Source organism: Poecile atricapillus, unplaced genomic scaffold (assembly GCF_030490865.1).
Source record: "Poecile atricapillus isolate bPoeAtr1 unplaced genomic scaffold, bPoeAtr1.hap1 scaffold_242, whole genome shotgun sequence".
NCBI lineage: Eukaryota > Metazoa > Chordata > Aves > Passeriformes > Paridae > Poecile > Poecile atricapillus.
Genome location: NW_026709051.1, coordinates 1 through 53,837, shown reverse-complemented (window position 1 = coordinate 53,837; position 53,837 = coordinate 1). Strand labels below are relative to the sequence as shown.

The 53,837-nt window shown below is 41.9% G+C and overlaps 1 protein-coding gene across 1 annotated transcript; it reads right to left on the bottom strand.

The window, feature by feature from the left end:
- Nucleotides 1-3,832: 3,832 nt before the first annotated feature.
- Nucleotides 3,833-40,691, bottom strand: LOC131574315 (contactin-3-like; the record flags this gene model as incomplete). The annotated part of the gene is made up of 5 exons (XM_058828753.1): nt 40,555-40,691; nt 17,615-17,710; nt 5,681-5,884; nt 4,986-5,088; nt 3,833-4,017 (listed from the first exon to the last, which is right to left on the bottom strand). Coding segments are annotated over exons 1-5 (643 nt in total), but the record flags the coding sequence as incomplete, so codon positions are not given.
- Nucleotides 40,692-53,837: the final 13,146 nt, after the last annotated feature.

Genomic DNA, 53,837 nt, shown 5'->3' with positions numbered 1-53,837 from the left:
TACTCACACTGATGCCTGCAGCAGGGATGAACCCTCATTTCATCTCAAAACTCCACGGGACTTCAAGCACGAGTCACTTTTGTTCTGCTCAAACAGCTGGGCCTAGAGAAGCAGCTGACACTTCACTGAAAATTCCATTTTTTTTACTCCCATTCAAGAATAAGAGTGCCCTCAAGCAACAGGTAATTCCAAATCACTGCAAAAAGCTTCAGTATGTAAGAGAAGACAAACTGTTTGTCTGGGCAGCAAGAAAATTCTATTTTTAGACAACATTAAAGATTAAACTCTACGCTGATCAAACTCAGCAACTCATTGATGTTATTTACTCATTTGTAGCTTTGTTGTCGAAGTTTTGAAGACATCTCCAAGCACAAGACAGAGTCAGGCTATCAGATAAAACATTTAAACAGAGATATTCTTCTACCTACACAAATAGCACAGCTTCAGTTCAATTCTGCTGGTAGATTATTAAAAAATAAATAACAAAATACACCAGTGTTTTTTAATACACGAAAAAAAAGTAGATTCCTGGGGGATTTTGTCTTTGTTATCACAGCAGAGCAAAAGGAGAACAGCAGCAGAATTTCTTTCTCCCTGTCAAACATTTTATCTTGGTACTGCCAAGCAAGACTTCTGTATATCAGCATGGGCTAATTAAGAATATATTTTCTTCAATTATACCTTAAATTAATTGCTTTACATATCTTTACCATGCTTCATGTTTAATTGCATCCTAAAACACAAAAATGTAATTGTTTCATCTCCTCTCATTTTTCTCTGCCACGAAAACATCTCTGTGGATTCTTTTTTTTCCTGTTATCTCTTCATGGGAAGCTAAAAGTGATGACAAATGAACATGCTAATAAAGGGAAAGCAAATTATTTATATATTCAGGTTCTACATTCAATCATAGTTGGATAATCTTGTCCTATTTTTAGCACAATCTGAATTCCCCTGAGTAGAAAAACTGGCGTTTAACAAATGTTAGAACTGTAGAAAGGACAAAAAATTGAACATTTGATGTCAGGCTTTTCTTGATAAAATCCTTCAGGAGCAAAAAGGAAGATTAATAGTCTGTGAGTATTGTAATGGAGCCAGAATATCTGGTTTAGAATATTGATTTTAATTATCAACACCAACTATGGGTTGAGAGCTATATTTAAAACTCACCATAATTTTAATAAAACAGACTAACTTCATTTATTTCAGGACCAGAGTTCCAGAGGTGACAGATTTATAGGAATTCTTGAGAAAATGACCATGGACAGGAGTAAAGTTGAGCCTGTCCTCAAGGGCTTTGTGGCTTCAAGGCTGTAATTCATTACTGGATGAAAAAGTAAGGCTTTTAACCAAATTATTTATGCACTGGACAACCTGATTTCCAGATTTGAAAATTTCCAGTTTCAGCTCACAAAACAAACCACAACAGGAGTGTTTCACTTCATAGCAGAGCAATGAATATTTCAAGCTTTTCTTCAAAACCAGCTTTATGTTATATTTACAAAGAATCCTTCAAGTTTGCAAAGAGAGAAAAAACTATTTTTCAGGAATGATTTTTATCAATATTTTTTTTCCTTCTAAAGATTTCTTTTTCACATTATTTCGCTATGACATCTTGCAAAACATTAACCCAATCCTTCTCACACTGTTTTTTTTTTTTTTTGGGTCAGGCAGAATCATGCTTTCTTCTGCCAAGAGGAAAATGAATGTCACTACTGAAATAAAAAGATATTTGTACTTGTGTAATGTTTACATTTTTCTATGTTTGATAAGCAGACACGCCTTCAACTTCCACTAGTAAAGTGTTTTAACAGCAGCCACCATTCCCTAAAAACACCAGATTTGTGGATTTTTGACAGCATTGGTACTTTCTGGCAGATGGATATTTTTTTACTCTGTGTCTTCAGTTTATTGCATTAATTTCCCCCAAATCCTCATCTGCTTTTAGAAAAACTTCCTTAAATATTGATCTTTTATTGGAAGGCTGAGTGGGATTGGATTTCTTCACCAGACAGATTTCTGGGCTTTGGCACCAGATGAGGTGGCAATCCATCAGAAGATATTATCTTCACTTATAAAACTTTGAACTATCAAATAGAGTTAAATGCTCTTATCCTGAATCTGGGCTTGTTGGCATTCTAACTGCAACAACAAAGCAAGTACCAAAATAAGAAAGATTACTTAAATCTATTTAATTCTGCAGAATGGGTTCCATGAAGCAGAACAAATGAAATGAAACAGTTGGAGTGCCATTACTGCCATTACAGCTCTCATTATTCTTTGTAAGATAAACATCCATATCAGGGATGACTCTTAACACGGGCAGCCATTCCTGCTGGAATATGAGCTCCATCTGAGGGCTCAAATCCCTGTCTAGGTCTGCAATGAAAGCCTTCACACTGATTCAGTTTCACAGAACTGCAGCTGGGTGGCTTTTGCTCATTAGCAACATCCTTTATTTCAGCTCTGTGGACTTTTAATGAGCAGAGCAGAGCTTGGGCAGCAGGGCAGGTACCCCAGAAATGGCCACTGCTGAGGACTGATGAACAAATCTACTTTATATTGAATATTTGTAATTTATTCTGATGTATCTCACAACTGCCATAGCAATGTTGAGCCAAAATGATGCACAAACCACAACTCTGGAACTTTCAAGCAGCAAATATGGTCACTTAATAGAACCAAATGCACAGTGCCAAGGCTGGAATGGCAGAGGACACTGGCAGGTGAAGCAGCTTGGATTTACTGCGCTATGTTAATCACAGGATTTCCCAAAAAGTCATAATGACAATCAGTGCATGGAAATTTTGTGTTGCTTCAAGTCCCCTGTCCAAGCTGACCTTGAACATTTCCAACAACGGGGCATTCATCCAGTATCAAAATTAACTTGCAAGTTGGCAAGGAGAGAAATCCCTTTTCCTTCTTCCTTATAAAATCTATTGTGCCTTAAACTAAAATCTTCATGGCCTAAAATCTTTGTGTTCTACCAAGCAGCAGCTCCCCATGGAGAGGCAGTGAAGAACTTGCTCCCAGTTGCAGAGGAGCTGTGCTCTGTGCCTTTATCCAACTAAAAACCCATCTCTCTGCTCAAATACTCCTCCATGAGGGAAACATTCCAAGGCAGGATCAGAACCACTGTTTAAATTGCCACTGAAGTAAAGAAAATTATATTTGCTGAGATCTGGCTTTAACAAAAATTGTCAATTACCACTTTGTTGCAAATCACTCTCGCTTTACACCACCACCAATGTGCTTTGCTGATACTCATTTCACTCTATAGCCCTAAATGCACAAGAGACTGCCTTTTTTCCAGCTATAAAATTTCATATTATTTCATTTCCTATACTGGATTATATCCTCCCATTTATTTACTCATTGTAAAATAAAATTGGCTGTTTTGAAAGCACAGGATTGAGAATATCCATCAGTAATCTCTTCACAAAGCAAGACAAAATTTGTACTTCCCATAAACGGGAGGCCTAAATGATCCCCCAAATAAATCCAATTGACTTAAAATTGAAGGTTTCACCAATGGACCAAGTAGAAATGTTTTAAAAAAGGAGTCTTTCCATCCCAGAAAAAAAAAATTAAGCACAAGCACACTCTGCCTTAGTCTCAGCAATCCTTGTGAGTTTTTAAGCCATTTCTTAGAGATCTTAGCAAGAAACTGCTGCAGAAGTTCTCATTTTCTGAGAGCACTTCAAATGCTGTGTATTTTTAAGCCCAAATGCCTGATGGAGCTGCAGAAACTGGAAATTTCAGAGAAGCCCAGAGCAGTTTGTGTTTCATGAGTCAAGAAAGGTGGGAGGGAGGCAGAACAGAGATTCCCTACCATAGTAAGTGAGACGTCCTCTTGCAATGTTTTTGCCTCTGGAGTTTTCGGTAATGCATTCATAGAGCCCTGCATCCTCCTGCTGGAAATTAGGGATTTCAATCATGCCATTGGATTTCCTCAGCTTTATTTTACTTGGAAATGGCAGCCCGTCAGTTCTTCTCCAGTTAATCTGAGGCACAGGGCTAAAGAGAGAGTAATGAGATTTTAAACAGTTTTGCTTAAAGTCCTTGATTGTCATAATGAGATACTTAAAGCAAACTAAATTCAGCAGTGACTTACAGGCTGTGTTAAAAGCAGTAACCACACTGTACATGACAGATGGTCAGACACTCTGGCACCTGATTTGCATTCACTGCTGATTCCTACGCTGCATTTGTGGCACCAAATTTGTCAGGAGTAACTCTGTGAATGCCCAATAATTGCAAAATTTCCTGTAAATCACCACTGGCCTCCCCTGAGGACGAGTGAGATTTACCAGTGGTTTCCAAGAAGGAAGGATCCAGGCAAATCTCTTGGAATTGCCATCCTCCAGCAGCCTTTCATTCTGTGATTTGCAAACCTCCCCTGACTGGGGAGCCAAGGCAATAGCGTGTGATCAAGTCATCAATCTGATATGGGCACCCAAGAAACTCCTGCAAACAAACCCCACACTGATAAATAAATACATTTACAGAAACACAAATGCATTTTCAGATCATCTGTGAAAGAGAAAAGGCATCAGCTGCGAGTGAAGCATCATTCGGAGGAGAAATGCATTTCAATCTTTATTTTGGCTATAAAGAAAGAACAATATTATGAAAGCACCAAGGACATTTAAGAGGAAAATTCAGACAACACTCTCACAGACTTCAGCACCCTTTCCTTGCACAGAGAAAACAGACTTAGTTCAAAGGCTGTATGCAAAACCACACTGAATCTGCTCAGGTTAATTTGAACAGAAACACAAATTCCCGTGTGGCCAACACACACATCTTAATCCTAAACAAAATCAAAACACACTCCAAGAGTCTTTGCCCTCTTATTTCAGGGCAGGAGCTGTGATGACCAAAATCAGGTGCTGGGAAAACACCAGAACAACTGCCAGAACCCCACAGCTCTTGTGCAGGTGAACCCTGAGGTGCTCCACTTTTCAGTGAAGATGAAAACTTACTTTCCTAGAGCAAAGCACTCCAGCTTCACAGTGGAGCCTTTGGCTGCTGCGAGCGTCTCAGGGAACTGAACTTCTATTTTGGGCTCGTATTCTCCCATCACACCTGGGGGGAGACAATTGAGAAGGTCAAACTTTGAAGGTAATTTTTGAAGGCAATTCAAAATCAAGCTCATTTCTCTCACACTCCGCTTATAAAGGGACACACAATGAAATCAGGGGCAGAGCGAGGATGCAAGAGTTAATCTTTGTAGAAAGCAGCCAATGTTTGTGTGGCAGTGGCCTCAGGGATGACAAAGAGTTACACTGTCCCACCCCAAACCCCTTGTGAAGGGTGGCCCAGGGGCTCTGATTGGGTTTGAGTCCCTGGGGGGTTCTCCCTTGGTGTGCTTCTACTGGTCCCTGACCCTGAACTCCACCCTCAAAGGTGGAAACCCTTAAGAGTTCTGTCCCTCAAAAACCCCTGCTGTGCCTCTGTTGGGGCTCTCTGTTCTGGACCTGAGTTTGTTCCCATGCTGAATAAATGGTTTCATGAACTGGGAGCCCGTCCTGTTGGTGTTTGATGCTGGTCCCCAGAATCCTCCTGCTTCCCTGCACGAGATCCTGAGCTTGCTGACTGCAACATGTTTGGACATCAGGTGAGGATTTATGGCTGGAGAGGCAGAATCTCTGGGGGATGATCCCTGGTGACCCCATACCGTCTGTACGCAGCACCAGGGGCGTGGGGGAGCCCAGCACAGGGCTGCTGCTGGCCGTGCTGGTCACCACACAGCTGTAGTTGCCCACGTCTGAGGGCTCCACCTTGGCGATGTACAGGTGTCCTGTCTCCTGCGACACGAAGCGCCGGCTGTCCTCCTGCACAAACGAGGGGTACTCGTTGAAGATCCAGGCAAATGACAAGTCTGGGAGGGGAAAAAACACAAGCAAAGATGTTTGATAGGGTTTTTCCACCTTTTTTCCCCCCTTCTAAGATCACTTTATTACTATATTGGACAGCATTGCATTGAGGCCTTAAGTTTTAGCTTTCATATTTTTCCCTAGCTGTGTAGTTTTGAGCTTCATATTCAGTGTCAGTGATCTCTCTTCACAGAACAAGCAGACAAAACAATTCCTTCTCTAGCTCGGTACCCAGGACAAGAACAAAAGCAGAAACAAGGGAGGGCTGAAGAGACAAAACAAGAAGGATGGCACTTCATAACCTGAAGCTGTAATTGGACAATTAACCCTGATACACAGATGGACCAAAACCGATAAAAATGTGAGACCTCGTGGCCAGTCATGCATTTTGTGACCATTTTTGGGTCCATCTTGGGTGCAGCCCTGGCCAGGCTCTTGTGCTGCCCAAGCTGTGTCCTTTAAGGCCTTTCAGTAAATCCCTGCTTTATCCTGAACTCTGCCCAGCCTCTGTTCCAGGCCAGCCTTCTCCAGGTTCTGGGGAACACAAAGGGACAGAAGGCATCACGTTATTTAAAATACTTTACTGTGTAACAAACAGAGCCAAAGACTGAGAAAACCAGATTTGAAAAAGTACCAGAAACTAGAAAACCCCCCCACTTCTTTCCCCAAATCCCCAACTCCTCCAGCAGAAGAAAAAAGGCAAAAGAAATCCAGTGTTAGGGGGTTTTGTTTAAATTTCCCCCCTTTTTTTTTTTTAAATTTAATATGCATGGAAAGAGGAGAAGACAGCAAATTTGAGAGCAAACTTTGCTGAAATGGAAAGATTATTCATTCAGTAGCTACTGAACTCCTCAGCCAGATGCTTAGCCAGTAGAAACAGGACAGGAGTATCCACGTGCTAAGAATGTCAAAAGAAGCCTAAATTCCCAGTAGGGCTCATCACACAGCAAAACTATTTTTTCATACAAAAATCCATAAAAACTTCATTAAAAACATTTCTGTATGATGTGGCAAAGTAGCCCTCGCTACCATTCATTATGATTATTTGAAAGGAAGGAAAAAAAACAAACCCCACACCTCAAAAGATAAACTAAAGAGATCTGGCAAAAAATTTGTTTTGTTTTCTGAGCATCACTCTGAGTTTTCTGTGCCCAATTTTAATTGGCAAAAGCCTCTTCCTGTGCGAGGCCACGTGTCTGTCTCATTCATTTCCTACAGCATCAAAGGAAAATAAATTTTTAATGGTGTTCTAGGCAAGGAATAATTTTTCACCCACGTGCCACTTATACAAAGATTACAGCTTCTGGAAGTGCTAATTAGCAATGATTACAGCTTGACTGGCCTCTCTTTGTGTCTGCAGCATCGGCACTGCCCCCACGAAATGGAGATCAGCCCTCCCTGCACAGGTTTAATTCGAGGGTGCACAAATTTGGGTGCATCATGAAATGAAAAGGTGACACATCCTGAGCCCTCAACACCTCCCCAGGCTGCCAGAGCCAACAGGACAATTTAACACAAGGCAAGACTGTACAGGTGGAAAAAAAACACTCAGTAAATGAAATTAAGATATTTATGGGCTGCCTAACGCCAAAAAGGCATCAAATGAAACGGTTGGTCATTAAACTGCATTTAATTTTGTTCTATCAATATTTAAACCTCTTCCACTGTGATGATTTTGCAGCAGCAGCAAGTGCCAACCAGTAACAGGCCCAGGAGTTAAAATTCTGCCATATTTAGGAATATTTAATGTCAAACACATTCCATAAGGAGGAAGAGACCTGCAAGATCATCACCCCTGTGGGCCTGCAGCATCTCCTCAGGAGCAACAATGGCCTTCAGCACAATTCCTTCCTCCAGAACTCCAGAGGTGCCACTTTTCATGGAAAGGCAGCCAGGATTTGTCAGGAAATAATGGGGGAAGTAGGGCAGTGGGAAGCATGGAATTATTTCAAAAAAAGAAAAAAAGAGAGCACACCTGAGGAGTTTGAAGGGGACTACGTGGTCTTGGGGAGCAAGGAATGGGTGGTCTTCCTAAATGGTGTGAAAAATGTATTTTCATGTATTTTTTTATAGAATTTAACAAGGTTCACATATTTTTTTATAGAATTTAAAAGTTTAATAAAAAGACAATTAGGAGATAAAAATAAAGTATATAGATATGGCTGGGTGTCTCTGCATTCAGCCAAGAGAGCTCACCTTACTAACAAATGATTGTCCCTTAAAAACAGAACCCTACTACATATCCATAAATTCTCACACATATTCAGACATTCTTCTGAGGATCTTTGGTGTTCTTCTGTTTAGTTTTCTCTTGCCCCCTTCCCAATAGATCAATCTTCTTGGTGCCATTGAGATTTACATTCCCTGATACCAGAAATGCAATAAATTCCTCCCCCCAGAGCTCTGGTCACTGCTGTCTTCATCTGGATAAAACAGTTTACAAATGCAGGAGTTCTCTGGCTATTTTTTCTCAGTCTTGGGTTATACAAACAAAAGCAGTTTTTATTTTAATACTATGCCATAGCCTAACATATATAACATATATTATATTATATTATATATGTATTATGCCACTATTTCTAAGTTTCATCAATAACAGAAATAAAGGAAACTATATTAATACAACAAAATTTTCCATTCTTATACACATGACATTCATTTTAATATTTGCAAAAAGCCAACAATATAATCTGTATCTATAACAATGGGAAAGGCAAAAAACAGAGAAGAACTTGTTCTACAGAAGAGCTGGGTGGAGACAGTGATCACTGCCCTGAGGAGGGGCTGACACCAAGTTAGGGACCAAAAAAACCCATTTTCAGCTCTACACCAAACTCAGCCACCCCCAACTGGTGACACCAGGCTTTACTGGCTCTGGTATTTATTGAACCACTTGTGTTTCCTTGCTCAAAAATATTATTTCATGCTTAAAAAAAAAAAAAGGAGGAAATAAAAAGAAAAAAAAAGATGTCCAGAGCAGTGTGAGGGGGTGGAGAGATCTGGAGATGCAGGAGGAAGAGGAGCAGCTTCATTTCATTCCTGTGATATTGGGTTAAGTCAAGAGTAAACCCACTGAAATCAGTCACTGATTATGGCAGCCATGCAAAGAGGATTCCAGTTTAATTGGATCCCCCAACCTATGAAAAAACACTCCTGGAAACCTAATTCCCCATTCAACACATATTTTAATTGACTCTCTTAAAAAAAGTCTGTGGTATTTCCATCCCTGTGCCCCACCATCACCACCTCCTTTTATATTTATTGCCCTTTACAAAACTGTATTCTTATTTAAAAAAAAATAAAAATAAATAAATAACAAATAAAAAAAAAATCATATTAAACAACTTGTGGTGTGATTTATTATGTTTACACCATTTGCCTGTTGCTGATCTTAGGGCACCTCCAGGGACCCAAACTCACTCCCTTTCTGTCAATTACAAGTTTTCAGTTGATTTTCTGTTATAAATGGAAGTAATATGTCTCTCCTGGGCTTCCTCTGAGTTCTAAGCCTTTGCTTTCCAATGCATTTTTTTCCTTATTTGGTGACCATACATGGATAAGGTATTGGAAATTACAGTTATTACTCAATTTTTATTTGTTTACTACATCTTGGTTGGCGGCTTCTCTTTATTTTGCATTATTTGATTATTATTTACTCTGCAGTCTCCAACACACTCAGCATGTTCACATTGTTCCTTTTGTGCACCTAAGTGCCCAATTAAAAAATGCTTATAAAATTACCTGTCATTTTTAAACCTGAATTCTTTATGAAATTCAACAATTAAATCACCATGGCCTTTGAGGTTTACCAGGGTCATTTCCTGCTATTTATGAACCTTAAAAAAATCCCCAAATTACTGTTGCTAAAGGAACATAATGGGGTAAAATCCACACATTTATTGCTTTTTAACTATGTTCAAGGTCAAGCCTTAAGTTTATGCACATCCTTTTGAAAATACGGCTTTAAATTATGTTTAAAAGAATTTTAAAAATATAGAATTTAAAGAAATTACGTGTTTCTTCTAAGTGAGACTGAAACATTTCACTGGGAGATCATTTACAGAACCACAGTGATTTTACTTCCTGCAAACAGAATTTAAATGACAACAGCAGTGGTGGAAATCCCAAACCATAATTAAATTCAGGAAGTTGGAAAAGCAGAAGTTTAGGGGAAGAAAAAAAGGCACACAGACCAATGATCAAAAGGAGGAGGACAATTCAAAATTCATTTTATCCACTATTTGCAGAAATAATGTCAGCTCTTGCTGATTGGGATACTGGAATGTGAGTGCTCCCAGGGGTATAATCTGTTTTATTTTACGTAAATAACTTCAAACTTCTCCTCAATACTTTTCTTTTCTTACTTGGGCCAATTTTCCTGCACTCAGTTCATCACCTTGAGCACCCCCATCCTCCTCTGGGCAAGCCCCCAGCACCAGCTGCTCCTGGTGATCCCTTCTCTGTACCATAAAACAAGAACATCTCCCTCATTTCTTCTGGCAAACATTAAAGGTTGCCTTCCAAATAAAAATCTTCTGCTCTGGAGGCGTAGGACAAGGTGTTTATGTGCTCCCATAACATATGTGTAAACTGGAGCTGAAAATGTCACGAGGTGCCACTGTCAGAAATGGCAGCATTTGGGCAATGAAAAACCAGTTCTGAATATTATATATATAAATATTATTATATATTATTATATTATATTATATATAAAAATATTATATATTATTATAGATATAAACTGTACACAATTTCAAGGGTTTAGGGTTATATTCTTGCACACATTCAATGCCCAGAAATTTAAAACTATCCTAGGTATGTCCAGCTGGGAAAAACAACCCAAAGCAATGCTCAGGCTGCATTTTCAAGGGGGATCCTGGGCTGCTGGCATTCAAGAAGTTCTATCACTGATACTGAAAAAGTCTTTAGCTGCAGTCACACTTCAGAGAATCATCTGGGTTGGCCTTTTTCTTCACATTTTGTATATAAAAATAATGGTAATTACAAAACCTCTCTAGCAGGGCTTGAATTGTGGCCTCCAGGAATGATGTGAGACAGGAGGATCTGCTTAAAATAGGGGCAGTGTTTTCCCAGCCACTGAAATTTCACCTGAACTCTGAAGAACTCCTCTTCTAGCTGAATTTTTGTTTATACAAAATGTAAACTGTGTGATGGGAATGCAAGTCCAGCTACAAAAAGTGAAGAATGTATCCCCAGAAATTAATTTTATTCCAGAGGATAATGGCAACACTCTGATTTGAAAATAATGTACAACATTAATTGTTTTGGCATAGAAGGTGAATTATTTGATAGCTAAAATATACCAGATCAATTTTCAGCCTGCTGTGCAGGTAATCAGGCATGCAACCTCTGTGGATGGAGCAGCCCAGAACAATGAGAGCAGTGAGACACACAATATCTCGCAATTGTTCCTACTTCAGGCTAAAACCTGATTTTCACTTTTAAATGAAACAGGGTAAGAGTCCACTTGTTTTTTCGATTTTGGAATGAGCTTTAGTTTGATATAAAAACAGATGTAATTCTTCAAAAATACTAAACTGTTCTTTTCTCTGCTGTCCCCCAGCCTAGAGCACAGCCCTGGCCAAGAGGTACCTGCACACAAGGAATGATCTGAAAATCCATCTGAATTCTGATTTTCAGATCAGACTGAATGAATGAGCTGTGCTCAGCTGCCACAGGGATGTCAAACAGCCACTAAAGATCCCTTGTTCCCCATTCTTCAAAATTCCCAGAGCTTTCCTAAATCATTCAAAGCACCAACGCTCACCACTTATTAAAGTAATTAAAACACCAACATTTCTAGGCTCATCCTTGGGAAGCAGGTGTTCCAGACTGGCAGCAGATTTCTTTATTAACACCAAGTGCAATTCCAAGGAGCCCATTCCCTGGAGAAGGGCTCAGCACGTGCCCTGCCTGCTGGACAGGGACCATCAGCCAGGAGCAGCCTCCAGCCCCAACTCAGCCTTTAATCCCTGAGAGCTCCTCAGCTGGCAGGTTCAACATCCCCTGCTGCTGCCAAGGAAGCCCAGATGTTAATGAGAGCCTGACAGAACAGCTCTGCCGTGCCTGGCTTCCAGTGCTGAATAAAAAACCCCATTTCTCTTCCCCCGGAGCTGCGCCAGGGACGGGCTGGTTTCTCTTTATCGCCTTTCTGCACTAATTGTTCCAGACTCGCTGCATCACTCCGAGTGTCCTGGCTCTCAGCACACTGCTCCCACTCTGGAAGCAGGCAGAAAAGTAAGAAAGTGCTTTAGGAAGCAATATGTAAATACATCCCCATTAGCCAGATCCATTTCAAGTGACAAATTGTTCTTTTAATCACCTCCCTAGAACTTTACATTTAATTGCTGAGAGCATTTCCAGAACTCTGTTGTGCTTTTTCAATAGCTGGAAGTATTTTAAATTGCTTCCTGCCTATAATAATTTTGAGGATAAAAAAGGCGATAGTTTAGTTTATTGCTGAACTAAAATAAATCTGATTTCTTGTGAATGTTAAATATTAGGGACATAAACCAAGGGAAACTAATGGAAATATCCAGGAGTCAACCTCCAAAGTAAAGCACCAATATTTATAAGTGGAAGCAGTAATTAGTGCCACTTTCATTTGGTACTCTTGCACTCCTTTAGGAGAAGGTACTTGATAAAACCCTTGTGAGAAACAAAAGTTCCCTTCAGCACTCTTGTTCGGAGCACTGGGATCAGCTGGGAATGTGTGCTGGGACTGCAGCCACCTCCCTCCTGCCTCTTCCTCATCAATTATCCTGTTCCCAAAGAAAAACCCAAATATTTTACTAGAGAAGATAATGGAGAGCTGGAGGAGAAATACCCCACAGTCACAATTTAGGGATAAACATGAACTTGGTGGAGAGCCAAATGCAGTTATTGTCTCCAGTGTTCTCCTCTTTTCCCCAAGGCTTAACTGAGATACCTGGGACTGGGTAAGTGAAATGGTTCAGCCTTAATTTTTTTCTTGCAATTTGGTTCTTCCTAATCTACTTCTCCCTTTTTCTTTCCATCCCCCCATTCTTCCAAGAGATACCCCACAATGGAACGTGGAGTTAATGAGTTCTTTAAGATTTTGGGGTAAGAAACTTCTGAAAGCTTCTTAGGTCACTTACCCATCTCTGTGACAGCTTAAAAAACACTCATTATAAAGCAACTGAAGATGGTGCACAAATATATAAATAAGATATATTAATTTCAGCCTGGAGCACAGGTTTATCAAAAGGAAAAGGAGTGTGTTTGACAAAGTGCCTAGCAGAGTTTGTCTGCAGCATTGGTTTGGTTCTGGTGGTGAAAATAATGCTCTGGCAGGTAGAAATCATTGGAAGATCCAGCTGTGAACATGTATTATTTCCTCTCATATGGACAAACACAAGTGTCTCTCAGGTACCATTTGATTTCAAACTGTCAGCTGAAATTTGTGCAGATGATGATGATGACACCAGCAGGACTATTGAGAAATATGTTTTTAAATAAAAATGCCATTTCTCCTTGGCAGATTGAAACAGCAAAGGAACACTATGGAGCCATTATTAAGGCCAGTGCTCCTACAATATTCAAGGTACCACTCTCCTTAAAATACATTTTTGTGCAAGAAGCTCTGCGAGTGTGATTTATTGCTGATGCCCAGACGTGTGTCATCCACAACCTGCAATGAAAGCAGGAAGCCAAGGTGCAAAAGCAGGATGCTGAAAGGGGAGTTTAGATGGGATATTGGGAAGAAATCCTTCCCTGGGAGGGTGGGCAGCCCTGGCACAGAATTCCCAGAGCAGCTGGGGCTGTCCCTGGATCCCTGGCAGTGCCCAGGGCTGGGAGCAGCCTGGGACGGTGGGAGGTGTCCCTGACATGGCAGGGCTGGAATCAGATCTTTCCAGGTCTTTTCCAACCCAAGCCTTTCCACAAAATACTGATGTGCAGCAGGAAAGAAATCATATTCTGCAGTTGCACCTGTTTAACTTTGCATTGAAGGTATGAAATGTTTCCAATGCCAAATACGTAAAATTAATTCAACTTACAGTTCCCTGAGAAATAGCACTTTGTTGCTATTTAAGAGGTGCAGAAGAGAAGCAATCAAAGCATCCAAACATTTCTGGCATCTGAGACTCTTCCCATGCCACGTTATTCATGAAGCAGAGCCCTGCTGGAACTTGCAGGTCTCCAAATGGCAATACAAGAGACACGAGCAAAAATTTGCAAGTCTAAACACTCATTTGGAACAGACATGACATTATTCAGTGAAGGATTTGTCATCTCAAACACTGAGCAATAAATTGGGATCTATTTTTCCATGATCTAATATTATTTCCTACCAGCATGTCACAACTCTGACACAATATGCTGTGAGCTGAATTGATCCCTGTCCTTCAAATCCAGCCTCATTTATGGATTAAACATACATTTATCAGGGAGTTATGTGAAGAGGAAGGAGAAATCTTTGCTGCTTTATCCACGTAGGAACATCCCTGCCATACTGCAGGAAACAGGAACACAGAGCACACAAGGCTAATTAGGAATAAAGCAGAGTTTCCCTGCAATTTCCAATCAATGGCTCATCAGCTCCATGAAATTCTTGTTATTTATTGAAGTTTTCCTGGGTTATGGTCACGTTCCCCATGGGAATAATGCAGCAGGATATCAGTGTAAAACTAATGTTGAGTTTTTTCAGGCAAACTAAAATTTGTTGAAATGTTCAAATAACCATCAAGCAAATCTTCACTTCTACCATTAAAAATCATCTTTTTCTCTGTGTTTAAAGCAGCTTTAAATCACCCCAGACAACACAAAAGGACTGACTGAAGAGTAGAAATACCTCATAAATCCAAAATCAATGTCAGATGAGGAAAACTGACTGTACTAAACAAATATAAATCACAATACACAGAAACAGAAATAACAGCTGAAGAAAAGCTACACAATAATCACAATACAGCACGTTAGTAACAGGAGGTAAAACCCTACAGGAACTCAGATTTGCTTTACTGAGGGCTTTGTCATTCGTTAGATACCAATTTTGGAACAAAATCAATAGCTGAGAAAAATCATTTTTAGATCTCCATATGTCTAGCTTTTCCCATTCTTGGCAGAATGGGCAAAAATTAGCATCACATGAATGTTTTTTAACCAGCTGCACATTAACTGTGTCCAACATTAAGTTTGGGATATTGAGATTTTTGTTGGATCGACAGCTCTTTAAAACCATTAAAGACACAACAGTAAAACAGCAAAAAGTCAAAATAGCTGTAGAGATTTCAGTGTGATTTAATGGTTGTAACAACTGGAAAAGTGGCAGGAGAGCTACATAAATCCATTTTTTATATTATTTTGAGTATGTGGGTGAGATGATTTACTAATTTTTGGTAGCAAATAATGAGTATTTTAACAGGTTCCCCATAACAGAATTCAAAGATCCAGAAGTATGGCCATGCAGAATGATGACAGATGACCATTTTAATTATCCAAACATCACTGCTCAATTATGATACAACTTAGAGTATTTAACATAAAACCAGCCTGGATCAGAAAAATATCTGGGGGGAAAGTCTTCACACTGAAAGCCAGTCATTTACCAAATCTTCCAGTCAATAAACCCCAAATAAGACTGCTAAAAAAAGGGAATTTTATTTAATATCCAGAAAGGGGAAATGCAGTAACTCTAAAGAAAGTATTGGAATGGTTTGTGATTCGTAAATGGAGTTTCATTGCTGGATTAATGCCGGATGTCCACACCCCAGTGGAGCTGGAACTGCACACTCAAAAGGACAAAACCACTGTTAACTGCAGGGATAATTTGCTCCCTGTTGAAAAGAAACATTCCTATGACTTATGTAAATATCTGTGCCTAAGACAAGCAAGGGAAAAAACATGATAAATTGTAGAAGGGAAGCAATTTTCTTGTTCCATACTGTAAGCTGGCATTTCTTTGGGGATGAACACAGGTTTCTATTGTAACTGGGATGCTGTACATGGAGGAATAATCACTATTTAATCAAGTCTCTTCTTTCAGACTCTTTACAGAGAATGCAAGAAATAAGTGCAATTAAGTTAGCAAGATCTAAGCAACTGCACAAAACACCAGAAAACAAAAGCAGAGTATTTTTGGGGCTACAGGGGGAGAGGAAACAAACTGGTGGAGAAGGTTTTTGGAATTAGAATTGTCTGGAATTATTTGATAGCTCAGTGCAATAAATACAGACTCAAAGTAAAAAAAAAAAAAAAAAAAAAAAGAAAAGAAATGTCAGATCACTGATCTGGAAAGGGCTGAACATCCCTCAGGCCAGGTCAGCTGGTCCTAAACCATCCCTGCTCTTCCTAACAAACCATTTCTGCTTCCTGGCTGGATGTTTCACCCCAGACCTCCTGCCCTGCATCCCACCCTGCCAGGGGCACTGCGTGCTTGGTGTCACCACAGCTTCCTTTCAGTGAAGAGAGGAGGAGCATTTCCTTCCACCTTGCTCCACGTCTCCTGAAAACTTTCACACTGAATCCTCCAACTCTCAGACATGTTCAAGGATTTGAAATAATCCTGGGACCAGCTCTCAGTCCCTTTTGGTGATTCTGGGAGCGCTCAGCTCTGGTTTTTACATGAATACCACAATTAGTGTGGGGGTGTCAATCACCTCCCATCTGCTGACTGCAAGAGGAATTCTCACCTCTTCCAGCCACTGTTCTCAGCACCATGAGCACGTCTGGCATCACCTCCTGTCCCACACCTCAAACCCAAACCTTGCCAGAGTCAGGCAGCGCTGCCTCAGCTTGGCCATCAGCTCTGGGTGTAAACCCACACACAGGACACAGCTGCCAGAACAGCTGGGGCAGCTCAGGCTTTGCCACTGCATCTAGAAGGAAAATTTAATCATTCTAATTCTTACAGATAGCTGGGAGAACGACCCATTTTCTCAGCTGCTGAAAGACAAAGCTGTTGTAAGGCTATAAAGATGATTTAGGAGCATGTATCAGTTTAGAAGAGGAAAAATTCTGCAAGCTCAGACAGTTGTAAAATTGCCATTTTATGGCTGTGTCTGCTTGGACTCTGTCAAATTTATGAGGCCACAACACCTATATTATTGAATATAATGTCTAGCTTCTATTACCTTGTCTTTGCAATCAAACCTAATGTTTAACATCACAGCCCTTCAATAATGACACTGTATCAATTAAAAACAGTAAAACCAGTTCCTTTCAGCTATTATTTGAGGCTTAAGAGCAATTAGTCAAAGACTGAAGATGCAGAATGAGAGATGAAATACACTTGCAACTTTTGGTCCACCAAAAATCCATATATCCACTTTTCTCACCCCCTCAGTGCAGCAGTGGTTTAAATTACAGAGCATCATTCCATCCCACCACAGAATGTCTTGATTGCAAGAACACAGGCAGACACCAGCACTGTTAAAGACAATCAACACCTCTCTGCAACTGTCTGCTCACAGGGAAAACTGGATTCAGCGAGGCTCAGCAATTGTGAAATTGGGCAGAATGTAACTCCAGAAGATAGTCCCTTAATTACAGGAAATCCCATAAAAATCAGACACATTAAGTGCACAGAAATTACGAGGAACTAGAAAGGCATTTCAAGATAAACGTAAATCCCCTTAAATACTTCCCTCCTCCCTCCTTTTTGGTTTCTTCCTCCCTGTGTTGACTTCTGAACTCAGATTTTGTTATAATTCTGATTTTTAGCCCGTCCAAGCAGCCCCGAGGGTCGCCCTTACCTCCTGCCCGGGGCGGGGTCCCACAGAGCAGCACGACGCCCTGGCCCTCCCGCACCGACACCGCGCTCCTCGTCTTCGTCCTGGAGCTCTCCCCATCTGCCAGGGAAACAGAAGCGAGCAGGGTATCAGGGAAGCTGAGAACAGACCAGCAGACATTGTGAAGATTGACATTCTGAAATCCTGACCTCCCATCTCCCGGTGTGCAAGGGAAGGCGGCAGCTCCAGCGCAGCAGCTGCGGGGAGGGGGGAGGGGAGGGGGGGCGGGGGGGGGGGGGGGGCTCGGGCACGGAGGTGAGGGGGGGGGAGGGCAGGGGGGAGGGGTCAGGGGGGGGGGCTGAGAGGAAATAATCTGCAGCCTGATAATTGAACAGATCCTGTGGCTAATTTTGTTCTTATGCCTGGCTTCTGCTACCCTGACTTTGATAACCAAAAAAGGAGCCAATGACTTAAAAATAGGCCCTCAAGCCACCGTTTCTTCAGAAATGAAGGCTGTGATGAAGACAGCGTCAAGATCCCACTAAGCTCCCGTGTCCAATGTAAAATAACATTAATAACAGCTATTCAGAAAAGAGATATGGATCTTTCCCAAGAGAAAGGAACCTCCTGGGCCATATTCCTGCAGGAGAATCCCCTGGAGCATCACTAAGCCAGATCTCTGCACCTCGGTGTGCTGACCCAGGGCTCTGCTCTGACCCACCTCGGGTCTCTGGGATTATTTAAAGCTGTGTAAGGATCACAGGACATCCTGAGGTGGAAGAGATCCAAAAAGATTATTGAGTCCATCTCCTTCTCCAGAACACTCCAAAAATCACACATAGCATTGTGGGGAGGGGGGGATGCAAACACTTCAGTTTCCCTAAATGTAAGTATTTTACCATAAATTTATATTGGCTTTCCCTCTACCTGGTGAGTCGAGACCCAAGAAAGTTGGGCCTCATCACACCCTTAAACTAAGCTAAATACAGCATGCAATACAAACCAAGATCGAAGTCCAACACTAACAAAGCCTTTTCCATAAATAAATCATGTAATTTTCCATACAGAAAACAGTTTAAAAAAAAATAAATTGTTTATAACCCTGTACAGGACACTAAACTAGCACAGTCTTTAAATAAGGCTGTCTTTACAACCCAGCATAATAGGAGCAGTGAGTTGACCAACAGTAGCTATTTCTCCAAAATACAGCATTTTTTATTACTGCAAAGCAACAGCTGTTACAGTGAGAACACTGAATAAGAGCGATTAGAATTTCAATGCCTCCTTTAAAAAATGCTGCAGTAGGAGAGTGTTGTACAATCCTTTGTTAGTGCACATAAAGTTCACAGGAATGTTTCTCAGAAGGGCTGTTTTCAGCTTTCCAAGTGAATTTCCACGCAGGTATCCTCAGAATAAACTCAGATCCTTTTGCTGGCTATGATGTAGAAGTCACATACAACCCCAGCCAAACTGATTTCACTCAGAGGTCAAAACAGCACAGCCTTAAATTATTATTTCAGGCCTTTGAAGCATCTTTCCCCCATAACATTATACACTCATCAGCTGCCCCAACAGCATTCCCCAGAGCCATGGAAGGAAAAATCAGGAGCTGACAGCACCTCAGAGAACACACAGTGCTCTTTTTCAGCATGAATCACACCAGAAGAAGTAGTACTTTACATATAAAACTAATTTAGACCACATTTTTCCCTCTTACATCACAACCAACACAAGTCTTGAACCTTAAATAAAACAATTTCCATAACTGAAATGGGTTCTTAAGCCCAGGTGTTCATTTATTGCAACCACAGACCTTCAGAACCTTCCTTGCCTTTGTGTTGTCCAGCACATGGTACGGGCAGGATGGGATTGGGCTGGGATGTGGGACACGCTGGAGGATTGGGAAGGCAATCATCCCAGAGAGAACCCACCACAGCTCTGCAGTGATGTAAAAAATGCAATTATTAATCCCTGACTGCAGGTGAAGAGTGTTGTCACAGAAAACCAGTTTTTGGGGAAACAAGAAGCAATGCATATCCATCCAAAAGTGGGTAACATGAGCCATGCTACCATAAAATAATAATTTCCTACAAATTAGCAGGAAACTCCCCATCCTGCCTTCTGGAGCAGCTCAACTACCAGACTCATCATACAGCTGCCAAAACACTTAATTTCTCTACAAACTTCTGAATTCTCTTGTCTGGCTTTGAAAGTAATGAAAAATCAACATGCAAAACAGGAGCAGGGTTCTTTATTAGCATTACCCAGTCAAGTCCCAATCTCTGACCTTGGAGAGCACTGGCTGCTTCCAAACACGACGCTGGGCTGATTTTCAGTGTTCCTGCAGCACATTCAGGGGACTGAAGGTCAAATCCAGGCATGTTTGGAAGCATATCAAGAGAGATTGTTTATCCTTCAGCTTCTTTGTTAGGTTTTTTGTTTGATTTTTTAATAAAGCCACTATCCCAAGCACAATGACACCAGGGAGGAGAGCTGTGTATCTTCTAACAGAACTTATTATTACATGAACTCGTTGGGAAGGGACATTAAGTCCTCAGGGTAAATAAAATACCTTAACAGGTAGACTAATATTGGCAAAGCTTGTTTATTTGTACAGATTGAATTGTATCCCTGAAATCAGAGGCTCTTTTCCTGCTGAAATGTCTCAGCAGATAAAATATAACTGGAAACGAAGAACAGAGATTGGGACAGAAGATGGTTTTGAGGAGTGGTGAATCAGAACTGGACTCGCTTTTCAGCAGCCATGTGATGACAATATCCCATTGTTCAGTGAAAGAAAAGGCCAGAAACACACAAAGCATTTCTGCATTTTATCTGCTGGACTAAAGATGGATTTATTCACCAGCAGATTTTTGAAACTCTCTCAAACTGGCCACCAAACTGAAGTGCTTTCATTAGTTTCTCTTGCCTTAATCTTTTCACTTCTTCCTTGCATTTATTACACCTCACTTTGAAATCTCCTTTCATCTGAAATGAAACTATTCATGGACAAAATTAACAGTTTAATTATTTAACCCTACTGGGCAAAGGCTCTAATCCTGCTGCTGAAAATATTTTGGTAAAAATTTTACAAAAATCCTGACTACAAGGGGGAAAAAATGCAACATAAAAACCAAGCTAGAACTGTAATTTGCAAATTAAAGGCTTTTATTGCCTGTTTATAGTTTGCCATATAGAAGGAAGTTTGAAATTAGCAACTGAGGCAGACTCCTGAAGAAGCATTTTCTTCTCCTTTCCCCAAGTATTTGCCTCATTGCTTTAGTACCAAGTCCATAAAGTTGTATCAACTGAAATACACACAGCCATTGCAATAAAACAGAGAAAAAACCCCACAATTCAGCCTTGTTGAAATGTCTTTGATTCTGCCCAAACTGAGAACAACAAAACTAGTTCCCGCCCTTACAAAATGATGTGAAATCTGCATATTCCACTGGGTTCTCTCCTGATTAAAAAGCCAAGTTTTCAGTCTCGAGCACTGAGACTTCAAGTTGCTGAGAAAGATTCCAGAACGTGGAGTGACAGTAAAGTGAGTATCAAACCTGTAACAGCTGCATCTCAACACTCCTGTGATACCCAGGACAATTAAAAGACACGGATTTGTGGATTCATCAGGGGAAAACACGACCTGAAGCTTCTCTGGAAGGTAAATGAGACTGAAAACAGCGACATTTTTATTAAGGAATAAATCAGGACTCTTCTGCAGAGCGCGCTGACCACATTCCCCGTGAGCACCTCCCAGATGTTTCTGGTTTCTTTCATCAAGAAGGGAAGCAAAGGAAAGGGGCAAGATCACATCAAATACCACAGCCACGCTTTGAAAAGACACAGAACATCATGCTATGAAAAATTCAGAGCATTGCTGATGACAAAGCTGCTCCACACACACAACTGCTGGCGTGTGGCAATGCTGAGTTATGTCGTATTTTGTCAAGAAACCTCTGTGATATTTCACCCCCAGACACCAATTCTGTACACAGGACCTTTGTAAGATTTGCAGGCACTGCCAGAACTTGCACCAAATCCTATTTATTTTTTTTTAAGTAATACACAGAGCACATTCACTGTGAGAGGGGTGGATTCAATTTTTGTGTTTTTTCTAAATTCCAGTTTCCAACTCCAAGTCCAGCAACACCCAAGCATCTCATCACACTTATATCAACCGCTCTTTATTGTCAACACATGTTTATTAGCAATTCTACCATGTTTTGAAAACTGCAGAACAAGGATTCAAGCTCTACAAACATAATTGTCCCTTAATAGCCATGAAAATATTTATTGTATTGCTGCATCAGACCCACTGTAATTCAAAGGAGCAGAACTCGTTAAATATACTTTAGGTGTAATTCTGTATTGGTAGGATGTTCAAGTGCCTAAATGAGTCAGACAACCAAATCTAAGCTGTTTTCTTGAGTGGGTAATTCTGAAGTGGAGACTCTGTTTGATGTCAGCCCATAATGAAGCACTAATTCACAGCCCACTCGCCCTGGTAGAAGTCACATTATTAAAAAAGATCGGAAATTCCACTCTCTCAGCTCTTGAGGGCAAATAACAGCCTCAGCACGTTGTAATAGCTATGCTGGTAATGAGAACTGCTGGAGAAAACAGAGTAACACCAATTTGTTTCCTTAAAAAGAAAAAACAAACACAAACAACAACAAAACCCAACAACCTTCACCAGGTTGTTCAGCCCCGAACTCACCTGTGGGTGTGAACAAACCCTCTTCCCCACCACCCAACACCCCAAAACTGGCTATTCCAAGGTCATGAATTATGTATTTCTTTAGACAGGCATCCAAAACTCAACACACGCTTTGCATAATTAATTTCCACCAGGATATTTGGGATACACAGCCTGTTAACCCCAACACACTGCCTTGAGAAACTCCACAGCAGGGCTGCACGTGAGCCAGGGGAAAACCTTCTGCTGCTTCCCAGGGCCTGGATGGAGCCTGGGAGAATCCCACTGAGGTTGAAGGGAGTGATGAGACCGAAAATTATCTCTGTAATCCATTTCTGCTAGGCAGAGAGAGAGGATGAAAATATTAACAGTGCAGGAGCGAACATTACTCAAAGCAGGCAAGGTGGGGGTGATTTGTCACTTGAGGAGAGATCCAGAGGCTGCTGGGGAAGCATCTCCAGGGTTTCACTTGGCCAGGCTTGGTGCTACAGGGAAATCACAGAATTCCACACAAACCTCTACAGAATCCCTCTCTGCTGTGCCACGTGGCTGAACTTCTGTTTTATGCCCGGAAAGCTCCACGACAGGGCGAGCAAAACAGCCTCCCACCCTTCAAAGGACCATTTTACACCCAAAATGCTACTCAGACAGCTTTTGAGCTTGAAATATCACCCTCATCTCTGCTCACATCAGTCCCACCAGCAGAGCCCATCTGAGTGCTCCTGCATCCACAGAAATACTGCCAATAAAATGCAGCAAACCTCAGTCAGTGCAGGACAGACCCTGCAGGTTATTTCCATCCCACAAAATGCTGAATATCTCACAGGTGAGTCCTGCTGGGATGAACAGGCTGCTGGAGCCAGGTGCAGTGAACAACCAGCCAACAGCAGCCAAAAAAACCTTACAAATATCTGAAACTCTTCCCATTCCCCGGAATCAACTTGAGGTGCAGGAAACACGAGAGAAAAAAAATAAAAATGCTCTTACACCAATTAAATATAATTGGTGAGAACAACTCAGAAGTCTGTATTATATAAACACAAATAGGAAAAGCCAGAAAATAAATTGGCACAGATGTATCAGAGTGTGGTAAACAGGAGATGCCAGCATGGGAAGAGGTAGAAGAGCTTGCAATAATGAGGGGAAAGATGGACAGAGGGATGAGGTGACTTTCGGGCTCTGAGGAACCGAAGGAAGGGACCAGAGACAGCAGAGATAAAAAAAGGCAGTAAAGGAATATTAATAGAATAAAATGTTGAGTCAACATCCAAGAAGCAGGGATGTATTTTTTTTTTTAAACACACTTTGCACTGGCAAAAATGCACTGAAAGAACTGGAAAAAACCCAAACCAAACCCTATCAGCGTTACTGGGGAGAATGCATGTTTTGAAAGAAAAATGTTCTCCAATAGGTATTTCCAAAAATATGCCTTTCATAAATTCGTATTATACGGGAATTACCACTCAACTCCAGGCAAACACAGCACTGAACAAAGCAATTCAGGCAATTTGAGAAATATCTCAGGAGGCAAGGATGTTTGCTCAAGGAAATTATCCTACAGTCGACTTCTCGGATGCAACACAGATTTTTCCTCTAACACTTTCCCAAAACAAGCCCTAAGAACATCCTGACAGTCTACAAAGCAGCAGCCCTCGTAACCACAAAGCAGGTTTAGTGCTGAAGAACACCAGGCTATTCACATTTTAATAGTTAAACAGATGGTTAAAGCCCTGCCAGATCTAGCTCTAATTATCTGAAGGTTTGTTTATTTATTAAATATGCAGCAGTCTTCCCAAAAAGCCTTTCCTCAATAAATAAAACCATCCTACAACAGCTCAGTTTTAAAGCACTGGGAACATGCTGATGATGGTGGGATTTATTTATTTTTTTTCCTGTCACTGACTTCAGTCCTTGATGTTTGAGGAGATGCCACCTTTCCACAGAGAAATGGACAGATTCTGCCCCAAGTATTACAAAATATTTCATCACCTGAAAGGATATTTGGGATATGGGCAACCAGGACCTGTCATTTCCTCACCTCACAAGGTATGGAGCACCTGGCTCAGATCCCAGCTTTGACTGGGGCCACGTGGGCCAGCACAGATGTGACAGTGACAAAGAACAGACGCTGCAGATGGAGAAGTGTCCTGCCCACAGATGTCTCACCCCAGCTGCTCTCCACACCTCCAAACCAACAACTTGTGAGTCAGCAGAAAAATCCAATGCTCACAGGCCTTCCAAAGAGTTGTGTTCTCATCAAAATGTGTGGCTGAGCAAAATAATATGGAATATTTTGTTGTATGTGCGATGAAAAAAATCATCTCCCCATCCATCAGCTACAACAGTGAAATAATGAATTAATTCAAGAATTAAGATCCAACCTTAACCCATTACCTACCCTGCCAGAACCACCATTTCTGCCATTTTCCGTTCCAAAATCAGCTGGGTTTTCTTTCCAGTTCCAGCAGCTGTTCAGGATTTTTAACTGGACATGTTAAAGGCTAGCGGACTTTTATTTTTTGTATTTATATTCATAATTCTCCTGTTTACTGGTTCTCAATCTCAGGGATGTCGTGCTTCAACTCTTTAATAAAAGAAACACAAGGGAACCTGGAGAAGGTGACTATTTCTATGTAAGTGAATTCAATAACCCACTTGAAGTAAGCTGTAGAGAGAATAAGGTGCAAGGATAGATTCATACTGTAACAAAATAATATTTAGAGGAATTTAGGAGAAATTAAAACTTAATTCTATTACTGAAGATGAAGAAGACAGAGGCAGAGGAACAGAAGTAATTTTCTGAGCACATTTGCCTGCCTGGCTCATGCAGAGGAAGAACAGTTATTTCACTGTATTAACTACTCACATCACAATTTGAAGGAAGAGGTGGGCGAATTTTCACGTTTGACAAATAAAGTACCTCAGACTCAGTATCCTGAATACAGCATTTGGGACTGACATTAATTGCTCCTGTGAAGTTCAAACCTACCATTTCTGAATCAGGGATACAATGTGCTCTTCCCTGGGCTCCCCTCCAAGCCCTGCAGGATCTGAGCGAGCACCAAGATGTCACCACAGCACAAAACAGGTTCTGGAAAATTGCTGCAAACATTTCTGACTATAAATCTCTGGGGTTACTCCCTGGGATTAGACTACATTAACAGGCTCAGAAGGACAGCACAGATAAGAAAAATGATCTATTTCTATCCCAGCACTGTACAGCAATGCTGAAGTTGTAGCTTAATGGATGTTCAGGAGCACATCAAAGCAAAGCAGAAGGGATTTTGTTCACTTCCTTCACAGCAGCAAAAGTGGCCAAAGCAGACGGGCTGGAGTTATTTCCTTACAGACTTCAGGGAACAGGGATGCAGGGAAAGGCATTTCTTACCCTGATGTCATTTGCAGCTGACAAGCACACAGGTATTTTCTGTGGCAGATAAGGCAGAAAAATGGAAAGAAGCCCCGTGTTACTGTGATGTGGACAGGGGAGATGTTTAAAACAATAATAATTTGCCAGATTCACATAAAAATGCAAAAATGAAAATTAGAACTTTATCTCCAGGAGACAGACCATGGAAGGGTCCACGAGGCAGAATCATTTCTTCAGTGCTGAAGATGAAAGCCAAATGATGAAGTTTCCCAATGAAGTCACATCTCCAACCTGTGCACAAGCACGAGCTGTTAATTAATTATTTAATGAAAAGCAGAAAACCATTGCATAACCTAATTCAGCATTGTGAAAACCTATTACTCTCTAGTCCCTAATAAAATCAAAAGAACACACTGACGCTGCAAACTCAATTATTTGGAGGTAGGAAAAAAAACAGAATTAAGGTTGCTTAAGACCACAAACATCAGCAGAGGAACAAACCAAAAGCCCCAGCAGTGAGATTTCAGCACCCAGGGCTGATGGTTCAGAGCTTCCTGCTATTAAAACAGCCACTTTCCTGTCTTACCTGGAACCCTGGAAGTGCTGCTGAGTGTGTTTAATTGGTTTTCAAGAGGCTGAGTGCTCAGTGGAAGGTGTGAAGTTATCCTGTGCTGGCTCTGTGCTCCTGCGGGGATGTTTGGGCAAACCACAGGAGCAGTGGTCACTTGTAGCTGTTCCAGCACACAGGGCTGGACCCGTGGCTGCTGTTCTGCTGATCTGCAGCTGTGTCAACAACTTTCTCACCCCTGTACATCCCATCAGCAGCTCCCAGCAGGCAGCAAGGGCTCCTCGTGCAGGGTGCAGGATCTGGGAGCGGCTCCCTGCAGGATGCTCCTGCCCGTCACAAGGTCACAGCACTGGATCCTGGTGGCATCTCTGAGGCAGGACAGACCCAAAGGACACAGCCAGACAACCTCAAGTCAGGGTGACAACCCCAGGTCAGTTCCTGCGGGGTGGGGAAGGGCTAACACGAGGCTCAGGTGGTAAAACCGTGTTGTGATGTTTGTGAGACCATCACAGACACAGCACAGGGAGACACAAATAACCCCTGGCACAGCCCACGTGCTCCAGCCCAAGAACTGCTTGACATCCCACCAGAGGGATGGGGGATCCTGCCAGAGACAAGCCCAGGCTGATCAGCCCAACCAGGGTGACAAATTCTTGTAATCAAGCCCAAATTCCACTTGCTCTGCCACACATCCACTTCTGCCCCAGACAGCCCCTCTAAAATCACAGCAGGACTTTTCAGGACACTTTTCAGGACATGTGCTACAGCTTCAGCCTGGTTACAAAACCTCTCTTTCAATATTAATCATTGCTCTGACCCAGATGTAATAGACACATTTAAAACCCAATCAGTGTAATCCCCACGCAGATAACAAATCCCATGGTTTGCATTATGAAGGCAGGAGCGATAATCGTTACACAATTAAACAAAGGGGTAAATAGATGACAAAACTGCATTTGGCCTGGCTCAGACTGAACTGGGATCTGCAGTGTCTGGAGGAAGAGCAGGAGACCCTTACAAACATGACTTGGAATAAATTAAATTCATTACACAAAGCATTTGTGGTAAGAACTCGGTGGCTTGAGCTGCTCGTTCACCCTGTGCAGCGACAGATCGATGGCACAGGGGTGTGTGGCACACCAGCAGCGGCTGTGCCCACGTGTCTGCCCTTCAGCTGGGGGCACTTCCCAGCTTCCCAGCCCCTTCCCAGCCTCTGGGATCTCAGAAACCAACCCTACCCTCGCCACGGAGCCAGGAAACACCAGAGTCGGGAAGGATGCTCAGGTCCCACACGTTTAGATACAAAGGTCAGACCTGCAACCACAAGACAAGTTGATTTTTTAATTTTTTTTTTTATTTTTCCACTAAAGGAGGACTTATTATGAGGCAAAAAGTTTTCTTGAAGAAGTAAGACAGTAATTCCATGAATCCCCATTCATCAGGAAAGATAGGAGAAAAATAAAGGATGGATAAAATGCAATTGGCTTAAAGAGACGCAGAAGTTACTTTTAAATGGAAGCAAAAAAGACATGCACAAAAAGATGAAAAAGTAAGAGGTGCATGTGTTATTAAGAGCTGAAGTTATGAAATACTTAGGAGAAAAATGCTACATCTTGCAAACCAAAGCAGTGTAAAAATTCTTCTGAAAAGAACCTGAAATAAAATCAGGAAGAGCGATGTAGAAAGAAATCAGAGGTTCAAAACCAGCTGAATGCAAAGGAGTGTTAACAACAGATAAGGAAATGCAAAATACCGCTGTTAATATCAGATTATTAAAAATCAAAAGCATGGTATCACACACTCATTTGATACCCAGGGAAGCCTCTGGCAAATCACACACGAGTTCAGCCAGCAGATGAGAAGCTGTGGCAGTGCAGAACCAGCCCCTACACCCAACAAATCACTGGCTCAATTTGATTTTTTAACTTAATTAGCGGGTAAAATAGCAGTGTGTACAATAGAGGCAATCAATGAGATTCCAAGTCATTAGATGTGACAACGACAGCGGGTTCATCCAGGGAAGCTGCACTCAGGGCAGGATTCCTGCTGGGGCTGGAATTGCCATCCCCAGGCTCATTTCTGACCCTCCTCTCCCAGCTCTTGCTCCCCAAACCAGGAATCACTGTGACCACAGCCTGCAAAGCACTGACACTGCAGCAAGCTGGGGGTTTTCTGGAAGGGAACCACTTGTAAATGACAAAACACTGCTTCAGCTTCAGGCTTAAGTGATTCCCACAAGCCATTAATATTTAAACCTGCCTTAGCTTGTTTTGGGTAAAGAGGTTTTGACTCGGTTACTTCTATTTCAGGAAAACATCTGTATAACATTTTTATAAAAAGCTGTAGAAATAGAAAGTGCTAAGGAAACAAATGAAGGCATTTGAAACATAAGTGGTAAAGAGAGCTTCTACCCAGCTGGTGAGTTCATCTTCCCAGTCTGCTCCATCCCCCAAAAGCCAGTCCAAACAGATTATCCAGGAGCACTCTATTTTTTTGCTCTTCTTGCAGCAAGAGAGCAAAAAGAAAATGCAGGGATCATCTGAGCACATTAACCTCCCTGGAAGAGAAGGGAATGAGACAAGATCTTTAGAGAATTGCATTCTGTCTGCCTCCGCAGTAATGGCATTACACTTGAATGAAAGCAAAATTATGTGGAAGACTGTTAGTTTACTGAGGGGTCAAAGAGATGACAGCTGTGGCAGGAGGAGGCAAACCTTTAATATGCCATGATGGACCAATGTGCACATCCTTCAGTGGGTGAATAAATGTGGCTGAACAAGGGATTACACCTGAGCAAGCAACGGCATAGATTAATAAATTCAGCATCGGAACATTCAACAACAGAGGCTTGCAAGAGTGAGAAAAAAACAACTCCTGAGAAATATCTGAGTTCTGCTACTCCATTTATAGAAATAAATACAATCCCAGTGCTGCTGAGGAGAGTTTAATAGATTGAGACATGTACATTAAGGAGAAAACCCCCAAAACACAGGGGGACCTCGAATCTTTTTGCTGGTGTCTGAGCAGAATGGTTCTGTGACAGATGCTCCATGTGCAGCCTGATCCCCAGCCTAAGCCAAACTGCTCCTTGCAGGGTGATGTAATCCTCAGAAATACATCATTAACTGCAATTTAATAAAAAGTCATGGGCTGAAAAAATACCGTTTAATAAAAAAAAGAAAGAGAGAAGATGTCTTGCTGCACAGGGCTGAGAGAGGCAATAACAGGAAAATAAAATCAGGTACTGCATCTCTTCTCATAAGTACAGAGAATTTCCTTGGTTATTAAATGAGACTCCCCACAAGTCCCAGCCTGTGCTCTCTGTAACTACTCAGTGCCACACTGGATGAGAAACAAGACATAAATACATAATCAATACAAGAATAAAGACACAAGCAATGCAGTGTAATAGGAGCAGCTCTCCAACTTCCATTGCTCCAGTTTTAAGATGCCTACTTGGCTTTGCAATGAACATCAGAAAGCGAAATACACAGGTTGGCAGCAAACTGGAGCTCTGAAAAAGTATATTTAAAGTAAGGTGATACCCAGTGAAGGCATTAAAATTGTTATTTGCAATCTGCCTGCATTTATTGGGCTGCAGCCAGGGGTTAATTCAGTCAAACTTTACTGTGGATTTCTTATAAATTCACTGAATGTCAGAGTAATTCTGTACAGCACAAGACACCTGGGCTTGTTATAGAATGACAAGCACATAGAATGGTTGGGAAAGACCTCCAAGATCCTCGAGTGCAGCCATTCCCCAGCCCCACCAAGTCCCACTGAACCACATCCCTAAATCCCCTCTACACATCTCCCAAGTGACCTCAAAACAAAAGGACATCTGCTCTACATTATTTGAAGAACACCTTCAATAAGATAATGTTGTCTAAAACCATGCCAGGGCACTCTACATCTCAAAAAAACCCCAAAAAAACACCAAAAAAAACCCCCAAAAACAAACCCTACATCTACTAAAGGATGAAGTCAAATTCTCTCAGCCACCCAGCCAAGCTTTCCCTTATCTCAAGTCCTCATCAAAAGCCTTTTAGCAACACCCTTTTTTCCTACATCACAGCTTGGTGCTGTGAAACACATTCCAAATTGATATTCTAAATCTTTATTTCAGTTTGAGGAGGCTCCAAATCCAATAGCTTTATGAGCCATGAAGGGTGGGGTAGGACACAGCACAGCCCTGGTTCTGTTGACTGGAACAATTTTCATGTTTGATTTTTTATTTTTTTTTTAAACTTGCAAAAAACTACAGTTGAAAGATCAAAGCATTCAGTTCCTACTGAACGTTCCTATTAACTTCAATGGGCTTTAGATCAGGCCCTTAATGGGGTATTAATGTAATGTAAACATTTTTAAGTATTATTTTAATATTATCAGGAGCATGTTAAATGGGCTAACAAGACCCCATTAGGGTAATTCTGACAAACAAATCCTTTCCTTAGCAAGCACTTGATTTGATTTTTCAGTGAATATAAGCTCTGTTTCCCCAAATAATCCATATTTCAGAGTTTTAAGAACAGCCCTGCAATGCAAAAATTCTAAGGAACTACTTTTCTAAAACAAAGAAACCAAGCACCCACACGAAAGAGTAAAGTATTTTTGATTTAGAGCTTTACCAGGTGAGGGGAGCTGTGCAGGAAATGCCAAAATTTTCAGTTATTTATAAATATTTTTTACAGAAATGAAGCCAGCATTTCAAAAGGCTCCTGCCAAAAGATTTTAGAATTTAGGCATAAAGTCTAAAAATCTAAAATCATATTGGTGTCCATTGTCTCCCTGGCACTTCAGACCCATCTTAAGCAAGTCCAATCAAGGGAAGTGTTTAATGTGGGAAAGAGATGGAGGGGCACAAAGCAAGAGCTGCATTTTTCAGCTTCATTTAATGCCTGAATCCAACCAGGAGCTGCCCCTCTCTGAGGATGTGCAGCCTTCTGTGTGAACAGGTTTCATGCTGGGATCAGGATCCTCATCCCTGGGATCCTGAGCACTCCAGCACCAGGATTCCCCCAGCTCTGCAGAAGAGCTGGACACAAATCTGGGGCTCCTGCCCAAAACTCAGCCTTCTCCTGTGAGATTCCAACTTCCATGAGGAGCAAAATCACGGCAAGGCAAGACTTACCTTTGCTCAGAGCGGCACTTTTCCCAAGTTACAGAAACCATAACGCTCCAGATCATTAAATCTGTATTTTTGGCTGAGCACGTAGGCTGGCCTGAACTTTTTAGAGGAGTTTAAGCTCACGCAGCATCCTAAAACAGCACTTGAGCTTGAGCCTTCCTGAAAAAACTACACGGGGAAAATTGATGTAATAAATAGCTTTGGGAGGGAAAAAACACTTTTCAGCTCTCTCTTTCTTGCTCCAAAATACTCTTTCCCTTATTTTCTATGCCAGAAAGTCTCTGCTCTCTCCTTGCCACACTCCTCTCCTTCACAAGCTATTCATGCACAAGCTTTGAAAGATAGTAAGAGACAAGCAGATTTACATCAAAAAAAATAAAGAGAGATAAGGTTGCTATGGGAATAAGAAGACAAAAACTGTTACTTAATCCAACATAAAAAGGATGAGAAGTGGAGAGAACTCGGATGGAATTGAAACTGTCACCCCAACCAATGAGGTTATGATCTGAAACAACTGCTTTTTCTCCCTCATTTCCTCTATGCTTTTATGTAATTTCATTTTCTCGTCAGAATCTCTTTACAGAATACAATATTTCATGTTCAGATTCAAAAAACTTTAAAAAATGAATTAGAAGTAATATTTTTCAATATGTTGCTCACTACTGTCACTTTCTAGGCAAACTCTTGCAACAAGCTGAAATATGTCCCCTCTGCAGCAATGCTATGGATGCAGATGTGAAATTGGAGATGAATCTTTAGATTTTTTATAGATCAATTATGCATAAAAAATAGATCCAGCCATGTAATTGTCTTACTTTTAACTACAGTCTGTGGTCTACAATGAAGTTTTACATAGGCTAGTAAGCAAATTCAGATTTAGGATTCTTCTACAGCTGCAATCAAAGGCAATTCTTGCAAACTCTGAAGGCAGAAAGAACTGTCACCGCTCCCTCTCCCCAAAAAGTCAAGGCACCATTACTGTCAGTAGTTTATCTCAGAAAACACTGTCTCTTATCACTGCTTGCTGGAATCGCTTCCCAGGCAGCACAAAACATCGAGGCAAGGAATGAATCTGTCCTATTTTCAAGTTGTTGATACAGGATAAATGTTTCTTCTCATTTTGAAAAGCGCAGGGAAAATGTCTTTCCTTCCATTCCACACCCCCAGAGCTGCCCTGACTCAATAAATCCAGGGCAGTATGATCTCCCTACACAGCAAACCTTAAAAATTAGAAACGGGACGAAACCTTAAAATACTCCATTCACAAAGTCTCTACCAGTGGATGATCTCTGGCAACACAGACTGGAAATAATCTGGATTAATCAAGCTAAAAACTCTTCCTGGAAATGCAGCACAGCTTTGGAAGAGGAACTCTTATTTGCACCTTATTTTTCCCAAGCTATGCCCATTATCTCCAATATGATAATTTGCCATTCAGGTGTTTACCAACAGTGAGATCTTTATGTGCCACCTCTGAGCTACAGGAGAATCCTTAACTGAATCAAACATCAGACTACCTGAGGATTTTCTTTATTGCTTCCAGAGTTATAAATAGCTGCACGAGGAATCAGGATAAAATATACACTAATTACCCTTGACTATGCAAATGAAGCTATTTTTAATTCAGGTTTAAACCATTTTCAAGTTCTCACTGCACAACAACTGCTGAAGGCAAGGCAATGCTGTGCTTTCCTCTGCTTCTTGCTGCATGCAGAGCACCTTGAGTTGCACCAAAGCAGGTGCAAGGTGTGACTGCAGCTCAGTGGAGCTCAGTCTGTGAGGGTGGAAATGCAGAATTCTCTGGTTATTTCAAACAGGATCCTGACACACTCCTCTGCTGTCTCTGCTGAATGGAAGTGATGCTCATTCCTCACATGGTACTTTTAAACAAAATGACACTTCAGATACAGGAACAAACCTTGATGTGGATTTAGGATAAATGTGTCTTGACTTTTGGACTCTTTTTCACCCAGACCCCCCCTTGGGAACACACAAAAATTTGCAAAGTGTCTTTTTCCAGGCAATTGAAATGGAAACTTGGGTCACCTGCACAAGCTCACAGCCCCCACACCCAAACACAGGACTCCCCAAAACTCCTTGCACTGTGTTCCATGTTTCTGTGTCCCTGCCCGTGACAGGAGGTGGAACTGGATGATCTTTAAGGTCTCTCCCAACCCAAACCATTCTGTCATTCTCACTTTGCACCACAGGGAAAGACTCAGCTGGCTTCAGTATGAAATTCCTCAATTTGTATCACTGCACAGTCCCTCTGTACCTCCCCTTCCTCGCCAAGGTTTTCTGGCCACATCTACAGAGTGAAACACCACAAACACTTGTGGTTGCTGCTCTAAATAAAGTGGTTTCTACACTCAAATATTGCTCCACTCAGCTCCTGAACATCTGACCCCCAACCATGCAGAAATAAAGGATGGCCAAGCACAAACACATTTACCTACACGGCATCTTCTGCTTTCTATTCCAAATCAAACGCTTGCCTACAAAAAGTTCTGCTTCCCTGCCCAGAGGCCTGGCTTTGAAATGCCTTTGATTTTCTTGAAAGACCCCTAAAAAGTCACCAAGAAAGTCATAACTCCATGTTCCATCCAAGGAGGGGAAAAACAGCATGCTCTGCTAGTCAACTGTATTTTAATATTCTGTTTATAGTTATGGAAATTTGGCTCGTTTTAGCATCAATAAGTTCTGATTGTGCTAATCAGACAAGAATATAAATGAGCTTTTATTCGCTTAGGTTTTCAAACACGTTTAGTAAATATGGTTGAGGTTAAGCTTTACACTTTACAATGCTGTGTTATTTTGTTACTGAAAAAACAGTGTGTAAATTGTGTTCTAATCCCTGATAAACACCGATCCCTGAAATCTCACTGCTGATATGTACATCCTGTATTGGAAGAGCTAAAGGCTACTATTAACACATTTGTAATTACACAAAAAACTGAGAGGTTAATTATGGCACAAACACAGCTTTTGTCCAAGGAACTGGCGGCCATATATTTAAAATCACCAAAAATTAAAAACCTAAAGCATTCATTTTGAACACCATCATTAAGAACAACAAGAAAAATCAGAACAGTTTCTACTGAAAAGCTTTTTTTAAATACAAACTGAATTATTCTCAGTTCTGCTGTTTTGCTGAACATCTGCCAAATTACTCAGCTTTAGATTTCAACCAGTGTACCTTCTCTGTTTTTCAACTGTCAGTCACAGCTTCTTTAATGTGATTTTTTTTTAACTCCACTATGTCCTGAGCTTCCCAAGTGAGGGGGTGGAAAGGATGGAAGCCACGAGTATTCCAAGAACTTCCAGGACCTCACATTCCTTCTGAAACTGTTGGCCCACACTGAAACCCAAAAAACACCCGTGGAGAGGCTCCTGTCCTGTCCTGGTCGTGAGGGAAGCTCGCTTCGTGCCAAGGGAAATCAGGGAAAGCTGGGAATCTTCAAAAGTCACTTCTTCCAAGGTGTCTGGGAAAAAAGCCTGAAGTCACACAGCAAATAAACAAAATACCAGGCAATGATCTATCTACCCAAAAAAATCAGCAAACAGGAGTCCTAAGGCACTGGTATTTACCACAATTCCTATTAAATCAATATTTAGCTTGTGGATTGGGGTAAGTATTCCAGTAGGGATCACTATTCAATGTGCCCAAGCTCCATAACCTTTTACAAGAAATATGTTGGAATTACTTGCTCTATTGTACTGCACTTCAAAGTGCAGCAGGCAGAAGAACTGTACAAGTACAAATGTACAGCCTTCATGCTCAGTAATATTTGCAGTAACAAAATTTTATTGCAGGATAAACTGCTTAGAAATTCCTTCTTGGTAATTTACGTGAAAATCAGAATTGCCACTAGCCAAAATTTCTCCATTGAAATGTCACCAAATCTGCAATAAGCTTAATTAATGAAGATAAAGGCAACATTTGTCTTGTTGAAGTGAAGCATTAATTGTCTGAAGGTGAGGATTCAGCTTTAAGGTTAGACAGTATCTGCAGCACGAGGGAGCTGCTTTTCAAGAGGAGGCTTTCTTCAGCTTGAAAGATAAAGCAGAAACCAAGGAGACTCTTCAAAAGCTATTAAAGGTCTTTCTTCAAAAAGAATTTGAATATAACAGCATTTTCTGCACTTATGGAATTAAATATTTGAGCCGGTAAGAGCACGCCCAGCATGGAAACCCAGACTCCTGGAAATCCATCAACTTGGAGAAAGGCTGGGATGTCAACATGGGCTTTGGATTTACATTTATATTTACAAGTTTATATTTAGCTGACCAGAAAACACAGATGCTCATGAAGGAGACTCTTTTTTTCCCCTCACCTAATTCCAAGTGAATGGATTAAGACTGTGATCACCTCACTGGGGAGCGCCCAAGGCTGCTCCAGGAGGAATAAAGGAGCTGAAGAGGAAGGCAAGATTTACCCTGGGGCACAGCAAGAGGTGAAGCTGGGTCTGCACTAAGCTCCCACCATCTGTCAGCTCACAAACACACCCAGAGCAGGCAAAATTCCTCCCTTCCCAAGCCTGGACACCAACCTGTGCCCACCACACTGGAGTCAGGCTTGGGATTATTTCAGGGCAGAGGGAAATCAAGAACAGCCTCTGCAGATTTCAGCAGCCGCCGCATGTCGTGTTACCAGATCCTGACACTCCAGAGGGTCAGATTAATTACCAAAGGGGAATCAGCTCCCCAAGTGCAATCAGAGCACTCAGGAGGGGTGAAGGAATCAGAACCTGCATCAGAATCAGCACCCAGGAAGCAGAAGCTGCAAGGAGCTCCACCTGGAATTAATCCATGACTTCACCCCAGCTCACAGATGAGTTTTGCACTTCCACTGTTCACGTTGTTTCATGTATTTTGCTCCTTTTTATCTTTGAGGTCGCTCTTCAGAGTAATTTCGACACAATAATGCAGAAGTTTGTGTTTTGAAATTTTGAACGAGGCAGACATTTTGAAACTCCACACACACAAATTATATATATATATATATGTATATGTCGCCCTGAAAACTCAGCTTCTGAGCTTGCTAACATGGTTTTCTAAGGACTTTCCCAGGACAGTAACTGTAAACATAGATATGTGTACATTCTTTCTGTTCCACGTCTTGTGATGAGCATCTCTCATGGCCAGTGCAGTGAGAAAGTGTTATCCTGACCATCCCATCCCTGGCTGTGGGCAGAAACCTATAAATCCTGGGAGGAAAAATAAACTCTGCTCTTCTTTTCACCACACCTCGATCTGTGTCCGTGTGATCTATTCATCATTAGTGGTAACATATATATATATATATATATATGTGTGTGTGTGTATTATTTTTTTGTTTTTTAATGCTCAGTAATCACCTTCTTGCTCCCCAAATGGGCACCCAACACTTCAGAAAAAAGCAGAACTCTCAAGACCGGTTTCTCATTTTGTAACTAACTGAAGCCAAACTTTCTGTCAGTGCAATGAATCCGGGCAGTGTCGCACGAGCCATCCCAGCTAAACAATTCTGACAGTCACTGCTGGCAGAGCTGCACTTGAACATGATGGCTGGGCATGTATAATGCACAAAAAGGAGACTACTGTTAATATGCAAAAGCATTATGCATCAAAAGCCAGGCTGCCTCTGTCTGAAGGCTGTAACTCTTAATGAAAACTGAATTTGAACAAGACTAGTGAAAGACGCTATTTATTTTTTCTCTTACAAATGGACTTTTACTCATAAAGAAACTCCCCACCAAAGACTAAATCTGAAAAGGATATTTCTGCTTTCCTTGTGGCATGATTTAATCACAACAACAGAGCAGTGAGAACACAGAAGGTTTGTTTTCATGCTCTTTGGAAAATAAAGAAAGAATCATGCTTTCCAATTTCATAAGTCTCCTAAACTTGATACTAAAAGAGAGGAGAACTGTGAATCTGATACATGACATTGCTGTGCCTGAGGGCTTAACAGTTTATTTCTGTATTAGACTGAGAAAACAAAATGAAAAAATGAAAATAAAAGCAATAAAAACACCTGAATTGACATAAAGAAACACATAGAATATGATCTAGTTTTAAACTCAGATGGACTGCTGAATAAGAAATTAGAAGAAAAACCTCCCTATTGGCAAATTTTAGTATAAAGTGATAAAACAGGACCAGGCTTCAATGTCCATATAGTTTCTATATATTACAGTAGTGCATTGGCTGGGGTTTTTGTTTGTGGCTTTGTGGGGTTTTTTTTTGTGTGTTTTTTTTTTTTGCCAGGGCTTGCAATGGCTGGAGGGAAAAAAAATATTATTTTTGTTTTTCTTTAAATAAAGTGCAGCAAAGACTGTGTTAGGATACACTGTTTGTGGTGGCAAGGAGTCAGAATTTTAGGAAAGTTAATCCAAGTGGTACCTCCAAGTTTGAAATGTGCCCTTTCATCACCTGAAGGAGAAAAATTTTATGCATTTACACACAGAGTCCTCCTTGTTTCGTTTCTTTGAACTCTTTTTATTCACAGCTTTCCTTCCCCTTCAGCCACCCTTGAAGAGCTCGTTGTCTCTCAGGAGGAGCTTTAGGAACACATCATTCCAGGGAGAAGGTGAGGAAAGCAGAGCCTGTGCTCTGCAGGGCTGGAGCATCCCTGGCACTGCCCTGGGGCTCCCCAGGAGCCTCCTCCTGCTCTCCAGAGCAACAGCAAAACGAAGCCAAAACTGCCAAAAGCAGCCAGAAAACGCAGCTGCCTGGCAAACTGCAGGGAAGCTCTTACACACTCATGAGATGGAGGTTCACAAATTCCTGGCACTGCTCATCAAATTCATCCTCACACACTCCAGACAGGATCTGCCACCCCGGCTCCCCAGGGACCGAGCGCAGTCAGGGCGCTCAGGAGGGGTGAAGGCCCTACAAGAATCACAAGTTGCAAGAAGTTACACCTGGAATTAATTCATGACCTCACCACAGCTCAGTTTTGCACTTTCAACTGCTGATGTTGCTCTGCATATTCTACTCATTTTTAATCTTTGAAGTTGCTCTTCAGAGTAATTTCAACATAATAATGCTAAAGTGTGTGTTTTGAAATTCCTCTCCTAACAAGGCAGCCATTTGGAAACCACACATACATACATATATTTAATACTCAGTAATCACCTTTTTTCTCCCCATGGACAAAAAGACCGTGGGATCATTAGTCATACAGATGTAATCATACTTCAGTAAACAAAAACCCAAGGGCCACTGCTTTTTTTCATTAGATCCTCTCACATTCCCCTATTTGATGAACTATGAAGATTCACAACAGATAAAGGAAAAGCAATTCAATATAGGACACTGCAATAAGGGGCCTAGTTTGAAATACATTATCTGCAAAGACAGAGAATGTCAGGGTTTATAAGCCAAGATCAGCATCATCTCCTTTTCTGCAGCTATGATGTTATTTCATAACACTGAACTGCAGACAGCTCTTACAAGAACTGTCTTTTTGCTTATAGGCAAAGCAAAAGAAAAATGGTTTTCTATGGGGAGGCAGAATACCTGCTGATCTATCTTAATAAGAGGTTAAAATAACATTCTCCAAACTGTTTGACAACTTGTTTTTACATTTACAGCATGCTCTTACTAAAATCTGTTTTGAAATCAATTTAGCTCCAGGATTCCCAAGTGGATTTTAGCCTGCTGCTCCAAAGGTCCAGAGAGTCACACAATTGAAGCAAACAGGTAATGTTAGCATGGAACACACTCCCAGGCTCCAAATATCAGGAGATTTTTATCAAGATTGAGCCCTTCTGCAGAGTTTGGAAATGCTGGAAATGCTCAGTTCCTCAGATTGCATCTGGCTCAACTCTTGTCTCTGCAGGTGCTGACTGGGACTCCACACAACCCCCTCGGTGACAGCAATTCCACACTGAATCAGGGATGCACACCCCAAGCACTCCTGTCCCACCTGCCAGCTGGCTTTTAGAAACAGGAAAATCAGCTTTTTTACTTGACTTCTTGCTGGTTCTCCATCCTGCCAACTCCCCGTGGCCACTGAACTGAGGTTTGGCAAGTACCAGCTGCAGGGAGAGACCAGAAACAGGGACAAAGAAGGGCTGGGAGGATGGACACTGGTTTCACTTCCCTGTCTTTAAAGTTCTTGACTATGCCAAAAACAAATCCTGGCCTTCTGAGCCTCCATGAAAAGCTAAATCCATCTACCCTGGAGCTGTGTGTGGGACTCCAAGCCTCCTGAGCACTGCCAGGACAAAAACACCGGTGGCAGGAGGGAGGAGATGGAAGGAGAGGCTGGCACAGCACAGGATCAGGAGGAAATCACAGCCAGGGGACTGCCCAGGGCAGTCACAGCATTTCCCTCCATCCCCCCTGCACTGGAGTTCCTGGAAAGCAAACTCATCCATCCACAGCAGATCTTGGGGATAAACCACTCCATTTTCATGCTGCAGCAAGTACAGGCACTGCCCTCCTCCCCAGAGCTGTGCTGACCACCCTGAAGGGGAAGCACAAGGGGCATTTGGGCACTGCCCTGCTCTTGGCAGGCCTGGCAAAGCCAAGGGGCACAGAATTCACCAGAGCCAAGCCCTGAGGACAGCACAGGAGCTTCTCCTCACCCCTCACACAGCTGGCATCACTGGGGATGCTGAGCAAAGATCAGCACAGCAAGCCTTGTGCTGCTGTGAGAGAGACTGGGCTCGATGAGGGAAAGAAAAATGACTCTGCAGAGCTGATGTGGCAGCAGACAGGAGAGCTCAACAGCAGCACCAGCTCCAGACTCTCAGAGTTGCCTGGCACAGCAAGAAAAGCAAATCCCTGCACCAATTCACCAACACCACAGTGCTGCTCCTCAGGGAAAAACCTCATTCTAAAGCAGAGTTTTGAGAAAAGCTGCAGCAATCAGCCACAGCAAGAATCTGGAATGTCCAGTTAAAGACAAACACACTCTGCAGCTCTTCAGTCAGAATACCTACCATGCACTGCTACCAACAGCATCCTTAATGCTTTCCAGTATCTTCTGCTTGCTCTGAAAGCACGTCCCTATGGAGCAAAGGTTCTTTTAATTCACTCACTTTTAATATTCTGCATTATTTAACACATCTACTGCATGCTTGGCTTCTAAACCCTACATAACTTGTGCATTTCAAAGCCTCTGGGTTCTCCTCCTCAAGTGCAGCTGAAACCTTGAATCTGGGAACTTAAGCACAGCTCTAGAAGAGAAGTTAGAGATCATTGTTACCTGCAAGGCAGCCAACAAACGACACCAGCAACAGCTGCTCCCACAGCAGCAGCATCTTCCGTCTCCGGAATTCAGTAATTCTGGTTGTCTCAGAGGAACCGTGTGTTTAAATCTTTCAGGTGGCAAGGTTTAACCTGTTAAAAGAACAGACATAAAACTGAATCCCTTGATGGTCCTTAAGAACTGGCTTCCTTGTTAAAGCACTTTTAAATAAATACAAAGTTGGCAGATCCTTTAATGTTCCTCTTTTTTCCAGGACTTAATCCCCCAACAGAAGGGTGCATTCATATTTCACATTTTTTCACGTACATGAGGCGCTGGAAGTTTTATTCTCCAGCAGGAGCAGAGCTGACAGCTAAGTTGATTTTGCAGTTCCCACTTCCCACCAAGCTCCTGCACTGATTTATTTGTGAGATACAGTGGATTTAAAAGAAGAGGGGACATGAAATGCAACCATACACAGTTCAGCAGCTGGACACATCTGGGAGAAGAAGCTCCTGCTGCACTTGGCCTTGTGCAAACCATGCTGGCAACACAAACCAAGTGATTTCATTAAAGCCACATCCAGCCCATCCTTTTTGTGATGTACTGGAGTGTCACGTGCTCACTGATGGCTTTTTCAGTTTTTAATTCCTCTAGTTTTAAATCCTCTTTGGAATTAAAACTTGGAATTAAAACTTGGAATTCCACTTCTACCGCAGTCACTGGCCAGATGATGAACCCTGTGCCGAGGCCCACCAACTTTGCTATGACATTATTTAACTTGTAGGTTTTTTTTTCCTAAAGAAGCTTTACAGTAATTTTTCTTTAGTTGTAGGACAACTCTGGCCTTTGTATTTTCTGGATGTCATTTCCACAGCATCTTCTCTCTTCAGAAGAAGGGCAGACAGGCAGGACACAGCCCAGACTAAATGATTCCTTCTGGAATTAGCCTACAGATCACTGCACAGCAATATTAAGGTCAAGAAAGCAACTACTAATTCTGAGGAGCCAACTCTGAGCTGTCTGAACTTGATGTTTCCATGTGAACTACCTTTTTTTTTTTACTAAACATTAGAATTGAGAGTTTAATATTGCTGCAAAACAAGTGTTTGAAGTTCTACCTAAGCTCCCCAGAAAAAGAATTCAAACAGGGGGTCCTCTCTGATACATCCCCAACCTGTGATTAGCTAAGAGAATTTACTCTCCTTCAAAACACATCACCCTCTGCCACAAGGACAGTATTTTTTCCTCATCCTGCTATCCCTGGCTCCTGTGGGACCCCACTGTCACCTCCACACAGAGCTGGCAGTGGTATCCTCCATCCAGTGGTGAAATTCTCAAATTCTCATTTTCCCCACGTGCTCCTAAAGCAGAAAATAAGCAAATCCAACCCCTGACATCTCTGTGAAGTAACAGGTATTGATCCCCCAGCAGGAACCTGCTGCCAGCAAAGCTGGCACAGAGGAAGGCTCAGTGCAGGGCTGCAGAAATTCCCTGGCACCTCAGATGGGAAGGAGAACTCCCCACCCCAGGGCAGCCCCTGGGTACAATTCCAGGAGCCTCACCCAGGTTCTCACCCATCTCAGATGGAAAAATGCTGGTGATACACAGCTAAAATGTTACTGGTTTCCAAAAGTGATGGAGAACAATAAATTCTGATAATTTTGCACGGTGAAAACCTCAGACCAGCGCTTTGGCAATAGTATAATTCTTCACAGAATTACAGAATATCCTGAATTGGAAGGGACCCTCAAAGATCACAATCCCAGCTCTTAGCCCAGCACAGGGAACCCTGAGGGTCACACCCTGTGCCTGAGAGCACAAACTTCTCTTTGAGCCAGAAAAGAAGTGAGGTTCTAAAGAAACCTGTTCTGTGGGACCTGCAGTTCAAGGCTTTACTTTTCTCCTTTTCTGTTTGGTTTCTGGTGTTGTTTTTTTTTTTTTCTTTCCTTAGCAAAGCAAACCCACAAAAAAGCCAGCAAACAAACAGAATCAGAAGAAAACAAAAACCCATATAAAAAAAAAAAGGGCAAACTGAAACAACAAAAAATAAACAAACAAACCACCAAAAAAACCCAAAAAAACACAAATAAAACTTCTTGCTGAAGCTGTTAACTTGGAGTTGGCCACTCCCCACCCTGTGTTCCCAAGGGAATGTTATCCATGACATCCTCCAGCACTGGAGCATCCCAGAACAGTCCAGCTTGGGGCTGCAGAGGCAAATCCTGCTGGAGCATCACCATCCCAGCCCCTGGAATCCAGGAATTCCACAGCTGCCCCGAGCACTGAGGGCAGCCAGAAGGGCAGGGAGGGGAGGAGGTGAAGCAGGAATATTAAAATAGGTCACTCTTGTGTGTCAGCTCTCTTACAGTCTTGCAAGGAAAAAAAAAATATGGAGAAGCTAAATTAATTTGGTTTTGTTCTCTAAGTGCTCTGGGCAAAGCAGAACATGATAGATCCGTTCCAGGCCAGAAAAAAACTGCTTTGGTAGAAGATAAAAAAATATGAAAAAATTGAAAGCTTTGTATGCGGATATAAAATTGTAAAAGCACATCCCATCCTCTGGCTGCACTGTATTTTAATAAATTTTAATATCTAAAGAGAGAATAGTAGCTACCAGCTAACACTGTAAGACTTAAATTACTTTAAACACTTCGTTTTGCCTGTGTTCTGTAAGGTTTTGCTAATCTAGGATCTATTCCTGAATACCACTGCTTGATTTGAAAAGCAGCACGCTCAGGAGTGCTCAGATTTCCAGCTCTAAGCCAGATAAATGCATCCCTGTGCTCAATAATGTCTGTTCTTCACAAAGATGCAAACCCAGATCTACACCCAAAGTATGAACTTATTGAGGTTTCTCCTCAGTTCATTGCTTTCCTATAAAGAAAAGGAGCCCCAAGTAGTTTTTCTCTGCAGAGAGGTGCATGAAGGGCTACAGAGCAGAGTTGCCCCTGGCCAAGTCAGTGGGATCAGGCAGTTTATAAACCCTTGGTCAATGCCTGGCACTGGAGAAAGCTTCTGCCTTGGAAATTGCTACAAAAATTAAAAAAATAAAATAAAAATAAAAGAATCAAATATTGAACAGCACAGTAGCTCAGCTTTGCTGTAACCTTTTCTTTCTTACTGTGATGATCTAAGAATTAAGATGTTAAAACCCCCAAAAAACATTCTATTAGAAAGGCTGCAGGGAGTTGCATTTTATAATATACATATTGCAATTATTTCTCCCATGGAAATAACCTGCATCATTTCAGATCCACTGCCAGTGCAGGGATCCAAAATCCAAGGACAAGGCTGAGCATCCCTGTCACCTTCACAGCTCCCACACAACCCCAGCTGGTGCTCAGGTCCCAGCCACCTCCCTCTGGATTTTGCTCCCAAAAGGTCCCATCTTACAAATTAAATTTTAACGTAATATTAAAATCTCCATATTAAAATATTAATAATAGTTAAATATCTATTATTATAAAATGACTCTTGATATTAAGAGTCATTTCATGTCCCTCATTTACAGAAGCAAAGGAGCAGATCCACAACATCATCTGGGGGGTTTTGGAAATAAGACTTAAACTGGCTCCCCCAAAATTCAGCACTTTGTATGAGAAGGCCAGAAAAAAATAAAGCCAAACAGCACCTGGTGTGGCTGGAAAAGGTTGTGAAGAATCAGAGTAATAGCCACAGAATATACAAAGGGAAACAGAAATTCAGTTCTTAAATCAGAAAGCTTCCTATTGTTAGGTAGTGCTCTGATTTCAAAAGGCAAAGTTATTTCAAGGCAGTAAAAAAGCAAAGCTGTGAAGTGGTGTGAAAAACACCAGGAAAAATTAACAGATTACATTTCTGTATTATTTATTTCTTTACCTTTCAGAGAAAAGTCAATTCTCACAAGTTGCTCCAACCATTTTTTTGATGGAAACAACAGGTTATCCAGGAAAAAAAAACCCAAACAAACAACCAGCCAAACAAATTCAGTAGGATGGGAGCAAACACATATAAAAAACATCCAGCTTCATTTTTTTTTCCTTTTAAATTAGCCTTGCAAGACCTTTGAACTTTCAGATCATATAATATGGCAAGTGATGCACATGAATGTCTGAAAGAAATAAAAAGTTTGGGAAGGGTTCAAGAGTCAGTAATTTTATTCAGTGACCTTAATTTTTACTACACAGAGTCAAACATAAAAAGCAGTAGTTCCCTAAAGGTGGAATTTTTATTTCTATATATAGAACTGGAACTTGTCAGAGCTGGCTGGCAAGTTCATTTTAAATTTGGGAGTTTGAGCAGGAGGAATTTGTAGAGTCATTGTGTCTAAATTAATCAGAAATTCCTGGAACTCAGGGGAGCTATGGAGACCCAGAATTTATTTTTCTGTATTGATTATTGAAAAACCAAGTGATGTCCTGACACTAGAGGTCAGCAGATCTTTAAAGCAGGGAATTATTAAAATCTCATAAAACCATGGAATTATTTGGGTTGGGAAGGACCTTAAAGATCATCTGATTCCCACTGTCCCAGGGAGCTCCCAGCCCTGTCCAGCCTGGCACTGGGCACTGCCAGGGATCCAGGGACAGCCCCAGCTGTGCCAGGGCCTCATCTGGAAAAATGAGATTTACTGAAGTCATCTCCACAGGGCAGCATGAAGAGATGAGGTGCTGAACGCTCCACAAGAAGCTCAAGCAGCCTGGTTTATTCTTTTTCAGGGAGGGGAGTGATATCCATTTCTGATTTACCCTCAAAATGAAATCAGCAGCTGTGAAAAGCGACCCAACGCTCTTGGCTGGAAACACTGAGCTGGAAATCTCCCTCAGCATCAAACCCAGCCTCTGCCTTCTTCAGTCCCTACTCCGACCTGAAAGGCACCAGGGCATTATGAAAATATTCCCAGTTTTGCATGGGAACTTCCACACTTACCTCTCCATGGTTAATAAAAAAAATAATTAGAAAAATGCAACAATCCCAGGCTTTTGAAAACCCAAAGGAAAGGGAACTAAAGCCCTGTGGTTGTTCTCCATTTGTACCTGATTTATTGAGCCAATCTTTCTCTAATACCAGGTAATCTCCAGATTTTCCTTTGATATCAGCACAGCCCAGTTCACTTGGATCTGTCTGTGTTGAGATGAATCCAACTCAGATATCTGCAAATATCCAGACTGTGCAATGCCACAGCTGACCACTAATCACTCACTAAAATCAAACTGGTATTTGTTCTTTGTTGCACTGAAGCAGAGATGGTGCCAGCTCAAGAAGAGAATTTAGAAGGGATTTTTGTCATTTGAAGGAAAGAGTTAATTCAATTTGACATCATCCACCAGGCAGATCTAGAGAGTAAGATATCAGAGTAATTTCATGGTAGAGATTGGAAAAGCTTTGGAAAACAAAACACAGAGGCAATATTGACCAGCAGTGGCTGCACGCCTCTGTAAGAAACACAAATGCATCCACTACACCTGAAAGCTGAAAATAAAAAAAGGATTGACCAGTTAAAAGCTACAGCAGCAAGACAAAGAACAGAGTTAAAAAACCTGCTACTGTGGCCTGCTCCTGAGATAAGTTTAAAACGGTGCTCCAAGGAAAAAATGTGATTGCTCCAACTCCTTTGGGGTCTCATTAGATCCCTGTTCCACGGCAGCACATCTCATTAGGAAGCTGCTTCCCAGGTACCCCTGTGAGGTGCCCGTGGCTCTTCCTCATCCTCCTGTCCCTGCAGGGGCACCGACAGCACACACATCCTCCTGACCAAGCTGCAAGCACAGAAACCAGCAAGGAACTGCCACAGAAACTTCTCCATTACCGAGCACTGAGCAGGATTAAAGCTCTCTCCAGCGTGCCATTAGCACAGGCCTAGTTAAAAGCATCATTTTATACAAAATTAATTTACAACAGCTTAATATGGAAGAAGCAGCAACTGTTCTGTGGAGAGTTTTATTACGACTTCTCCTGTCTGGCTGCATTTATTGACTCTGAAGCACGGTCCCCTGCCTCCCCAGCCCATCCATCCCCAGCCCTTGATCCGAATCCTCCCGGAACACGATCAGGATCACACAGGTGGTTCTGCTCTGCACAACATCCTCCCTGGCCTGCACTTATTCCAGTCCCTCCTTCTCCCACTGCAGCAAAGAACATTTGTAGTGATGGAATGCCCACCCTCCCCACGGTGTCACAGAACATCTCTGCTTTTTATCTCTCATTCCTCACGGCAGCCCAGCCCCTGCACAGCCCAGCAGAGCTTTCTGAACTCGCTATCTGCACTTCTGCCATCTCACACACAACCACTCAAAACCCTCAGCTCAGCCTTTACCACACTGAGTTATTCCATCTCAACAAAAGCAGCACAGTTGCAAAAAGAAAATAATTAAGGGGTGACATTTATCGTTACATCCTCAGGAATCCTGCTCTGTTCTAAGACCATCACCTCCCACAACTCTGCACATCAACCACTCGAGAGCCTCTTTACATCTGAGCTCTGCAGCACCTGTGGGGACAGCTCAGCTCAGCCCTGGGACACCCATGGGAACTCCTCGCTTTGCATTCTTCCCAAAGTTTTCCAGGAAACGTTTACCAGACTCTCTTTAAACTCATTTAATCAGTTATGAGACAGGATTTAAAAATAGTAAGTCTGAAGCAACAGCAACTCAAAACCTGAGGGACACCGATGGCCAATTCCCACCACAGTGACCCAAATCTCACGCCATGTGGAGCTCCTGGAAACTGATTTTGGTGTTTGTGCAGTAAAGGTGCTAGAGCAGATTAACTTTTCAGATTCAAAATGCAGCTATTATATTAAATCAGGATTATGCTGCCCTTTTCTGCATTACTCAGTGAAACACCCACACACTGAATCGCTCTGGAAATCTCCTTTATCTCATCTGCACACAGACTTGGTGTGCCCTGCTTAACACCAAACTCACACCCAGGCTCCAAGCAAAACCTTCATTCAGTGCCAAAATTGTACTTCCCAAACATACAGGAGGGAAGGATGTTAAAAGCCAAATATTTTCAGGCTGCAGCGTCTTGGGAAGAATTCTTTACCTGGGGCAACCTAGAATTTTGCAGATTTAGCACAAAGAAAAGTTCAAAATTCCGTACAAGCATTAATAAAATCGAAAAGTAGGTATTCATATTCACCACTCACTGCCAAAAGCCAACTTCAGCTGCTACTTTAAGTATTTCCATTTATTACTCTGTACAGATACATTTCTCTATACTTCAGTAATTATTAAATGCCTTCCCAACCCATGACAGCACAAACTTGTGCATTTAAACCCCTGTGATTAACACAAAAATGTTAACATGGCAATGCACCCTTGATGACATGACCTGTGCTCTGCCCATTAATTCTTCCTTTCTTGGAACAACAATATTTCAAACCAATAATCAACTTGGAAATTTTATTTTTAAGTTTATTTTTCCCCCCCCAAAGAGTGACCTATCACAAATGAAGTATTTCCTCTGTTATTTTCAGGCCCCTGTTGTTGTAATTCGTATGCCTGAGGCTCTCCCCCTGTGAGTTAGCAATTCCAGACACCCTTTGGATAACATTTATGGGTCATCACCTTCAACCAGGCATCCCAAGACAGGTCAGGAATTCTGTGAACCCACACGACAGCATGTCACAAACCACTTCAAAATAAGGTAGGGCTCGAGAATTATGATAAATAAATTGAGCTGCAGGAATTTTTAGAAAAATCAAATATGAAGTTGGGTGAACTCTGGCTTGTGCAGCTGCAGTGGGGGGAAAGGGTGAGACCTGGTTTTTATTTCCATAAGAGGAAGACTCTGACGTCTGTATTTGTGTTCCAAAGTCCCCAGGAGTGCCAGGACTCGCTGCCAGGAACACAGGGAGCCTCGGGATGGAGGAGATGCTGCTGCTCAGTCAATTCTTAGTTCCTGAAAAGAAGGGTGACCATTGGAATCAGAATGATTTGAGCTGGGAGAGACCTTAATAAAGGCCATCCCCATCCATCCCCCTGCCATGGCAGGGACATCTCCCACTGTCCCAGGCTGCTCCAAGCCCTGTCCAGCCTGGCCTTGGGCACTGCCAGGGATCCAGGGACAGCCACAGCTGCTCTGGGCACCTGTGCCAGGTCCTGCCCACCCTCACAGAGAGGAATTTCTTCCCAATATCCCGTCTATCCCTGCTCTCTGGCAGTGGGAGCCATTCCCTGTGTCCTGTCCCTCCATCCCTTGGCAATTGTCTCTCTCCAGGTTTCCTGCAGCTCCTTCAGGCCCTGCAAGGCCACCCTGAGCTCAGCCCAAAGCTTCTCCTGTCCAGGCTGAACAATGGCAGCTGTGCCAGCCTTTCCTGCCAGCAGAGCTGCTCCATCCCTCTGCTCATCCTGGAGCCTCCTCTGGGCTCTCTGCAGCAGCTCCAGCTCCCTCCTGTGCTGGGCCCAGGCTGGGGCAGCTCTGCAGGTGGGGTCTCACCTGAGCACAGGGGCACAATCCCCCCTTTCCTGCTGGGATCAGCCCAGGGCACTTTTATGATCCATTCCTCATTCCCAGCTCCAGAACCTTTCTCAACACAGGCAGAGCCGTCTCTGGTGAGGCACCAATGTCAGCATTTCTCTCCAAGCACCTTGGGTGCCATCCACTACAAATCACAACTTCAAAAGCCTCTTTCATCCTGCACGGTTGCCCCAATAAAAACTCATCACTTTCCACTGCATACATAATTCCTCTTTGATATTCCTTGGCCAGAGCGAAGCTGATCCGTGCCCCTCGTGGTGTCCCAGCTGGAATCAACACCCACATCCCGCCTGGATCCCCAGGAATGCTGATCCACGCTGGCTGCCCTGGCTCCAGCCAAGGGTCACCTGCAGCAATTTGTCAGCAGTTCCCTCTTCATCAAAAATTTACAGGCTGCTGAATTTCCAATGGTGCTACAGCCCACTGTAAAACTGTCTACCTGAAAGGGTTTTTTTTAACCAGAATGTGCTGTTCTCTCTCATATCTCTGCTCAAAATCACAGGACAGGACAAGATCCTACACATGAGATGGGCTTCAAATCCCAGGAGGTAAAATTCAGGCAGATCCTGAACTGAGGCATCCAGGGAACAAAGTGACAACAGGCCAGCAAGCACTTGAATAAACAGAACAAAAAATCTGACACAAACCTGAAGCCTGTCCTCAACTCCTTCCCAACACCAAGATTTAAAACAAATTTAAAATGAAACAACTAAACCCAACCACAGCCCATTAAACCCCACAAAACAGCGACACAGACACTCCACTTAAAAAGTGCTGACAGTATTACCCTGCAACTTAAAATAATGTGAAATTCAACACAAAAATACTCTCAACATCCAAATGTACCAAATTTTACATCAGCCCCGTGTTTAACTTCTCCTAAGAAGTTACTTTGATTTTCAGAGCTCCCTATTGTTGCTCTTAGTCCCAGAAATCCTCATCAGAATGAGCACTCCAGCCCATCTGGTCCCTCTCAATAAAGGGGAGACCCAAACTCCATCAGAGCAGACAGAAACAGCATTTCCAAACCACTAAATTTCCCTTACACTGACAATTTAAACTGCAACGTGTGAGAAAAATCATTCTGTGCTGGAATACCCTTAGATACTTTGGGATTGAGAAACCCTAGAGACTTTTTAGGTTAAACAGTAAAATGTGTTGCTACCTACACATACACACACACATCTATTTGCAGACAGATATAAATATATATATATATATGCATCAGTTTAATAATGTATACTAAACAGAATGGCAGAAAAAGCTCTTCCTTCTCACCCTCTCTTTCCTCCTTCCAAGTTTCATTAATGCTCAAGTGCCTACAAGAAAATTTATTCCATTTAAACTATGTTTTTGTCCTATGACCAACCCAACACAGGAATAAATATCCCAAACACCATCACATCTTTTAAAACACCCAGTCCAACCTTAAAACATGATCTGTGCACTGCATTAGCCAGGAATTTTCCAGGAAAAAAAAATAATTGTAGTTACTTCTTTGTCCCAACAGAAATTAAAAGGAATTCCTAACAGATGTGAGGATGAGAACCTGCACCTCTCCCACCCAAATGCCACCACGGCACTGGGGCTTCCCACAAAAAACCTGGCCTCAACTTGGCTTTGAAATGGAAAAAGCCTCCAGGATTGCAGATTTTATACTCTTTAATAATGCATTTTAATGCAGACTTTTCTGGCCAGTTTACTCGAGGCAGGACAGGACAGCCTTTCCCAGCTGCCCTGCAGAGGTCTGATGGATGGGTTGGTTTTATCCAGGGTTTTTAACATTAGGGAATCTAATCCATCAAAAACTCCAACAAATAAATATATTACATGACACAAAGGCAGATGATTGTCCCATAAATGGATCCTATGCACTGTGTGAATTTGGTATTTTATTATTATATTACACTTTTGTTTCTTCCTGACCAACCTCAGTGAAATTCCCAGGACAAAAGCTGACATAAAATTGATGCTCCAGCATCACATTTGTTTACAGCCTAACATGCAACAGGTAAAGAAATATTTTCTCTCTGTTTAATCACAAAAGAACAATTAATTCCCAAAAGTAATAAAGCAAGATAGAAAAATGGGATACATGATTCAAGCAGGGAAGCAAACAAGAGGAATAAAGGAAAAAATGTGAAATTTACATTCCATATACAGTTTTTCCAGCTTTTTCTTATTCTTTTCAAATCTAAATATATATATATATAGCCTGGGAATGGAGGAGCTTGATAGAAATATTCACCAATTTCAGCAAGGAACTGAGCTTTGGGAGATATGGCCACAGGTACCCTTAATCTATCCTGTCTGTGATTATCTCCCTCCAAGTCACATGCAGGAAAATAATCCCCTGCAGCACAGAGCACTGATGTGAAAGGAAAGAAAAGCTCAAAGTCACAGCTGAATGGTTAGAGCTGAACCCATTTCAGCACTTTTTTCTCCCCTTCTACTTCTTACTTGAGACCAAGGCAGCTTAATCTGCATTGATGTCTATGAAGTTTCACTTGAAAAGTTCTTCAGTCGGAGAGAGTTTCCTCTCATATGAATAGGAATAAAATGCTCAAATATTTTTATGAAAAAGTTTCTTTTCTTTTTTACAAAGGAAACTAGGAGACATTGCCTGAGAACTTGAATACTGCATTTCAGCCAAATTTCAAACCAGCAGCACAGATATTAATCAAAAAATGAGATTGCAAGAGCAAAAAACACCCAACCAGGAGGCAGAACAAAACCCACAGGAGACTGTGAGAAAATCATTTAGGGATGTTCAGGGGATGAGTGTGGCTGATTTGTGTGCACATGCCAGGAGAGCAAGAGAATCAAACCATTTTATGATTGGTATTAATAACACAGAATTTTTTTTAATTATTATTTTCATTTTAATGAACACCTTGCCACCTCCTCCCACTCCTCGCATTCTCTGTGTTCTGCTGTCCACATCCCTGCTCCCCTTCATTAATCCACTTAATTCCAGCATTAGATTAGATACACATTTGCTTCATTAACTCACTGCTGGAGGCCAGCAGGACAGGAGGCCAGTAGCCAGACCCCTGTGATGGAAAGGGAAGTTCACCTCAGTTTTGTACACTCTGGATGTTATAGTTATTATTGTTTGGGTATTTTCCTTGTGCCTTCAGGAGAATGAGTCTCAGCACAAGACTGTAATTTGGAAAAGGCAGAAATTAGAGGTTAAATTTCACTGAATTTTCTTCCACTGACACTGAAAGATGAATGTTCCAGCCCATCCCAAGATTAATGAGTGCAAATATGGCTGATCCACCAAAAGCAGTAAAGGATGAACCAGATTTTTTAGCCAAACAACTGTGGAACACCTCTTTTATCCTTCCCATGTAATGAGGCCTCACTTTCAGGGAGAAAAAAAACCAAAAAACCAAGTGTTTGAATTACTTAACAAGATCTCTTTAAATATCAGTACAAGGTTAGATGTGATAACGACTCCTCTGGCTTTGCTGGGCAAGTTTGACAGCTTTGATTTAAGAAAAAAACCACCAAAATCCCAAACAAAACTGGAAGGAGCAGAGAGCTACACCGAGATAACATTCAGTGGTGATGAACCTAAGACTATCTAAAGAACTAAAAAAAAAAAATCAATTTCTTGACTTAGGAACTAAATTTAAATTAGGAAATCTCTGTCTGACAAAGGTCTGAAAAACATGGAAGGAAAAGAAGATGGGGAGAGAGGTTAATTGGTTTGTAAAGTATCGAAAGCACCAAGATACAAAATGCCCTGGCATTCTGCCCTGGCAGGAAAACAATTCTGCAGAAGGGTGATGCAGAGAGAGCCCATGGAGGGGGATGGAGAAACAAGCACCAATTCAAATTTTGAGGTTCAGGAACTCGATTTCATAATGATGATGATAATAATAGTGTTGTGAGGTTAATTATGGCACCAAAGTGAGTTTGAGGTACAACTGTAGAAAAGTTACACTGGGAGCTTTACTAAGCAAAAAGCTCCACTTCCCAAATATCACCTTCCTTCAGAGAGCAACAATTCTTTTGCAGCATGTCTAACAGGAAAGCAGCAGCAAGCCCCAGGCCTGAGAAGATGCTGTTTTTCTTTCAGATCTCCAAGGTTCACTTCATGTCTTAATGCACTTGGCGTTGCTCTCACCATTAATCGTGTACTGCAGACCAAGAGAAAGTGCTTTTCCAGAAATGACCTCAAACTAAATTCATAATTCTTTAAAAACCAATAAACCCACTGAACCAGAGAGCTCAGCCCTTCTGCAGTGGGCTACAGGCACACAAAGCTGCTTTATCCCCTTTAGCAAGATCCACTAGCACCTTGATTTAAAGCACAGGCTGGAAACTGTTTATGTGGTTTAACAGCAGCCCCGTGTTTTGAGCCAGGAAAGGAAGGAAGAGGCCAGAAGACACCAGAGGTCCTTTATAAACAGAGACTAGAGATGTCCTACGTAAATTCAATCCACCACTAAATCCGTATTTTTCTGTGCTAAAGCACAGTCCTACCTAACACTTCTTCCTAAACCTCTCAGGTCTTGGGGCAGCATCCAACATCCCTTAAGTCTTTCCAGATGTTCCCAGAGAGCTCCAGATCTTCTGCATTTCATTCTTCTGGAGTTACCATCACCAGGAGGAAAGATACTCTCTGAAGAATGGATATTGGTGTGTGTCAACACAAATGGATGGGTTCTCATCTTCCTCACAGGGAAAAGTTATTCTAAGCTGAATACAGAATTTGAGTAGCCACAGCTTTTTCACGTGGCCTGAAAGATGCTGCAGCTACTAAAATATTTGGGGACACCTCTGCATCCTTCATTGTGCAGGAGAGTGAAGGTGAAAATCAGAGC